Source organism: Balaenoptera musculus, chromosome 16 (assembly GCF_009873245.2).
Source record: "Balaenoptera musculus isolate JJ_BM4_2016_0621 chromosome 16, mBalMus1.pri.v3, whole genome shotgun sequence".
Lineage (NCBI taxonomy): Eukaryota > Metazoa > Chordata > Mammalia > Artiodactyla > Balaenopteridae > Balaenoptera > Balaenoptera musculus.
The window spans coordinates 25356827-25409393 of NC_045800.1; the positions used below are offsets into that span (position 1 = coordinate 25356827).

The 52567-nt window shown below is 43.3% G+C and overlaps 1 protein-coding gene across 4 annotated transcripts; it reads left to right on the forward strand.

Annotated features, from left to right (window-relative positions):
- Positions 1-7047: 7047 nt before the first annotated feature.
- STN1 (STN1 subunit of CST complex) lies at positions 7048-43399 on the forward strand. 4 transcript variants are annotated; one of them, XM_036828707.1, is made up of 10 exons: positions 7051-7441; positions 7810-8003; positions 15077-15172; positions 19947-20015; positions 24586-24744; positions 25473-25596; positions 26714-26888; positions 31626-31748; positions 34149-34221; positions 42629-43399. In XM_036828707.1, exons 2-10 carry the CDS (start codon positions 7871-7873, stop codon positions 42784-42786), a joined length of 1110 nt encoding a protein of 369 aa, XP_036684602.1. In that variant the 5' UTR covers positions 7051-7441; positions 7810-7870; the 3' UTR covers positions 42787-43399. The 4 variants fall into 4 exon arrangements, with proteins under 4 accessions (XP_036684605.1, XP_036684604.1, XP_036684602.1 ...); XM_036828708.1 differs by having other exon boundaries at positions 7053-7441; positions 26717-26888; XM_036828710.1 differs by lacking the exon at positions 31626-31748 and having other exon boundaries at positions 7048-7441.
- Positions 43400-52567: the final 9168 nt, after the last annotated feature.

A 52567-nucleotide genomic window follows, 5' to 3' on the forward strand; every position in this document is an offset into this window, starting at 1 on the left:
GAACAGTGGGAGTCTGTGGCATTCTGGCCCCTCCCATTCTCCTCCCTGCCCCCGCCCCAGGTTGGCCAATGTAGATGTTCTATCAGGGCAGAGCAGGCTGTCAGTACCAACAGTACCTCTGCCACAGTTGAAGGGGCTCATTCAATTTGCAGTGCCCATACCTACAGGGAGAAATGAAGATTACCAGAGATGATAATTATATGGGCTAGTATAAAAGACTGCAGTTATCTATTTCTCATGTCTTAACTTCTTTAAATACATACAATTATTTAAAGCAATAATTACAACATTGTGTTGTTGGTTTTATAGCATATATAGATGTAACATACATGACAATAATAGCACAAAAGGGGAGAAGGGAATAGAGATATATTGAAGCAAAGTTTCTATATTTTTCTAGAATTAAATTAGTATTAATCTGAAGTAAATTGTGATAAATTAAGATGCATATTGTAATCCTTAGATTATAATCCCTAAAAAAACTAAATTATTTTTCAAAATTAACAGAATAATTTAAATGTTACACTGAAAATATTTAACACAAAAGAAGCCAGTCAAGGCAGAGAAGAAGAATGAAAAAGAGAATTGAGCTATAGAAAACAAATAGATAAGTGGCAAATATAAGTCCAACCATATTAATAATTACATTAAATGTGAAGAGTCTAAATACCCCAATCAAAATGTGGAGATTGTCAGACTGGATAAAAAGGCAAGATCCAACTATATGCTGTCTACAAGAGACACATCTTAGATTCAAAGACATAAATAGGTTGAAAGTGAAAGGATGGAAAAAAATATTCCATTCAAACAGTAACCATTAGAGAACTGAAGTGGTTATATTAATATTAGACAAAACAGACTTTAAGACAAGAAATATTGCTAGAGACTAAGAGGGACATTTCATAAAGATAAGAGTCAATACATCAGGAAAATTTAACAATTATAAATATATGTGCACTTAACAACTAGGACTCAAAATACACAAAGTGAAAACTGACACCTATCTCAGAGAAAACCCAGGTGAAAAAAGGGGAGGCAAGGTTACTGTTTCCTGATCCCACCAATTCTGTCAGGTCCCCCACCTTACTCTGCCAAGTTACATAGCATTTATCATGACATGTTGTAATCATGGGTTTACTTATTTAGCTTACTTAGAGCCTTTTTGCCATTTGTATTCCCAGTATATTGCACTCTTTAGGACATACAGTTTGTTTTTAAAAATTAATTGATTAATAAGTGAATGACAACTCAGGCAGAGTGGGGAGAAACGAAAGAGAGTATGGCATATTCCAGGAACTCTGATGCCTTCAGTAGCATTTCCCAAATTGAATTCCTTGAGATGTTAATAGAGTTTGGTGCTCAAACTTGACCCACTCTGTTCATTTCTTGGACATTCTCAATGCATATTACTGTGTTAAAATGTGTTTTCATCCTTTCTCAAACTCATTTGCCCAGACTTTTATTAATATCTTGAGGAAGTGCAGCTCAGAACAGCACTGGGGATGCTGACCTAGAGAGTAGGATAGCTATGAGGGGTTGGTGGGAGAAGAGCCCACAGAGTTGGGTCGTGGCCAGGCCATGAGGAACCTGGTATGAAATACAAGGAAACTTGAACTTTATTTTGCAGACTACATATAGTCATTGAAAGATTTTAGAAAAGGGAGTAACATTGTCTAAATTACATTTTATAAGGATCATCCTGGCAGTAACATAGATGATAAACTGGAGGGAGGCTCAACTAGAGGCAGAAGGACTGGTTGGAAGGTGATGGCAGTGATCCAGGCAATAAATGATGGAAGTCTGGACTATGGCAAATGGGAGCAGGGAGGAGGGACTAAATTAAGAAAACATATTTAGGAAGCAGAGTTGACAGATCTTTGTGATTAATTGCATCTAAGGGTGAGAGAGAGGGAGATATCCGTGAAACATTCCAGTTTTCTGACTTGGCTGGTGGTGGTGATGTTCACGAGACAGGGAAGAGAGGGACAGAACTATGGAGGAAGAGGTTTAGTTTGCAGTACCCAGGAGTGTCCAGCTGGAACTTCTGATGTGGAGCTCAGGAGAAAGTTCTGGGCTAAATGTGAAGAGGGGAGAGTCCCTGGAATATTGGTTCAGTTGAAGCCATAGGTTTGGATTAGGCTACTCAGTAACAGTACATGGGATGAGAAGGAAGTGGGCAGGAGATTGAACTTTGGGGAACATCAATATGTAAGAGATTAACAGAGGAAGAGGACACTGCAAAGGAAGAAATGGAAAGTTAGAAGGGAAACCCAAAAGGATAACAGGAAACCAATGCGGGTAGGAAGAGAATATGATCAGATCAACATCTAAAGCTAGAAAATCAGAAAAAAAGATGAAGCATGATAAGGAAAGGAAAGTACCATTGTATTTGAGAATTTGAATGTAATTGTTAACTTTAGTAGAGAAGTTTCAGTGGAGTCATGGACTGGGGTAGAGAGAGTTGAAAGTTAAGTTAGGGTGAGCCAAATGATGATAGATCGAATTAGAGATGAGGAAGTGTGGATGAGGAATGCATATAACTCTTCCAAGAAATTTAACTTTGAACAAAGAGCAAGAGAGCGAGAGAACAGTAGTTCAAGGGCTGGGGTTTTCAGAGACGCTGTTTTCTTTTTTTTTTTCTTTTTTTTTTTTAGCAGTTTTTTTTTTTTTTAAGAATTTTAAGTCATTACAACAGTCGCCTCTTTTATTTATTTATTTATTTATTTTAGGCTGTGTTGGGTCTTCGTTTCTGTGCGAGGGCTTTCTCTAGTTGCGGCAAGCGGGGGCCACTCTTCATCGCGGTGCACGGGCCTCTCACTATCGCGGCCTCTCCTGTTGAGGAGCACAGGCTCCAGACGCGCAGGCTCAGTAATTGTGGCTCACGGGCCCAGCCGCTCCGCGGCATGTGGGATCCTCCCAGACCAGGGCTGGAACCCGTGTCCCCTGCATTGGCAGGCAGATTCTCAACCACTGCGCCACCAGGGAAGCCCAGAGACGCTGTTTTCTTAAAATTGAATGACATTTTAAAAGAGGGGGGGCTTCCCTGGTGGCACAGTGATTGGGAGTCTGCCTGTCAATGCAGGGGACACGGGTTTGAACCCTGATCTGGGAGGATCCCAAATGCCACGGAGCAGGTGGGCCCGTGAGCCACAACTACTGAGCCTGCACGTCTGGAGCTTGTGCTCCGCAACAAGAGAGGCCGCAACAGTGAGAGGCCCGTGCACCGTGATGAAGAGTGGCCCCCGCTTGCCGCAACTGGAGAAAGCCCTCACACAGAAACAAAGACCCAACACAGCCAAAAATAAATAAATAAATAAATAAATAAATAAATAAATAAATAAATAAGCTTTCATTTAAAAAAAAAAAAAAAAAAGAAAGAAGGGGGGTCTTCCCTGGTGGCACAGTGGTTGAGAATCTGCCTGCTAATGCAGGGGACATGGGTTCCAGCCCTGGTCTGGGAAGATCCCACATGCCGCAGAGCAACTGGGCCCGTGAGCCACAATTACTGAGCCTGTGCGTCTGGAGCCTGTGCTCCGTAACAAGAGAGGCTGCAATAGTGAGAGGCCCGCGCACCACGATGAAGAGCGACCCCCGCTTGCCACAACTAGAGAAAGCCCTCGCACAGAAACGAAGACCCAACACAGCCATAAATTAATTAATTAATTAATTAATTTAAAAAAAAAAAAAAAAAGGGGAAAGCCTGCAGATGTGCCCAGGGGAAGCCAGAGAGCAGGAGCGGGTGACATCGCAGGGGACAGAGCAACACCGCTGAGGAGGCAGGAGAAGTGGTACAGGTGAGGCCCCTGCAACAGACCCAGCAGTATTTTCTTACACTAGTCTTTTCACCGTCATTTGGTGAATATCCCTAGATACAATTTTTAGAATAGATTCAGTAAATTGGGTAGAGAAGTCTTCTTACATATTTTTGGATTCCCTACCATAGTATGTTAGATGCAGCAGGTATCCCTGAAATTTTTTAAATTCATTAAATCATTCCTCTGATCAGTAATCAACAACAACCTATTGCTTACAGGGAATAAAAATAAAAACTAATTCAAGCCATTCAGAATCTAGCTAAAATCTTGGTCTCCAACCTGCTTCTGCTGCAGCTGCCCTCCCCAGCCAGGCCGCTGTGTTGGCTTGCCCACAGACATGCCTTGCTCATCCTGCTCCTTTGCCCTGCTCTCACCCCATCACAATATTATCCCTCTCTTTACTTATAGGGAGACTGAGAATAAAATTCCAACCTGTCATGGCCTACGAGGTCCTCTGGGATCTGCCTTCTGCTTATGTCTCCAATTACGAATGCAACCACTCTCGCCTTGCTCTCTTCTGTTCCTCCAATAGGGAAGTATTTTCTTGCCTCCAGATATTCACGCTTACTCTGACCGCTGCCTGGAATGCTCTTTCCTTAGCACTTTTCGTGGCTGGCTCCTTCCCATCTTCGGGTCTCATCTCATCCGATCAAAGTAGATCTGTATAAAGTCGATCCCCCACCCCGTTATGAGTGATCATAATATACTTTTAATTCCTTCAAAGCACTAAGAACAATCTGTACTTATTTTATTCATTTATTTGTCTACTGTCTTTCCTCTTTCCCCCCAACAGAATGGAAGCTCCATGAGGGCTGTACTTGATCTGTCTTATCTCTTTACCCCACAGTGTCCAGTACAGCGCTTGACAAGTGCTTGACAAATACACTTCATGAATGAACGAATGAATGAATGAATAGTTCCTCCATAGTTTCAAACTCCAGCTTAAATTCCCACTCCATAGTGAATGATGATAATAGCTTATATGTATTGAGTGCTTATCTTGTTCCAGTGGTTACATATATTATCTTACTTGATGAGCCCCCTTCTCTTCCCTCCCAATTTACCTCCTGTAATCCACATAGTTATTATTCAGGCCATGCAATTTAGCCTCTTGTTTTGTTATTTAATATATTCCTCTTTTTGCTACAGTGAAATAAAAATTCTTAGTGCTCCCCCATGGCATACAAAGAGTGCTCAAAGTATGCTGAGCGGCTGAAAATGGCCCCCCAGGGTTATAACATTAACATAATAAGAATGTTGATAAGTTGTCTTTATTATAAACTTCAAACTACTCATCCGCTAATTTAAACTTCAAATCTAACTCAGCTTGCAAGTGGACAAACTCTATTCTACCTGCAAAATGTCAAAAATGGTTAAGGCAAGACAGCTTGCATTTTGAGGTAGAAGATATGCAGTTCAACACCTCATTTTCCAGAAGAATTTCCTAAAGTCTTAACGTTCTAGAAAGGATTGTCTAGTCTGTCAAAAATGCTTGCAAAACCAAGTTATTTCACATTGAGAAGCCATAAGAAAGGTTCCTAGCATTGTGTTGACTGTTGGGTTTTGAAATACCTGCTTTGCAGTGTTGTGGAATCCCCAGCTGAAAAGCCCTCCAGTCCCTTTGCACATCTAGGCAGTGGCCTGGGGAGACTGGAATCTATCCTGATGGAGATGACAGGGAAGAGGATCCTCCCAAACTCCTCTAGATGCTTCAGCAGTCTAGAAAATTCCATTCCACACCCTACTCTACATTTTGAGCTCAGATCAAAAGGAGCATCCCTAGACTCCAAAGAGTCCTCCCTTCACTGTAAATGATAACTTCAGGGGCAGTCTGCTCTGGTCACCCCAACTGGGTGTGACCCTCCCCAAGGCCAGCAGTAAGCTTGGAGTCCCCAAGGGCCCTTGTTTCTAGCACTCTACCCTTGAGAGTCGTAAGAGTCATTGCTGAAAACTTCTCGGGTTCTGCGTACACCCAGCAGTGATTTTCTTCTTGAGTTCCACCCTGGAGCAGATGTGTACAGTCAAAAAATGTCGCCCAATCCAGATGTCTTCCCCCATCTTACAAGTCAGCTGGAAGCACTCGTCCTACTGGGTGTCATACTGGGTATCCTTCCTTGAAGAGAACCTCCCCCTATTAGAAAGGTGTCTTCTCTTAATTAAATCTTAAACTTGACAGATCCAACTGTTCATCGCAGTAGAGTCTGGGCAATGCTTTACCAAGGATTCTGTTTTTTAGCTTCTTCAGTGGCCAGGGATGTAATTAAATGTCATCGCTCTAATGACATACATTTTCTGTTCCAGCTGCTTGGAGTTCCTTCTCTGCTAAATAGTTTAGCAATTATCTCTTTGGCCACCACTTAACTCCCCTGGGAATGGCCTGCCAGCATGACCTGTACTACTTCTGCAATTTTACAGAGTCCCTGTAAATTAGGAAGAACTCCTGCCATCTCAAGTAATGTCATGATGTGGCTTATTTATTTATTTATGAGAGTGCAACATGGCTATCTCTTCTCACTGTAAATTAGGACTATTGGGGACAGGCACCATCAAGGTGGCCATAATTTACCAGAACGCCAGTTTTCAAAATTCTTAAATGTACAACATTCCGTAGTATAGACAGAGTAAGAGGAAAGGAGACAAACTTTGTCATGATCTTGCAAAGAAGGCTAGTCTTGGGCAGAGCAAAGGCCTCGCATTCCCTCAAGGGCTCAAATTTAGATCCTGACATTATCTAAAGTGAGACTGTACAGTACCAGAGATTGCGTGTGTTAATAAATCATTTATCAAGTGTAAATAAACATTTAAAATACGCCACAATGTAATCCTGCTTTTGTATTGCTTTGTTTATTTGTTCATTTACAATATCAGGGACGGAAAAAAAAAAGTCTGAACCAGTCCCAACCTCTCGGAGGTCATGGCTCAGGGTCCCACGACTAGTGGGGTCCGGATGAAAGGGGGACTTGGAAGGCGCGGTTTGGGCAGCAGGAGTTTCAGGGCCAGCTCCCAGGCCTCGGTGATTTGGACTCTGCGCTCCCGCGGAGGCTCAGGGAGGGCGCTGCTAAAGTCAAACGGACCCCGCGTAGCCCTGCCAACCCCGCCACCACCTGGGAGAGAGCACCCGGCGAAGCTGCTGCGAGACGCAAAATGGGGCGTGGCCGCGGGCGGAGTGGGGCGTGGCCTCGTGGGGATGGGCCGGGGCCGCGGGCGGCGCGAAGGAAAGGCCGGGGCGGGGACACAGTGGTTGGTCTGGCGCGAGGGATGGTGTCAGGCCCTACCCCCACCCCCCGCTGGGAGCACCAGAGGTGACCTCGGCCTAGCGCTCCTGCTCCGGGCGGGGCCGGCGGCGGCGCCTCCAGGCCGTGGGCGCCAGTGGCCTCCTAGAGCCGGAAGGGCCGGGCCTGCGCGCTCCGGGGACTTGCGGGCCGACGGCGCGGGCGCGGGCCCGGCGGGAGGGGCTACGGCTGATCTGTTTTTCGTTTCCTTTTCCATCCTTTCTCAGTGTCATCCTGAACACCGGAAGGTGCAGCGGCAGGGCTACGGACAGACCCACCCACTCTGCCCCTCGGTTGTGTGGCCACGAGGACGCCCATTCCTCTCTGGACTCCACCCATTAAAGCGGTTTCAGGGTACGCATATATGGCCATCTGTCCCCAGAGTGAAAAGTTGGTGTTTAACCGTTTAGAAATTGGTACTTTTGGAGAAGGAGAAACACTCCCATGGGGCAGAGGAGTTTCCTGGGGAAGAGCCATAAGGAACTCACGGGTCGTCACTCGAGAGACACCTCTTTCCAGGCCCCCGGAGCGCGCAGGCCCGGCCCTTCTGGCGCTAGGAGGCCACCGGCTCTAGGAGGCCCCTGACGTGCAGTTTGACAGGCCCCGGACCCCTGGATTTACCCCTTCCCGAGTTCGGGATGCCCGTCCGGGAACAGCTTGGGGGCCGTGCGGATTTCATCCACTTTAACAGCTTTGCGTCCTGATTTTTGTCTCCCATCTAGCTCTTCGGCTCTAGATTCAGAGCTTTTCAGGGTTGGCTGGAAGCCACAGCCCAGCCTCCTGATGCAGTCTGAATCCAGCCGGTGTGAAGAGGAAACTCCTTCCCTCTTGTGGGGTTTGGATCCCGTGTTTCTAGCCTTCGCAAAACTCTACATCAGGGATATCCTGGACTTGAAGGAGTCCCGCCAGGTGCCAGGTATGTGGCTGGTCGGCCTGGTGACTGCTCTGTGCTGCATCTGCACCCCACCCTCCCTTCCCGAAAGCTACAGAAATCTGGGGCTTAGGGGCTTAGCAGAGCCTTTCCAGCTGCAGGCTTTGAAATTGACATAACGTGGATCCTCAAGTTCATTTCTGTGCAAGTTAAAAACAGTCTCTTTTTTATTTTTATTTTTTAAATAGATGCTTGGGGGAGTAACTTTGTACTGAAGAATGTTTTTTACCTGGGTTTGAGGTCTTTCATATTTAAAAATACTCAGTTTTTCTCTGGGCCTGCTTGTGGTGGAAAGCTCAGGCCTTGCTCCCTTTCCTAACTTCACCACTTACCTGGCCTGGGCATGTGGCTCACCTGTAAAGTTTAGGTGTCTTCTTTGTAAAATGAGGATTAACCATGCCTGATTTTCTTGTGGGGTTTGGTTTTATTTTGAATAGATGAGAATCAAAATAAAATAAACTCCCTGAGAGGAAGGACATCATGTGCCTTGTTCATCTATGTAATCCCAGCACTTAAACAGTGCCTGGCCTCTGGTGGGCTCTCAAGTAGTAGTAATTGGAGCAACATAGCATTATAGATGTAAAGTTAAAGAAATCATTTTTTTAAATTAGAGTGGTGGTCACTAAAGATAGGATCTTCATACCCCCAAATATAGCAAATATAGTTTAGGGTAAATTTAAGTAATTTACATAGTTGTGGATGAATCTTCACGTGTTTACTGTGCTATATGAGAAGTTTGGTTTAACTCTCTTTGCTATTTTGAATGACTAGAAAGCTATGAGTCAGAAGTAGTTAAGAATCTCAAGCATGCAGTTTTAATGAGACCACGTTTTGTGTGTTTCCCGTTCTATGTACAGATATATTTGGATGACCTTATACTAAAGCCTTTTGTACAGATTTTTCACCACACCTTCATTTTTCTAAGTATTGTTGGAAATGATCTGGTTTTTTTCCTTGGAAGGCAGCCATCCTCCCCCACTGTTGTCTGTTTTCCAGAACAGTCTGGTAGTCTTCATAGCTCATCTCCTCAGGAAGAAATTAATTCACACCAAATGCCAGGCTTGCTTAAAGATCTTCTGTAGGTACTCAAGGAAGTATCAGGGATGCTATAAGAGCTTAACTCTTCCTGTGGGTGAAGAACTGTATAATGTATTAACAACAAACCAAGGAAAACTTCTCCCAGTGATCTTTGTTATGTCACTGGTGGTAATGTTTCAGATGTAGTTTTTAAAATGAAACTGTTGTCAAACCCAAGTTTGTGTGCCTGACACACAGTGAGACCAAACAAACCAAAACGTTGGAGTTTGGAGCAGAGAGAGGTTTATTGCAAGGGCCAAGCAAGGAGAACAGGCAGCTCAGGCTCAAAAAACCCAAACTCCCTCATGGTTTTCAGGGAAGAGTTTTTATTTATTTATTTATTTATTTATGGCTGCATTGGGTCTTCATTGCTGTGCGTGGGCTTTCTGTAGTTGCAGCGAGCGGGGGCTACTCTTTGTTGCGTTGCACAGGCTCCTCATTGTGGTGACTTCTCTTGTTGCGGAGCATGGGCTCTAGGCGCACGGGCTTCAGTAGTTGTGGCACGCGGGCTCAGTAGTTGTGGCACACAGGCTTAGTTGCTCCGCGGCATGTGGGATCTTCCTGGGCCAGGGCTCGAACCCATGTCCCCTGCATTGGCAGGCGGATTCTTAACCACTGCGCCACCAGGGAAGTCCCCTCAGGTAAGAGTTTTTAAAAGCAACATTTGGGGTGAGGGCCACAGGGTTTATGACTTTCTTCTGATTGGTTGGTGGTGAGGTAACAGGGTGGTATTCCAGGAATCTCAATCATCAACCTTCTGGTTCTGACCGGTGTGGGGTCTCAGCTTGTAGTTACCATCCTCCACCTGGGTGAGGGTCTTAGTTCCTGCAGAACAACTCAAAGGTGTATATCAGATTATTAGGTATATCCCTTGAGGGGGAACTAGGACTCTGTTTTATTGCTGCACTATTGTTTCTTGACTGCTTTTTCTTTGTTTCTGCATTCCCTCACTCCCCTAATTAGTAACTACTTGAATCTGCCCTTTGGAACTCAGGGAAGGTCTAGGATCCTGAAGCCTTTTTCCTACAAAAAAGAAACGAGGGACATGGAAATGCTTTTGTATCCAGGAGGGCCCTGCTTGGTTTCAAAACCTCATGGTTGAAGAAGACATTAACCATAATTTCATAGAGTGATCTTCTTTAGACTATGCTCTAGGGTTCTGAGGGGTGGGAAATGCTACTAGTCTAGGTTTTTATTTTTGTATTGTTTTGTTGTTGTGTTTGGTTTGGTTGTCATAAAAAAATAAATAAACCTTTTATTTTGACTGCATAAAATTTAGAAATGTTTAAACAGCAAAGAATATCTTACACACACAAAAAGAAACAAATGTGTAATGAAGAATTTGGCTGGCCTGTGTTCGAGGTTCCTGGAAGATCTTTGGATTTCTGGAATGATAGGAGTGTTTTTGTTATTCATGGTGGACCCCTTGAACCACATCTGAGTTTATGCTGATGAGGTGCCTCACGCTGGACCCCTAGGTAGTTTCAGGGTGGGGGCCTTTCAGGCCTGAAAAACTAACCATGTGATTAGAGGGTTGGTTTTGAGCCAGGTGACATCAACCCAACCCCGCAGGAGGGGAGGGGGACTGGAGATTGAGTAGTCAAGTGGGCAGTGATTCAGTCAATCTTGCCTATGTAATGAACCCTAATTAAAACTCTGGACATTGAGGCTTAGATGAGCTTTCCTGGTTGGTACTCATACTTGATGTGTGAGGGTGATGTGTCCTGAGGACATGGCAGCTTTATGCTTAGACTCTCCTAGACCTTGTCCTATGCATCTCTTCATTTGGCTAGTCCTGGTTTGTCCCCTTCATTATAAAACTGTAATCTTAAGTATAACACCTTCCTGAGTTCTGTGTGTCATTCTATTAAAGTATCAAACCTGAGGTTGTTGTGGAGGGTGTTTGTAGCCAGTTGCTCAGAAGTGTGCATGGCCCGAGGACCCTCAAACTTGGGGCTGATGCTTGAAGTGAGAGTCTCTTGTGGGAGACAGTGTCCTTAACCTGTGAAATTCAACCTTACTCTGGCTAGTTAGTGTCTGAATTGCCTTGCAAAGTGGTTGTAGAATGTCAACTCCCCGAAATTAACCTGTGAATTTAGAGTTAAACTAATAGAATATCATGAAGTTTGACTGTGGTGGTTTGGTTTGGGATGTGTCTCCCGTGTCCCCTGCACTGGCAGGCGGATTCTTAACCACCTCGCCACCAGGAAAGTCCCAAAAGTACTTTTAAAACAGAGAAAAAAGGCAGATGTCTTGCTGTGGGTGTGGCTGTCACTGCTCTGAAAGCTGAATCAAAGCTACCTGTGACCCTGGGTCCCTGAGCCCTTCCAGAGTGACCCTCCTCCTTCCTGGGGACCTGATGATCCAGGGGATGGATCCCCTGATATGGTTGGAGCTCTGTGGGCTACATGTAGAACAAAGGCAGCAGGAGTGAAAGGACCACTTGGGGAAGGCTGCAAGTTAAACTCAGCATTAGCCAGTATCTGTTGTTGTTATTTTCTTTTCTTAGCTCATCAAGCTTTCTCTCAGTCGATAGAGCTGCCATCCAGCTTTCTCAAGTTCTTTTCTCATAGAGGGGATTCTAGTGTTAATAGAAGGAAGTGGTTCTCTCCATTGCTTTTTCCATGTCCTCCTTCTTTTTTATTTTTACTTTTTTTACTTTTTGGCCACACTGTGCAGCATGTGGGATCTCAGTTCCCTGACCAGGGATCGAACCTGCACCCCCTGCATTGGAAGCATGGAGTCTTAATCAGTGGACCACCAGGGAAGTCCCTTCCATGTCCTCCTTCTTCTTGTACAGGTTGTGCTTCTGACGTGTATAGTTCAAGTTTCTATACACTGCGGCAACTTTCTTCTCTATTTCCAAGCAGTTTATATCCTCCTCAATCAATTTTCTCTTTGTGATTTTATTCAAGCCATCTGTTATTTTCTGCTAATTTGTCCTCCATTGTTCTTTTCGTGTTGCTTTTATGATGTTTTTCCTTGTTTTTTTGCATCTTTGAGCGACTCTGTCCTTGAAGATGAGCATTGTCAGTCTATGAGATGAAAGTTTAGGGACTTCCTTGGTGGTGCAGTGGTTAAGAATCTGCCTGCCAATGCAAGGCACACAGGTTTGAGCCCTGGTCCGGGAGGATCCCACATGCCACAGAGCAACTAAGCCCATGCGCCACAACTACTGAGCCTGTGCTCTGGAGCCCGTGAGCCACAACTACTGAGCCCACGTGCCACAACTACTGAAGCCTGTGTGCCTAGAGCCCATGCTCTGCAGCAAGGGAAGCCACCGCGATGAGAAGCCTGCGCACCGCAACGAGGAGTGGCCCCCGCTCGCTGCAGCTAAAGAAAGCCCGCAAGCAGCAGTGAAGACCCAATGCAGCCAAAAATAAATAAATAAATAATAAAATAAATTTAAAAAAAAAAAAAAGAAAGTTTAGGGGACTCCCTTTTCTGTCTTTTTTTCAAGAAAGTCTACTGTGTCCTCCAGTGGAGACCTGTTCAGGTTTTTTCAAGTGTTGCCCAGTGCAGAGTTGGTAATGTTGGAGGACTGGCATCTACCACAGGTGACTTGAGGACTTTGTTGGCTTGTGTCATCAGTCCAGTCTTCTCTACATACTTGCCTTTTCTGTATACTTCAGCCCAGGCAGAACACCTTTTGGCTGGCTCTTTTCCCCTTCTTAAAGTGTGTCGGCTCTTCATTATAAAAACCACCATAGCGGCACATACCAGGGTGTCCCAGGAAGACCCAAAGAACCCTGGGGCTTGTCTCAAGCTTTCAACGTCACCAGCAGAGCACCCCACAGTGGCTTCTGGACCAGCTGGAAAGACTTCAGGGGCAGGCAGCAGGCCCTCCATGGGTCCACAGGGCCTCCCACTGCCGGTGTCCTGGGAGCCACACCAGCCATGCAGAGCCCTGGGGGGTGTACCGTCTCTGATGGCACCAGGAGCGCACTGACTCTAATGCCCGGCAACCAGGACAGACCGTCAGTTAGGCTGGGGGAGGCAGAGGCCAGTCAGGTTCTAGGAAGGAGCTCTCCCTAACTTGGCTTTGCTCAGCGCACAGATAGAAAGTCCAGCGCATTTGGGGAAGCAGAAAGGGCTGACTGCAGCCAGAGACCAGTCTGGAGCTCAGGCCACCCTCATCCCCCCGCCCCAGCCCTACAGCAAAGCTGGACCAAAGCAGGGCCATACCATAGCCTGTCTCTGCACACAAGCGTGTCAGGGCATGATGGTGGGGCACACTTCAGCAGAGGATGCCATGCCCCTGACCCTGGGGTAGGCTCATTCTCCCCATTTAAACTTCCCTTCTGCTGCAGGAAGCCCGAGTCTGCCAGCAAAGGTTCTATGGGGGTCACCCTCCTCTGAAGGTGCCCTCTCTCCTTTGTGTCTGATCGGTGCAGGCAGGCAGGGCTGGAGGACTGAGGGTCTCCCCACAGGTCATCACTGGGTTTCCATGGTAAGAACTCAGGAGAAGTCGGTCAGAACTGTCCCGCTCTTAAGATTTCATGGCTCTTCTGTGGAGCCAGTTTGACCCTATTCAGGCCAAGTGTTGCTGGAGGGAAGCGACTCTGCTCCGGGGATGACACAGGGACCCAGGCTCCTTCCCTCATGTGACCCTGCCATTTCAGCTCTTGGCCCCCAAGGTTGCCCTCTGCACGGTCTCCAATCCACTGAGTCATCTTTAGGAGTATGCCCCTGCTAGGGGGAGGGCCCTTCTTTCGGCTGAATTTGACATCTTCAAACCACATCTCACTCCCCTGGAATCTCTGGCTAACTGAGGCTCAGAAGCTCCTTGTCCATCCCCTGGGGACTCGGCCATGGGCGATTGGTCCCCAGCCCCTTTATTCACATGGGAAACAAGAGAACCATCAGTGGAGGCCATTCTGGGGGTTCTGAAGGGCTTCAGGGTTCAGGCTGCGGGGTCCCCTCCCCCCATGGATGTGGAGAAGACAGACTCTGACCAGGCTTGGCGAGGACCAGAGAGGGTGAGGGTGGCCAAATGCCTGAAGTGATGACTGATTCTTTGTTTACAATTCATGTATTTATTTGAAAAGGAAGTCACCATTTAAAAGTTTATAGCCTCTTTCTGAAAGTAAAGAATTCGGTCATCGTAGGGAGAAAAAAAAAGGCTGGAGAGGATTTTAGTCCAGACTCTTTAGCTGCAGGTGACAGGAACACAATGCAAGTAGCTTAAGCCCAAATAGGCAGTTCAGGTAAGGATGTTGGGGACCCCACAGGAGCCGGGACAGCGATGGGGTCTCGGGTGGGAATCGAGGGCTCACCGCTGCCCGCAGTCCCTCAGTTCCATCTCCGTCACGGAGTCCAAAAAAGGCCTCTGGGTGTCGGTGGGTAGGGTTCTTCCTCTCACGCTTCTCCTCTGGCGGGAACTTGCCTGCTGGCATCTGTTGCCTAGGCTTTGAAAATAGAATTTTAAAAAGAGAAGTTTTTGAGTTGTAATCTGCTGGCCCCAAAGGGTAGTGTTTTGTAACCTAATTATCTTCTCTTTTTCTTAAAAAAAAAAAAAGTGCTACTGCTAATTCGTAGAAATGATGACTGGTTTCCTAGAAAAGCCAGAGAAGCCTTTCTCGTGGTTTCCTCTCTCTTTCCTTTTCCAGTCCCTCAAAATATAGTACTGTGTTGTGTCTCATAATACTGCGGCTGTTTTTAGGCCCCTTATGAGAGTTCTACAGGCAGGTGCGTTTCATTCTCACAAGTGGAAAGAAGATTAACCAGATCTAGTTGGACAATATTGGTTTTCTCTTTTCTGTGCTAGCACAAGCTTCTTTAAAGCCACACTTTCTACTTATAACCCTCGAGGAAAAGACATCTGAATTTCTTGGGGTTTGGCATTTGTCAAGAGCTGATTCTTAAGTCTGAAATTTTAGCAAGCAGCATGCCACTGATTTTTGACACAGTTAACATTTACTGAAGCAGAAAACGTCATCATACGTTATATGGACTTTGCCTTTTTTTTCCTTTAATTTCAGGTGTATTTTTTTACAGTGGGCATCCAATAAAACAGGTAGATATCTTGGGAACTGTAATTGGAGTGAGAGAAAGAGATGCTTTCTACAGTTATGGAGGTAAGAACAATTGTGTCTGACATTGAGTTTATGTGGAAGGACCCCACTTAGCTGGACATTGAATTTGAAGCAACCCCAGCCTTTCAGAGCAGCTGGGGCCTCTCATAACCCCCATGCACTTGTCCTCTATTGGGAACCATTTGCAGCCACCAACATGGACTAAGTGTAAAATGAGGCAACGGGTGGGAATGATACTGATGAATATTGTCAGGTGACAGCTGCTGGGGAGCTAGGAGGCAGAAGAATTAAACTACAGTCTAGGGTCACTGGTTGATCAGGGACAGATACCTGATACCTAGGGCATAGCTATAAATAGCAAAGGATGGTAATATATGTTTATATTGATACCTTTAAAATAAAAAGGCCAGATTAACATTAAAGTAGACTCTTTAAGAAGACAGGGAGATATGAAAAATAATTTATAAGATTTATATCCAGAACAGTTAAAAAAAAAAGCTTTTTGGTACCCAAAGGGGTAAATATCCATTATCAGAAAATTTCCCTTCCCTTATGATGATGGAAACTAAATAAAGGGTTTCTGTAGTTTGGACACCAGCGAACTGTTAGAATATGATTTTAGTGTCATGGGTCTTGACTTTTTTTTTTGCATTGAGCTTAATGTAATCATTTTAATATACTGCCTAAGATTCTCTGTAGTTAAGAGGCCAAGCTGGATATTTTGTGGGAAGCTTAACTTTGAATTCCAACCTTTGCTATAATTGACATTGTCACTTTTTGTTGTATTCACTTGGATTTGTATTCTTGTTCTACTTGGGGAAAAACAGAAGGCATTTGAACTAGGTGACCAAGAACATTTCATTGGCAGTCTGTGCATGATTGATAATTTACAGATGCAATTTCTTCAACATATATTCATTTTCCTGGGGCTGATTGTCTTGTGCTTATAAAATAACATGTGAGAGATGAGATTTCTCATGCCCTCTGCTTTTTCCCAGCTTATATTTTTTTTAAACTCTGAAATAGATCATCTTGTCATGCATCCCCATACTGGATCTCTTCTCTGCTTTGTTTTACCAAAGATACTAGTTCTCTTTTTCTCCAGACAGTTCAACAAACATTCACTAAGTTCCTACAGCATACCCAGCTGCTGGCAAGTACGTTATCTGTAGTACATTATAGTACTTCCTCTCTAAGTACCAGTGATGACATGATAGTGATGAAATGATAGTATCCGTCAGTTTACAGAGCACTTCTGCATGCATAATTTCATGTTATTCTTCTCCTAATCTTTTGAAATGGAAAAGACAGATATTATTTCCATTTTATAGATGAGAAAACTAAGGCTCAGTTACTTGCTCAAGGTTCCACTGATGGGTCCAATCTCTTTACTGACTCCAGTGTGCTGTGTAGTCTCCATATAACTCAAATTCTAAAAGAAAAAGAGATTTTTCTATCAGTGTTAATCAGGGGCTAGGGAGCAGGGAGGGATGAATAGGTGGAGCACAGAGGAATTTTAGGGCAATGAAACTATTCTGTATGATTCTATAATGGTGGATGTATGTCATTATACGTTTGACCAAACCCACAGGATATACAACACCAAGCGTGAACCCTAATGTAAACTATGGACTTTGAGTGATAATGATGTGTCAATGTAGATTCATCAATTGAAACCAATGTACCACTCTGGTGGGGATGTTGGTAATGCGGAAGCTCTATGTGTGAGGGGGCAGGGGATGATGGGAAACCTCGCTATCTTCTGCTCACTTTTGCTGTGAACCTAAAACTGCTCTAAAAATAAAGTCTATTAAAAAATTTTTTAAAAAAAAGAAAAAGAGATTTTTCTCTGTCCCATGCCCCTCTTCCCACCCCCCCAAAAATCAGCTGCATCTGGTTTTTAATTTTCTGATTTTTAGATCAGAATGAGGCTATTTGAGGACATCAGTCCTGGCTGTAGAACCAGGCCAGATATAATGCCTCTGACCTAAAGGGGTTTCATTTAACCCCTTTTCCCATCATAAAGAGATGAAGGCAATATGGCTGACTCTTCCCAATAAACACTTCTCTTAGACTGGATGTCATGAGAGCATGGCACATCTGTGGTTTGGGGGGAAATGAAAAGCGTCTGAAGGCTGAAGTAATTGAGAGTATAAACACTTGGGACTTTAATTCCTGTGAGGCCTGTTCAAGGGAGAGCTGCACATACCCTGATGTTCTCAGGCCCAGCTTGGCTCTCAGGCCACCTGCCAGGTGGCTACTCCTGCTGTCCCAGGTCCTGTTCCTCCTGACTCACTGCAGGCCTATATGCTGGGGTTGCTTCCTGCTCACCCTGATTCGTCCCATGGCTGAAACAAAAGGCCGGCAGCCCAGGCCATGCTGCCCAGCTAGGGAGGACATTGCCCAGCATGGCAAGGACACTCCCCTTCCAGGGCCTTCCAGTAGCCAGGCCTCAGGATGCCAGGGCAGTGTCTGCTGGGAGAGGTTACCAACCAGGAAGTCAGAGAGTTTGGTGGCAGTGCCCTGAGCACACAGAGCACCTGGCAGCAACTCAAGCTTAGACCTAGAATCCTGGGAGACTACAGTCAAGACCAGAATGACCTCACGTTTTCTAGAACAAATGCTCATGTGCTAATATTTTTTGACTTAGAATTATAAGGCAAAATTTTAAACTGGCCAGAGAAGTAGTGTGCCTAGAAGTGTCATACATTATTTTTTAACTCAAAATGTCCTTATTGATTTTTTTTTTTGCTTCTTAAAATGATACTCACTATAAAATAAAATTTAAAGCTAGAGAAAATTTTAATGAAGTACATAAAGCTCATGTGAAATGCTGTAAATCAGATAAAAACAATATCAGTGTTTAGGTGAACATCCTTCCTAGTTTTTCTAACATGTTCCTAATATGAAGAAATATAGATATGCCTTATTTCTTTCTGTTTTTAATGTTTCTGGAATTAGGCTTACAGTCAATGTATACATTGAATATGGGGTTCCTTCTACATACTCCAAAAGAAACTGCTATTAGCATTTTAATGTCTTAAGATCATTTCTGTCAAAACACACTATTTAATGTTTTATATAAATTAGATTATATATAAGATATATATGACTATATATACAATTTCTGTTTTACAATGAGATTAATAGCAATGACCGTGGATCTTCATTATAACTTTGTATTCTCATATGCCATGCCATTGTAATTTATTTAACCACTTATATATTTATAAACATTTAGGTTATTTCCAACTTCCAGTACTATAAACAATATTACAATGAACAGCCTTATACAAAATGTATATATCTGTGCATTTGTTCCGTTTTTCTCTTTAGGATAAATTACTGGAAGTAAATACTAAGTCAAAGGATATAAACATTTCAAAATTTGATACACATTTCCAAACTTAATCTTTAGAAATTTGGTATGAATTTACACTCCTGCTAACAGCATATGAGGGTATCAGCATTTTAAATATTTGTCATTCTAGTAGTTAAGAAGTTACTTAAATTTGCTTCTTTTTTTCTGGTAACTAGTGATTTAGCATACTGACATATGCCTGCTGGTCATTTTTATACCTTCCATGAATGGCGTATTCTTTTTCTTTGCCACTTTTTCTCTTATAGTTTTGGTCTTTTCCTTATTAATTTGTATGAGTTCTTTATATATTAAGATATTAACTCCATTATTTGGAAAATTGCTATACAGTGTTAGTTTTTAGTTGGTCAAATATATCAGACTTTTAGAATGAGTTGTGATTTTCAGGTCTGTTTAAAGAAGTCTCCCCCCACCAACTGTAAGCCCAGGATTGAAAGTATTCACCCATATTTTTTTATCATCTTCTTAAGTTTACCTATATTGTATTTAATAAAATAAAATCCATCTAGAATTTATTTTAGTATTCTTCTCAGTTTCTGCTTTAAACACAGATTTAAACAAGCAATAGAGAAATGTTGCCATATGTTTCTTCTATATTACATGTGTTTTTACAACAGTCTAGCTGATGATTTTTTAAAAATCATTAAGCCCACTGAACCCATGTTGATCAACCTCTGTTCTGAGATTGTCAGAAATTAGGCAAAGAGAAACACCTCTCATCCTTGATCCTATCATCCTTGAAACGTCTGCAAATTTTTCTGCAGTTATAAATCCAAGTACAATGGAAATTCTTTTTTTTTTCTTGCACTGCAGCTAAATTAAGCCAGACCAGTACTGCTTGTGTGACCAAGGTATAATTATTTTTTATTATGAAAATAAAACTTTGCCCTTCTGTGATATGCTTAGCTTTCCTTACATCCGCTGCAGTGGTAAGGACTGGGCAGAAGCTCTTTCAAAGAGAAGCCCAGGCCAAAAGACTTGGGATGCTTTGTCTTGGTAAGTCAGCAAGCTAGCGAGAGAGCACATGGTGACAGATGGCTGTGCTCTGAGTGCCTCTAACCACAGATCAGGCAATGGTCTCTGATTGCAGGGTAGGAGTACAAGGCTGATTTTACATGTTAGCAGATATTGAGATCTTTGCACTTAACTTCCTGAGGACACCATTTTTAGGAGAGGTTAATACCCTTGAGATAGGGTAAGAGAAACGCTGACTACATTCTGCTGGGCTCATGTATTACACGGACATTGCAGACAAGCAATTCCCACTGGAGTGTGGTGAGAGATTATTTCTAAGGGTGGAAGAAAAGTTTGGTCAGGGATTTGCCCAACCAGGCTATTGAAAATGTCATCTTCCAGTTCGGCTGAATGCAATGGCAATGTGCTAATTCACCTGTAATGCCCATATCTCTGTTCTACACTTTTACACTTCTCTTGCAGTGGATGATAGCACTGGAGTTATAAACTGCATCTGCTGGAAGAAATTGAATAATACCAAATCCTCATCAGGTAATTTTATTTGCCACGCTTCTTTACCTTTACAGCTAACCAGTAGATTTTACTCAGGGTAGCTCAGCAGAGCAGCTGTAGTACTAATTTTCACATTTATTCATTGGTGAATTACACTGATCAACTTGAAGCACTACACCCAGAACTTTGGCTGCTCTGCAAACTGATATTAGTGGGGAACCAGTTGCTTTTCTTGCTCTCATTTCTTTGGTGCTCACTTCCTCCTAAGCCTACAGGAATGTGAATAGGTTACTAGAAGTTTCAGCGTTTCATTTTTACCATGCCAGTTATTCCACAAGTCAAGATACTTTAGCCTAATTGCTGATCAGGTGAGAATCCCCTTGCTCTGGACATATCACTTGACCAAAGCTTTTTTGAAAGCTTTTGCCCTGCCATGGTTGCCACTAACATCTATGCTTCCATGATCTAAATTTTCTGAAATCTCTAGCTTGTTCAAACAAATATGCCAGGAGTTCTAAGACTGATGAGAAGGTAAGATAGGAGTCCCTTGAAATTAGCCATTAAATAATATAAACTAAAAAAGAACTTTAAAATAGTATATTGAACTCATTGACTATAACTGAAACAGCATTTGGAATTTCTTGAGTCTGTTTTAATAGTCCTTAGGTAGTTTTTTGAGTTGCATAAGTTCATAATATTAAAAATATTTATATTGTGCAATAGTGGTGATCATTTTTGATTCTAGAGAAGCTATGGAAACTGGGGCCTTGTTTTTCTCTGTTTTATAGCATATGCATTATGATGCCATATACACTGGGGTTATTCAGTAAATATTACCTGCTCTGATATCTGACATCTACTATCTATGTCCTCCTGTTATACACATGGTAAGAATGTGTAACACTTGGAGTTCTTCTTCTTCTTCTTTTTTTTTTTGACATTACCTGTCAGAATCTCAACTCCCTACTTTGACTCTACTGACCAGTGAGATGCTCCTTTGCTTAATTTTCTGATGTATTTATATTTAGGATTTGGCCATCACTTTCATATAACTTTGGTATTCCTATTTCCTAATTTGGGAACATCTATATCAGTGGTACTACTTAGCTTAGGAAGCTTTGTAGATTAGAAAAAACTTAAGGCAGACAACAGGTTTTTGTGCAGATATCTCAGAGGTAAGAAATAAACCTATAAGACAATCAGATATTTGAACTTTCATATATGTCCAGGGTATTAAAATTATTTTCAGATTTATGGTTGTGGTATTGTCACGATCTTCAATCAGAAGGTGTAGTTTCAATATGCATACTTGTTTTAAACCAAGGGTCAGCGGACTTTTTCTGTACAGGGCCAGACAATAATTGTCTTCTGGTTTGTGGGCCATATGGTCTGCATCTCAACTATTCAACACTGCCATTGTTAACACCAAAGCAACTATAGACAGTACATAAACAAACAAGCATGGTTTTGTTCCAATAAAACTTTATTTACAAAAACAGATTGTGGGTAGATTTGGTCCATGGGCTGTAGCTTATCGACTGTTGTTTTCGACATTGTTTTAATTTTCAAAATCAACTCTTTTTTTTTAAATAAATGGCAGCAGACATATTATATGACTCAGTAATTTTTTAGATAAAATGTCTATTAATACTGAAAGTGAGATTTTTAAAATATCTGTAAGTAGATGAATAGATGAACAGTCGCAGTTGGTAGCCTTAATCAGAAATTGCTTTGAGAATAAAAAGTGAGGGTAAGGGTACAAGGAGAAAGCCTGAAAGTGATTCTCATCATGTTATCTATGAAGTGATATTTTAAAATTGTTCCCAGCTATCCCATTCTCTCCTTTTAATTTAATCGCCCTCGGTTTTAAAACTTTCCACTGGGAAGTAGCCATTGAAGACTAATTTTTTTAAACAAAATTTAGTCTGAGTCAAAATCATGTTCTAGTCAGTTACAGTATAAAAATATAATATTAACTCCTATAACTGTCACACTGAATGTACCATTTGGACTTAGCTTATGAGAAAAGTTAAGAAAGCTTGGAGCTTAATATTAGAATTTTAAAGAGGATTTATCTTTCAGCGTGGAATAGGCTACTTAAAATGAAATTCTGTCAGGCTCCAACTATCTCATTATACTCATTAAATTACACAGCTTGAGCCCTTCTTTTGGCAGTTTGGTTCACCCTTTAAATGAAAGCTGAGCCTCTTTTTCTCAGACCAGCCCTCAGTCTGATCATTTCAGCAGTGCTATATGAAGCATTTATTATCACCTAGTGTCTGAATCATGGCAGTGAAATTTATAAATACTTTTAAAATTCAGCCTAAATGGAAGAGGACTTAGGAATAGGAACCCAGACAGAATAACCTTTTAAAAAGTAATACTTGGGTATTTTCTGAAGAAACCCAGTAAGTTGAGTAACATTAATGCTGATTGTGTCTAGATTCCAAGCTATTGGTCACTGGTCTATGCAAAGTTCTCCGAGCTCCTTAGGTTGCTGTTTCCCTTACTATAGTCAGTGTGTTAAAAGTAATAATGCCTTTGCACATTACAGAGCCATGGTTATCTAAGTTGTATTAGATTAAGAAGCACAAAATTTGATCAATAGACCATTATTCATTCCATTATAGGAACCCTAGTATATGACAAAGCAGAAATAATACAACGGCAGGAAATAAGTAAGCATTTAACAAATGTTGTTGGCTCAAGTAAATAACAATATTAAAAAGGAGGTAACTGTGATCACTGTCTTGCAACTTACATAAAATAACCCAAAGAAGATAGAGTTGTGTATTTATCACAGTAAATATGGGGGTATCTATGTTAAGCTCTTATATGTTAAGCTGTTAAAGAAATGAAAGCTATCATTAGTGACAAGAGGGATAAACTAAACATTTTTTTCAAACGTTTATGTATTAAAATGAAATCAAATAAACATAAAAAAGAAAGCAGTGGAATGGGGAGAGTGGATGTAATAAGCATAACTGATAAAGCTTCCCTGCATTTTTTTCAGAAATGAACATAAAGTGTTCAAAAGAGATGAAGGGCTTATACATAAAGAAATGCAGAGAGCAGATCATCTTATATAAAAACACATGGTCTCTCTGGCAATTTAAAAGCAAAAATAAAACATTATAGAATCATTATGTATTTTTTAAGGTGTTAAAAATCCAAATGACTGAAGCCAGTATAGGAGCTGCAAGCCTACACACATTGCTGGTGACACCTTGTAAAAAGAGAATGGTTTGATTGGGGTTTTTTGGCAAACATTCTGATAATATGTAAGGAACTCTAAACCTGTTTGTACTTTTCTATCCAGTAATCCCCAATGAAAGACCCCAAAGAAAACAAAATTTTTGTCTTGAGGGCTTAATTGTTCATTTTCACAAGTAGCTGACATTTATTGAATGTTTCCTATAGATCTGGCATTGCACTAAGCTCATGATGTAAGGGTTAACTAAGATCGTACACAACAGCTCCATACGTGAGGGGACTGTTAAATCCGCATCATAACTGAGGAAACAGGCACAGTGAGGTTAAGCAGTCTGCCCAAGGTCACACAGCTAATAAGAAGTGACCTGACATTCAAGCCAGGTCTGTCTGACTCCCATTACCCAAGTGCTGACCTCTCAGCCCCATACAGTGCTAGTGATAAAAACCAAAATAAAAAATTATGAAAGAAGGAAGAAATATTTAACGAGACTAGCTAAACAAACTGTGGCATATGAACATGACAGAATGCTATTTTGTTATTTAAAATGCTGAGTTGTATAGATTCTGTGGATACGTATGTGTATTTGAAGTGATGCTAGACAGAAAAACAACACAAAATTGTTTACACACATGAGCTATAACCATGGAAAATATAAGTATACTCATGGGGCAGGCAGCAGAGAATAAAGGATAAGCAGGAAGGCTCTGGAGTCAGAGACTGCCAGGGTTTGAACTCCAGCTTTGTTGCTAACTAGTTGTTTTACTGTGGGCAAGTTGCTTGACCTCTCTGTGACTCAGTTTCCTCATCTGAAAAATGGGGCTAATAATAAATAAGAGTGGTTGTGAGGATTAGATGCACTGATAGGTTATAAAGTCCTTAGAACAGAGAGAGAGAGAGAAAGAGAAGGTTAGCCTAGCTACTCAACAAAGAAGAGTGAGAGAGATTAGGGTGTTGAGCACCTTAGTGGAAAATCAACCTCTGGCCAATTTGCCTTCCCCATAAACAACCACAAATGGAGACTCTTGGGCACCTTTCCCCTCTGGCCAGGCCTCTATCTCCCAGCAAGGACACTTTAAAGGGTTGTTTAGAGCTATTGCCACCAAACCCGGCTGAACTCACACAGAATTCGGCTCAGGCAGGCGTAGAGCCCTCTGCACAGGCAATGCAGGGGTAGGAGAGAAGATATTGGAACTCACCCACTGGGTTGTCAAGCCTTATGCCTTTTATCCAGTAGAGGATTTCGAAAGATTACGCAGATTTCCTACAGTAGAGCAACCAATCAGAAGTAGAATAAATAAATGTCTCACGTCTGTCTTACCGCAGACTCTCTCCCAAATGTGGTGGAGTGATTGTGTTACGCATTTCTCTCCTTCCTTCTGGCCCCAACAACTACAGCTGCTCCAAGTGCAAGAGAGCTGAGCTTAACCTCACAGCTTAAGAAGCTACAAGAGACCATTGCGCAGAGAACAAAGGTAGAAATTGGGGACATTATCCGGATCAGAGGTCACATCCGCATGTACAGAGGAGAGCGAGAAATTCGTGCCACTGCTTATTGTAAGCACAAGATATCTCTGCCAAATTGGTTGTTATTCTGTGCGTGTGTCCAGTAAACTCATTTAGCGAAAAGTCGAACTTCTAAAAAGTTCAAATAAAAAGATTTAACTCTAATGAAGGAACAACATGCTTTCTTTAGAAAAGTAACATTTCTTAATTTTATTTTGAAGAGAAGTAACTATAAATAAATTGGGAAGGAAAACAAGTGATTTATTGTATATGGCTGACAAATTTTATTCAATATTTGGACAACATAGTAGAGTCTCTGAGTGTGAATCCATTTAGGGAAGAGTGTTCATAGTCTTCAAAATGATGGAAATTTCTTGAACACCATTGAGTCCATTAACTTTGAAAGAAAACAGCTAATCAAAAGTGTGACAGTTCTCTATCATCTGAGTGGTGCCCTTTGCACCGCTCTGGCTGGTTTGCACTTGCAAATCTCAAGGAGAGCCCAGTTGTCCACCATTGTACCAGATCAGTGAATACACTCATGCGCTTTCCCTAGCCCTGGTCTACTCTGGCCATGCCTGTGTCACTTAGGGTATCGCATCCCCTCTCGCAGGATGACTGGGAACCATTCAGTGCGTTTAGACTGTGATCCTGGGCATCCATGAAGAAGGAGACCCACCAAGTGCTCTGTTTACTGTTGTCCTGGCAGCAATCTGGACATGGGAAAGAACTAATCTCAGTGTAATTTCTGTGGCATGTTTTCCCCTGTGGCTTGTTAGATAAAGTGGATGATCCAGTGTGCAACATTCAAATCGCAAGGATGCTTGAGCTGCCCGCCATCTACAGGAAAGTTTATGACCAGCCTTTCCGCAGCCCAGCCCTAGAGAAAGAAGAGACACTGAGGTAAGTTCTGGACTATGACTGCCGAGGATGTGACCACAGCAATGAGGCCAACCAGTGGGATCCCAGATTCTGGGGTGGGCCTGGGTCCAAATCCTGAACCGTCCACTCACTCACTGTGGGGCTCCAGGCAAGGCTGTCTCCCTCTGGATGCCTCAGTGTCCTTACCTGTAAAGTGAAGGTGTTAATAGTGCAGGTGTTCTAAGGTTTGGTAAGGAAGATATATGTGTAATTGGAGTCTCTGAAGGAGTGGAGGGGGGAGCAGAGAAAAAATATTTGAAGAAATCATGGATGAAAATTTTCCAAGTTTGATGAGAACTGTAAACTCACAGATCCAAGAAGCTCAATGAACCCCAAGGCAAGAAACCTGAAGAAAACTGCACCAAGGCACATCATAATCAAAGAAACAATACCAGTCGCTCTCAACCAGGGATGATTTTATTCTCTTTCAGGGATGGAAAAATAAACAGGAGGAGTAAGAATATATGTATATTTGTTACTATATGCCTCAAATAACTCAGAGGAGACAGAAATAATCATAGTGGCTGCTGGAGGCGGGGGTGGGAGGGGGACCGGAAGGAGGATAGAAAGGAGACTCTTCACCATGTACCCTTTCATTTTTTAAACATATTCAATATTTGTAGATTACATATTCCAAAAAATTATATTAAAAAAACCCCAAACTGTAGACCTGTATAAAGTAAAAAGTGGAAGTTCTCCATTTTCCTGTCTCCCGCCTCAGTACCATTCCCCAGAGGTTACCACTGTGCAGAGGTTGATGTGTGTATCCTGTTAGACGTTTTTCTTTGGTTGCATACACAAGCATGAATATCCACCCACGTATTTTGTGGGTTGTCATTTGCTTCATTACAAAAATGGCACCGTCCCTTACATACTATTCTGCAGCTTGACTTTTTTCTAAATCTATCACAAATATCAGTTCCTGTAGTTCTGCCTCATCCTTTTAAACAACCACACAGTGTTCACTGGGTGAATTGCTCCTTATGTCAAAAACCTGTATCAGTATGTTATTGCACTTGCTAGCTGTTTCAGTTTTACATGCGTCCAAAAGGAACAAAAGTAATAGTTTTCTGCAGGGCTTGTTAAAACTTTCCCCCAGCAGCAATCCAGGCGCCCTGGACCTTGACAGTCTCACGTATCTGCTGAGTGAAAAAGTCAAAGAATTCCTTGTGGAGAACAGAGTGCAAACCTTTTACCAGCAGGAGTTGGAAACGGTGGAGTCCCTGCTGTCCCTTGCCAACCAGCCTGTGATTCACAGCGCCTGCTCCGGGCGAGTAAGTGCGGCATGCCCATGTGAGAATTCGAGGCCCCTGCCCCAAATCTGCAGCTGGAGGGTGTGGGTGGACATGACTGTGGCATTGAGACTCACAGGGTGTACCCGGGGTATAGAGGTTATGTTGATCCTATTCTGGAAAAGTCACTGACCACTGAGAATTTGAAAGGAGAATGGACATGCCCTTTTCCCCTCCTTAATCTCATAAAGCTTAATCTTCGGGTAGAAAAAAAAATAGTCTAAGGTTCATAGCACTTAGTACTCACTGAGATGGGTATTTAGTGTCAGCAGGAACCAACTGAGGGGGAAATAGATAAGAAGAGCTAAAATTATCCTTCCAAGATTATTTTTTGATCAGCAAGATGATTCTTGAACTCGAACCAAGGTTTTTAATGACTTGTTCCATCTTCTCCAGAATAAGGTTGATCTGTCGTGTCTTAGGCGTTTGAATAAAGATCAAGTTGTATTCAGTCTGGTTTATAAGTAAAAATTTCAGGGAATACTCAAGTAATTTTTTATTCATCCTAGAAAGAGCTGTCCTCATTTTTTAACACCCATAGTGTTAGAGGTGAACTTAAGTTGTTTGGTGTTTACTTATTTGCTTGGAATGAAGAATTATCTGAGACTTTGGTTTTAGGCTTTCCTTTTCATTGCAATTCCTTAGTTTTTTTGTTGCTGTAACACGACTCGTATTTATTTATTTCATTTATTCCACTGGGAATGATCTCTGCTTGAATGTCACCTTCTTGCCCTCCCTGACCTTCTGCTCTGATAGCCACCAGCTTCCTCACTGTGTTATCACTCTGTTTCCACATTTCGCGATAGCACTGGTATTTATTTGTTTGTGTGCCTATTCCCCACCGCTGCCAGAATTTAAGTTCTCTGAGAGCAGAGGCGTTGTCTGTCTCATTCTTTGCTCTCTAGAACAGGGCCTACAACAGGGTTGGCATAAAGTATGCTCTCCACAATTATTTGTTGATTGAAGGAATGAATGGTTTTAAAAATTCAAATAGTCCGGGAGTTCCCTGGTGGTCCAGTGGTTAGGACTCGGTGCTTTCACTGCTTTCGGGGAACTAAGATCCTGCAAGCTGCGCGGCACAGCCAAAAAACAAAACGAGAAAACAAAAATAGATAAATAAAAAATAAAAATTCGAATAGTCCAGGAAACTGTCTAGTTTTTAAGTTTCCTTCCCATCCTCCTTCCCCTCCCCTTTCTACAGAGTCGAGGACCATTACTAGTCTCATGAGTAGCCTTCTGGAGATAATCTGCTATATATAAACTAGAAGTAGTTGTATCCCCTTTTTTACACAAATGGTATCATACTAAACACTATATCTACCTAGGTTTTCATGGGACAGCATGTCTTATAGGTCCTTTCCTAGCCATACTTACATATTTGCCACTCTATAATAATCTTTTACTATGTGTATCATAATTTCCTTAAGGGGTCTCTCCATTCCTGGACTGTTGAGATGTTTTCTAGTCTTTTGCCATTACCACCAGGGCTGCCATGAGTACCCTTGTGAGGTAACATAATTATTCTTTGTGATTCTGGTGGAACAGATTCCAGGTCCCTGTCCCGACCTCCTAAGCATGACCACTGCTTCTCAGTTTCGTTCGTGAACTTGATTATCTCTTCCTGTCACCAGGCTGTGTGCCCAGTGACCCGCAATTTCATACATGGAGATGAGGGATATTGTTTCAGGAAACACCGAGGTGGGGAGGGTCAGGACTGGCCGCTTTGTTCTGCGCCACCGTTGCTTCTGCCCAGTTGTAGCTCCCCAGCTGTCCACTGACAGCAGGACTGACCTTCTTCCCATTTAATCATTTAGAGGCGGCTCAATGCCAACTTGGCCTCCCAGGACTTCTGACCACTCTCTTGGCATGTTTAGAAGGAAACTTTGAAGCTTAGCAAAGACCACATTCTTCCTGTGAGCCAGCTCTTCTGCGATAATTAAGTAGGGAGAATTGAGGACTAAAAGGCCCCTCCATTCAGAACATTCCAGGGAGGACTTTTGGTGTGATATCTTTTTGAGAATGCTTAGAGCAGAAATTTGTGTCTGCCCGGTGCTATATGTTTAAAAAGAAATGAATACGGCAGTATATCTGTTTTGTCTTTGGAAACTACTTTTCCATCAGTTATGAATTATTCCCTCACATGGCTCTGGTTGGGGAGGTCAGTGTCATTAAGTTGAATTCTGTTTAATAGAGCCTGGGAGACCCAGGATGCTTTACAATGATGGTGAAACCTTAGATCCTTTGGCACTTTCTGTAGTCATACAGATGAAAGCTTAACAAAAAAAATCATTGTGATGGTATCTTAGCTTAGAGGCTGGGGAGAGTGGGTTTGAATGTCTTCCCCCTTTCTTTTTTTCCACGGTGGCCCTTTTTAGCAAATCCAGGAACATGATAAGCAAACCTTGCAAAACCATTGTTTCTTTGACAGCTCGATAAATGCTGAGTTTGTTTGGGAATGAAGACTATATATATATTGCAGAGATCCACCCAGTTCCTGACCTGCCCCAAGGAGAGGCCCGCTGAGGCTCAGCCTGTTCAGCCGGTCACTGTTTTTGTTTCTGAACAGTTTCGGTTTCCTGAATGGGATGAGTCTGCCGTTGCTCTTTAGAAAAAGACAAGAAAGACACACATGTCAGGCCAGGAAAAGCTGCTAGCTAGAGGGACGATTGGAGGCTTTGTCCTTGAGACTGGGTCCTTATAACCAGCAGGGAATTATGTCCTGAGGTCAGCTGAGGCAAATGTTTTTGGAAAGGAAGCTTCACATACTGTTTATATTTACAGAGAGTCTTTTCGGCTGGGTCCTCCTTGTTCACAGCTGAAACTGCTTTTACTCTCCCAGGCCTCACACCCTGTCTTCCTGCTGCTTGATCTGACTGAAATCTGGGAGGAGGAACCGGGCTTTCTGTATGGTCTGAGGATAACCGAGAGTCATTTTTAATGACAGGAATAATCGTGCAACAACATTTCTAGTCAGTTTCCAATTTATTTCTATATTGGTAAGAGACATAATAAACCCGCCCCTTAGGATCCTTATATTAAATTGACCAGAGAAGACGAATCTCCTTAGAATTATGAAGATGAAGTAGTTATAAAGTCATGTAGGGGAGCCTGTGTTGGGTAGAGCGTTCTTTTCCTAAGTGAGAGCACTCACGTATGAAATTAAAAACAGCTTTGCCTCAAGCCCCCCTGAATAAAAAGATATGTGGCTGAGGATCGCTGGGTGAGGTGTTTATTCTAAACACACCCAGATAGCTTTTCTGCCCGTGGGAGTCATCAAATATTTCTCAACTTATTCTCCCTTCAGAGAATGGGTGCTGTCATAACCTCGAGTGCTTGTCAACTCTCAGGCCCTCCTGTTCTACTGGCCAGGTTCTCCAGGCCTGTTCTGTTGAGGAAAAACCTAGGCTATTAATTAAGAATGTTAGTCTCTCCTGTTCAGCTCAGGAGAGCACATTTGTGAAACATCACCAACCTGTTAGATTCAAACAGTGCCTGTCTGGGAGGCCTCTTCTAGAAAGCGAAGGTTTCTTTTGGGATGGAATTGTCAATACTTGAGGCCATTTGGGAGTTCCTTTCCTCTCCCTGTCACTTTGTGGGAATGTCATCAGCACATCCCAGGCCCGCTCTCCGTTTCAGCATCTGTGAGTGCTGCCCCAGACAGCCTCCATAAGGGCCTTCCATTAGAGGAGTAGGACTGTGCCTTCAAACACTCTTTTGGAAGCTTTGCCACGTTTCTTTGGCGCTCTGATCTTGATATATTTCTGTCACATTATAAATGGATCTGTACCTTGAAGGACAATTATTACTTACCACTTCCTTTGTTTTAGGAATGAACTGAAAATCCCTAATGGAATAATTAGAAGGATACCGCCTACCTATATGGGGTATTTCCCCTGATTGCACACATATTTTCTCCGTCACCCACTATATGTCAGGGAACAGGTGGCCGAGATGAGTCCCCAACTCAAGAAGCACACAGTCTAGTTAACCATGGTAGGACATAGCTGAAAACCTGGCCTCCTTGAAATAAGAAGTAGGATGACCTGGTAACCTCTCTAGGCAAACTTGACTCTTAGAGAAGGGAAGGGATACTGAATTTGAGGAGAGAGCAAACTGACAGCAGCAGAGGGTCCTTCCTCATGGTGTTCTTGCTTCCCCTAGGGCCCTGTCCACCTTCAGCCCAAGGACCCTCCCTTTTGACAGATCTCTGCACAGCTGTTTGTCTCTACTGCCCTCCATTTAAAATAAGGAGTCTATTTAATACTCTCTATGTGCTGGAATCCCCAACTTATTATTTCAATGTGTGTAAAATTCTTTGATGTCCGTAGGAAGAAGTTGTATATATGGCCACAATTTTAATGAAAAAAGTGAGCCAGTAGGTATAGAATTTTTGGCTCTGTATAAAAAATAAATCAAAGATTGTCATTTTGATATTTCCATTTTATATCATTGAGTTAAATGAATTAAACAAACAAAAAATCATAACCAAGGTGTGGAACAGTTATCGAGTGTGATTCTGCCAGAACAAACTTCCCAATCCTCCTTAAATACCATCCTGCTAGGCCCGTGCATACCTGAATCTTTTTGACTCAGCAGATAAAAAGCCTGTTGGGTGAATTTATAACCAGTTGGTCTAGGGAGTTGCCGTCAAGTGCTGTAAGATGGGACTTATTTCTTTTCTTCTTTTTTTTTTTTTTTTCCTTTTTTTTCTTCCTACAGGTGGATTTTAAGAATGACACCACTTCCAAGGCAATTCATAGTATATTTAGGAATGCTATAAAGCTGCTGCAGGAAAAAGGACTTGTTTTCCAGAAAGATGGTGGTTTTGATAACCTATTCTATGTAAGAGACCTGCAACTTAATTTTTTTTCTTAGCTTCAATTGCAAATATATTTATTACTTAGGATTGTTTATTTACTGATTTTTAAAGATCAATCATTATGAGGTACATAAAGTAAGGAGTGAAAGTTGGCCCTTATCTTTCCTCAAGATACCGCTTTTAACAGTACAGCCTTCTGCACACATATAAATATATGCTCCTGTTACCAAAAAAATGTGATCATCCTCTAAATCAGGATTTCTCAACTTCAGCACTGTTTGAGCCAGATGATTCTGTGTTGTGGGGTGTTGTCCTTTGCATTGTAGGATGTTTGGCACATCCTTGGCCTTCACCTACTAGATGCCGGTAGCAGCACCCCCAATCATGGCAACCTAAACGTCTCCAGACATTGCCAAGTGTCCCCTGGCACAGTTGAGAACCACTGCTCTAAATAGTGCTCAGCAACTTTTTGGGATACCAAAATAGCACGTCACAGTCATCTTTCCATATTAGTCCTTATAAATCTCTCTCATTCTTTTTGACACCTGCATGGTTTTCCATATTGTGGGAACTTGCCATAAATTGTTTAACCACTTATCTCTGATGGACATTTATATTGTTTCCAACTCTTGTCCTCACATATAGTGTTGCTGTGTCTGTTTTTTTGTGGACTTACGCATTTCCGTAAGATTGACTCTTAAAAGAGGAATTGCTGGAGTAAAGGGCATGTTCCTTTAAGCTTTTGATTGCCTCCTCCAAAGGTGGTACCAGTTAACATCCCCACCAGGGGTACAAGTGCTTGCCTACCTCATACTTTGAGTTAAAAGTTCACCTCTCACTGCCTACCTTTAATATTGGAGGAACCAAGCTGATGCTGATGTTGTTATCGATATTGATGTCCGCTTTAGTAGCATAGATGTAGCTTCAGCTGCGAGCGACTCTCCTGAAGACAGATCAGAACTCTGAGAGATCCCAGAAGCCTCATTCTTTACAGGCATGATTCCTGAGGGGAAGCTTTCCTTAACAGGACATTTTCTTGATGTTGATTAACTCTAGTGATTCCCCATTTTAGAACATTTAAAAAAATTAAGATATGTTTTAAATACTATTTAAATAACGTCTGAAAAGGGTATTCCATTCCGTATAAGGGTGAGGGCAGCCCCCCCCCCCCAGGATGGACAGGCCTGGTGGGAGTTGGTTGCTTCTTGTGGGGTTGGAGAAGCTCATGCTGGGCAACTCACCATAACACCCTCCCACCCCCACCCACACCCTCACATCCCTCCCCCCGGGAGGCTCTGCATGGCCTCCTGGGTCATTAGGAAGCCGCTCTTCCTGAGGAACAGCAGACCGTGGGCAGCAGTCCAGGGATGAGGTGTGGCAGGGCTGGGGCACTTCCTCCTGTGAATCAGTCTGAGCTGGAATGGGGTGATCCAGCTCTAATAGCTCTGTTTTCCTCAGCAGAGCCACCCCCCTTCTCTGACTTCACTCCCCCCTCTACCTCAACCCTGGCTCCTAGGTTTCTGTTTTCCTGAGGGCATTGCCTCGGGGACATAGTTATCTTCTCTCTGTATAGTGCTTTCCAGCTTTCAGCAGCTCTCCCACATCACCTTACTTAATCTTCCCAACACCCTGTAAGTCCAGAGAAGGGCCCTTATCAGAATCCCCATTCTTAAATCTGCTCGTTCCAAGTCCGTCAGTCCAAGGAGCATTCCTGACATATGTGTTTGCGTACTTTTTTTTTCTCCTTCCATTCTTCCTTTTCCCCCCTTCCTTTCTTCCTCTTCTTTCCTCTCTTTCTCTTTGAGTTTAGGTTTACTGTTGAACATGAAGGTGAAACCCATTAGACGGCTGCCTCCCTCTCACCAGAGCGGGCTGAGAAAGGAGCCTTGGTTATGTTTGCCTTTGAGAACTGACAGTGTTTCCATTTATAAGCTAGATTTACACTCTTGCTAGCTTTGCCTTACAGTTTTATTTCTTTTGTTTTTTTCCCTATGGTTGGGTGAAGGAATGTGAAACCCAAGACAGAAAAGAAGAAACACAAGAGGAAAGAGTCCTCGGGTTTGATCACTTGTGCCTCCCTCAAGAATATAATGAATAAGAGAAATTTTATGAATGTGTTATGAATATTTAAGAAGAAAGTTGCTCCTTGAAAGCAAGGGATTCCAGCTTTTCTTTCTATTATGGCCCCAGTAAACCACCTCCCGAGGGAATATGCCTGTGGGTGGACTTCAGAGCAGTGAGCCACTTAGGGACAGAACTGGTTTGACAACTGGCCAGGTATCAAAAACGACACTTATTGTTGGTGTAGGGATGAGGATTGTTATGAAATCTTTAGAAACTATCCTAAAGACTAATTTGGGAGTCTGGATGACACAACCTCTGTTTTACTTAACATTTCTTTCCGAACTGTTTTTCCTATTTAGGTAACCAGAGAAGACAAAGAATTGCACAGAAAGATCCACCAGATCATTCAAGAAGACTGCCAGAAACCAAATCGTAAGTGGTGTAATGTACATGTGTCTCGGTGCCCTGGAGGGGGCTGTTCCCTCCTGGAGAGCACTAGATGGAGAGTCAGGAAGCCTGGGGCCTTTCCCAGTAACAACTTGGAAGCATGACTGGTCAAGATACCTGCCCTCTCTGAGCCTCAAGACTCCTCCTTTCTAAAGTGAGCGTTAGCCTTGCACAGTTGTTCTGACATGGGCCACACGTAAGAGTCAACCTTGGCGCTTTTTTGAACATACAACACTCAGGTCCCACCCCTAGGGATTCTGATTCACTAGGGGCTGGGATGGGGGCTAGACAGGTGAGCTCCTCAAGTGATTCTGATACAGCAAGGTAAGCTGTTAGGCTAGGACTTTTTAACATCCTTCTGGTTTTGTGTCCTCTGTAATTTGTGTTATTTCTTGTTCTACTCTTCCTTCTTGTCTCTGAACCGAAACCTGACATTTTCCTCTCTTCTAACATCAAGCCCTTCAAGGTTGGGAGGAATGGTTCTAGACATTACAGTTTGTGAACAGTGTAATTCAGTCATCTTGAAACCTGATAATTTGCAAAAGAAATGGTTGAGAAAATAGTTGGTTTTAGTGGAGTTAGGTCAGCCCCTAGTGGTTAGAAACTCAAACTGTAGATAGTCTGACAACAGACATTACCATTTTCATAATAGTTATAGAAAGAGAAGAAAGCATTAGTCCTATGTTTAAATCCTGTGTAAAGGTGACTTTTCAAAGTCTACCTTTTGCAAACATGCGCTATTAACTCTTAAAGGTGACTTTTCAAAGTCTACCTTTTGCAAACATGTGCTATTAACAAATGTTGGCATATGTCAACAAATGACGCCAGAAGAAAAGTGGAAAGGCTTGTTAATGAGCACAGGCCTCCTCATTCTGCTTTCTTTCTCTCCTGGGAGGTCCACCTCGAGTCCTTAAAGCCCATATGTCCCTGGGGCCTGGACCTGTTCCAGGCTGAGTCAGCAGGTGGAGCTGGACCAGATCTCCAGCCCTGGTGTTTGTGGTATGCAGCCCTACTTAGCTTTTAAGGACCCATGAAGTCACCTCCCAGAGTGGTGTGACAACAGCTCTTAAAATAAACTGAAAGCAATCTATTATTTTAATGCAAGGTTTCTACTATTGTTTCACTTCATTCAGAACAAGAAGGATAATATCCTTTAGTTGGGGGAAAAACCACCTGTCCACAATTTAAGGAGCTTTTTAGAGATGTGAAATGTGGGATTCTTCAACCAAGAAGGGATGAGAGGAGAGGCTGGTCCCCAGGTGACATTCCTGCCCTCATGCTAGTCCCACGCCATCTGGCTAGATTCTTATTTTGATGTGTATTAGGAACAGAGTGGATTAGAGTAATCCTAGGGCCTGCTGAAGCAAATGAATGCAATTCACACTTCATTTCTTAGGAGAACCAAACAGCCTTGGTGACCTGAGGGTCTATAAAGTGGCAGATTTTATATCCACTTCTAATCCACAGGCCAGCTCCTGCTTTGGTGAGTGTGTGTGTCAAGGTGGACAGGCTCTGCTACTCAGTCTGTAAATGGGAGCCTCTAAAAAACATAAGCCAATTCCCTGGAACTAGTAAACTCCCAGGAGACAAATTCTGGAGCATGAGTAACTGAGAATACCAGTAAACATACCTTGTAGGAACTGTCAGAGTCTGTTGCAACCACCCCTTTTCATAAGAAATACCTATGACATTAAAAAATTATTGTGAGTAGTGTATGCACAGGGTAAAAAGTCAAAAAGTACAAAAACACACACAGAAAAAGTGAGACTCCCTCCCAACACTGAGCCCCAGGCTCTGTTCCCCTCTCCAAAGGCAGTGGATGTTACTAGTTTCTGGCATATCCTTCTAGAGATGTTATATGCACTTATAAACATGTTTGTATAGTTTATCCTTTCTAAAAAACATAAGTAAAGCTTAGCATACAATACTCAGTGTTTTATACCTTGTATTTTAAATCTAACATTGGCTTCTAGGGGTCATTCAGCAACAGTATGTGTAAAAGTACCTGTCTTTTTAATGGCTGCACAGTATTCCACTATATGTATTGATAGATATTCGACCATTTATTTAATTATTCCTACTGAACCTTTAGTTTGTTTCTAACCTTTCAGTACGAAACATAGCATTGAGTTTTCCTTGGCAGGATGATTCGTAGGAGAACTTAAAACCTTTAGTCACTTATGAATATTTCAGCAGAGGGTAAACCTACAATAATGAAAGGATTATAAACATGGGCCAGTTTTAGGTCCCTAAAGCACTGATACAGGGTTTGTCTGAAGATGGGCCGTATGGCATAGTTGTGAAGAGCTGGGCTCTGGAGCCACCTTGCTTGGGTTTAAATCCAAGCTCTGCCACTTTGTAGCTGTGTGGCCTTGAGCAAGTCTGTGCCTCAGTTTCTTTACACGCAAAGCAGGGATAATAATTGTACCTACATCGTGGGTTGTTATGAGGATGAAATAAATTGGTGTTTTATGAAACTCTTAGGAATATGGCAGAGTAAGAACACCAGGAATCCTTCCCTCCACTTAGACAACAATTGCATCTGTCTGATGTAGCTGTTTTGGAACTCTGGAGTCTATCAAGGCTAGCAACTTCCAGAGGAAGGTTTGGACAATAAATTGGGGTTAATTTCAGTCAATTTTCAGATCTTAGTAGCAGCTACTCATCCCCCATCCCCAGCTACATGGCAGGAGGCTGTGCATGTGTTTCTGGAGCAGCTTGTACAGAGCTTGTGGGAGCTAGTGGGGGCATAAAGGACCCAGTCCTCCATGTATCAGGGATTTGTGCTCTGATCACCAATTGCTGCTTCTGATCACAAAGGTACAGGCAGAGAGGTGGGTGGCCATTGTTGTACCTCCTCCCATTGTTGTAAGCTCCTCACCCAACAGCTGAAATGACCTCCAGGGGATTTAAAAGACTGGCACTCTTTTTTTTTTTAAACCCCTTCATTTCTCTTTTTTACCCCTTTTGGAGCCAGAAAAGAAAGTCTAGAACATTCAAAAGCAACTGCATATATGGGGAAAATTAGAAAGCAACCACACATGCCCAGGGAAAGGCACAGGCTCAGAAATAGACCTGAGAAGACCTTAGGTTTCCATCTCAGGCTGCTCCTTGGCACAGAGACAGCCTACAACAACCAAAAAATAAATAAAAACAATAACAAAAAGCAGCAAACACCACAGAAGGTGAAGAATCTAATCTCCAGAGTTACCACATTATTAGATTCAAATGTCCAGTTTTCAACTAAAAACGAAAGACATTCAAAGAGACAGGAAACTATGGCCCATTGAAAGGAAAAAAAAACAACAGAAACTGTCCCTGAAAAAGACCTGACGGCAGATTTATTACCCAAAGACTTTGAAACAGTTGTCTTAAAGATGCTCAAGAAAATGATGGGTGAACAAAATAGAAAATATCAATAAAGAGATACAAAAACTAAAAAGAAACCAAAAAGAAATTCTGAAAAGTACAGTAACTGAAGTGAAAAGTTTACCAGTGATTCAAAGGCAGATTTGAGCAGGAAGAATCTGAAGAAAAGTGAACAGAACCTAAAGAACCTGTGGGACATCATCAAATGGACCGACATATGCATTGTGGGAGTCCCAGAAGAAGAGAGAAAGGGGCAGAGAGAATATTTGAAGAAATAATGGCTGAAAATGTCCCTAATAGGATGAAGGACATGAATATAAACATCCAAGAAGCTCAGTGAACTCCAATTAAGATGAACTCAAAGAGACCACACCAAGACACATTATAATCAGATTTTTGAGAGTCAAAAACAAAGAAAGAATCTTGAAAGCTACAAGAGAAAAACAACTTGTCACATCAGTAAGATGATCAGATTTCTTATCTGAAACTTTGGAGGCTGGAAGGCAGTAGGCTGATATATTCAAAATGCTAAAAGAAAAAAACCCTGTAAACCAAGAATCTTAGGAGCCTAATACATTTAAAAGAATTATTAGTCTGTGTTCTTGGGCACAGTGTATAAAGTTGTGGTTTTGTGATATCAACAACTGAAAGGGGTGGGGACAGAGCTGCAAAGGAGAAGGAACAGAGGTTTTATATATTATTGAAGTTAAACTAGAATAAATTCAAATTAGAGCGTTATAACTATAGGATGCTAAATGTAATCCCTGTGGTAACCACAAAGAAAATAGTTCTAGAATATACACAAAAGGAAAATTTAAACATTTCACTATTAAAAAAATCAACTAAACATAAAAGAAGACAGTAATGCAGGAATTCAGGGACCAAAAGCTATAAGGCATATAGAAAACAAATAGCAAAATGACAGAGGTAAGTCCCTCTTATCAGTAATTAGGTTAAATGTAAATGGATTGAACTCTCCAATCAAAAGACAGAGATTGGCAGAATGGATTGAAAAAAAAAGACCCGAGAACTCCAACTATATGCCAACTACAAGAAACTCACTTTAGATCCAAAAGCACAGGAAGGTTGAAAGTGAAAGGACAGAAAAATATATCCCATGCAAATAGTAACCAAAAGAGAACAGGGGCAGTTATACTAATATCAGACAAAATAAACTTTAAATCAAAAATGTTGCAAGAGGGCTTCCTTGGTGGCGCAGTGGTTAAGAATCTGCCTGCCAATGCAGGGGACACGGGTTCGATCCCTGGTCCGGGAAGATCCCACATGCCGTGGAGCAACTAAGCCCGTGCGCCACAACTACTGAGCCTGCGCTCTAGAGCCCACAAGCCACAACTACTGGCCCGCAAGCCACAACCACTGAGCCCACGTGCCACAACTACTGAAGCCCACGCGGCTAGAGCCCATGCTCCGCAACAAGAGAAGCCATGACAATGAGAAGCTCGCACACCCCAACGAAGAGTAGCCCCCGCTCACGGCAACTAGAGAAAGCCCACGCACAGCAACGAAGACCCAACACAGCCAATAAATAAATTAATTAATTAAAAAGAAAAATGTTGCAGGAGACAAAGAAGGACATTATATATAATAAAAGGTTCAATACAGCCAGAAGACATAGTAATTTTAAACATTTTGTACCTAATGACAGACCGTCAAAATATATGAAGCAAAAACTGATGGAATTGAAAGAAGTAAATGGTTCTATGATAATAGTTGGAGACTTCAGTATCCCACTGTCAATAATGGATAAAACAACTAGACAGAAGATAAGGAAATAGAGGACTTAAATAGCACAATAAATCAGCTAGATCTAACAGATGCACACAGAAGACTACCTGACAACAGCATACATACAGCATACAACATGTACATGGACCTTTTCCAGGATAGACCACTAATTAAGTCTCATAGATTTTAAAAGGTAGATATCATACAAAGTATCTTCTCTGACCAGCATCTTCTGAAGTTAAAAGTCAATAACAGAAGTAAAACTGAAAGTTAACAAATTTGTGGGAATTAACACACTGTTTCACCAGTAGACTAAAGAAGAAATCATATGGGAAATTAGAAAATACTTAGAGATGAATGAAAACAAAAGCACAAAGTACCAAAACTTCTGGGACACAGAAGAGCTTTGTATGAAGGGGAACTTTATAGCTTAAGAACACTTACATAACTTTACAATTTAAGGAACTAGAAAAAGAAGAAGAAAGTAACTCAAAGCTAGCAGAAGGAAGGGAAATAATAAAGATTAGAGCACAAATAAATGAAACAGAGAATAGAAAAAACAATAGAGAAAATCATTGAAACCAGAAGTTGGTTCTTTGAAAAGATCCCTAAAATTGCCAACATTTAGCTAGGTAGACTAAGAAAAAAGAGAGAAAACTCCAGTTACTAAAATCAGAAATGAAATGAGGACATTAGTACTGATCCTACAGAAATAAAAAAGATTATAACAAAGTACTGTAAACAATTGTACGCCAACAAATTGGATAACCAGGTGAAGTGGAAATTCCTAGAAACACAAAACCTTCCAAGACTAATCCTGAGAAATAGAAAATCTGAATAGATACATAGTAAGGAGATTGAATCAATAATCAAAAATCTCCCAACAAAGAAAAGCCTTGGACCTGATGGCTTCACTGGTGAAGTCCAAACTTTTAAAGAACTAACATCAGTCCTTCTCCCCACGTGAATGGAAGGTCACTTTGTGAACAGCCTTACCAGACAGCCCTCGGACGGCAGAATGGCCTTTGTGAAGAAGTAGTTTAAGGCCTTTAGGGCAGTCAGCATTGCTGACCACATACGCCTGTAAGTCACCTTGAGCCCTGAGCCTGAGCACCCAGGTCTTAAAAGAACTAAGTTCACAAGCCGAGCAGTGCTGAAATTCCCAGTGCTTCCTCTCTGCCGTGTGCAAGCCCAGTTTGGTTGGAGTCCTTCACCCTCCATCGCCAACCGTTCCTCTCGGGAAGAGTCAAAGCTTCTTTAGAGCAGGGACAAGGTTATGTGCATCTTCTTAGGTTATGGGTATGACGATAGAATCATAGTAATTATCCATGGAAGAAGCCCCCACCATGGGTCTCCTTTCACCCACACAACCACGAGTGAAGTGGGTGCTTTTCTTCCCATTTAACAGATGAGGACGCGGACTGAGAGACCTGGACCACTTTGCCCCAGTCATAGAGCCAGCATTTTTTTTTTTTTATAAGAAAGCTTCCATCTTTTTTTTTTTTTAATTATTTATTTTTGGTTGTGTTGGGTCTTCGCTTCTGTGCGAGGGCTTTCTCTAGTTGCGGCAAGCGGGGGCCACTCTTCATCGCGGTGCGCGGGCCTCTCACCATCGCGGCCTCTCTTATTGCGGAGCACAGGCTCCAGACGCGCAGGCTCAGTAATTGTGGCTCACGGGCCCAGTTGCTCCGTGGCATGTGGGATCCTCCCAGACCAGGGCTCGAACCCGTGTCCCCTGCATTGGCAGGCAGATTCTCAACCACTGCACCACCAGGGAAGCCCGAGCCAGCATTTTTATTCGGGTCCTTTGGACTCCAGAGTCAGCTCTCTGTCTGCACTCTGTACTTGCTCCTCCTTGCTCAGCGCTGCACATGTAGTAGGTGTTCAGGAAATCTTGATCGAATGAATGTTGAAGAAATAGCCTGGAAATGTGGAGACCAGGGGAGGTGGCGAGGTTCCCAACAGTAACCCAGTCGGGAGGAATAATGAGTTGACTAGCCACTAGAGGTCAGAATTTGCAAGTCTTTGTTAGCCCAGGACCACTGCCTGTGAGCATCCCTGACCCTTAGCGCTGGGAAGGACCTCAGAGGTGCCCCCCAGCCCCACTCCCCATGGGTCAGAAAACTGAGGCTTAAAGATGCAGTGACTTGCCCAAAGCCACAAAGGTGCACAGAATCCCAACCATGCTTTGCCCATCACCACAACCCCTCTTTGAGGACTTTCCTGGAGCCTAAATCATTTTATCATCTGAAAACAACATTCAGTGACTGTGCAGAGCACTAGTGGGCCAGATGCTGGGGATACGGCGGTGAGAGGCCTGGCCCTGTCAATGGGGCTTTGGTGGAAACTGAGGAGGGTTTGTTTCCAGGAATGAGGTTTGTCTTTGACTCGACGTTACAAATAAATTTCACATCATCACCTAGTAAATTATGTAATTTTATCTTAAATTTTATTTCAACTATACATATACATATATAGTTGAATATAAAGTTTCTCAATATTTATCGTACCTAAAATGCAATACATTCTGTAATCTCATACCCTAGTCTGTTTGGTAAGAAAAGAATGCTAACCACAACCCACTAAATTGATTTCGTGATCCTCTAACGGTCCTAACTTCAGTGTGAATACCACTACTCCAAATCATTGATTTCAACTAGGAGAGCGGTCACTCGTCCTGAACTGCTACGAATGGCCTCATTTGTTTTGGACGGAGGGTGAGAGGTTCCTAGAATACAGCCGTCACAGGCAGACGTTTTGGAAGCCTAGGGAGAGAGGGGTGAGAACAGGCCAAAGGTCACCACTGCAGCCCCGCCGACCAGGGTTTACAGAAGGGATCTGGAGGCTGCTGCACGGCGGCTCCGCTGTCAGCCACAAGGGGGCTCCCGCCTGGGAAGCTGGAGGCTGAGAACTGAGTGCGCGCGCCGGTACACGTAACTTCATCAGAGAAAAAAGCCCGTCCGGCACCACGTCCCCACTGGGTTATGAGTATAAAATTACTGATTGGGAATCCTGGAAAGTTGAAGGCCTGCATCCCCGAGCAGTGGTCCATGGCACAGACCTGAGAACCAGTGTTTTGGTTCGTTCTCACTGATAAGCTAGGCCAGTGCGTCTCCTGCTTGAATGTGCATAAGAATCATCTGGGGCTCTTATTAAGCTGCAGGTTCTGATCCAGGAGATATGAAGAAGGACTTCCATTTAGAGGAGAGGACAGGAGAGAGAGAGAGGAGGGTCTGAGAGGTGTGTCCAAGCTTAGCCAACTCCCTTTTTCCTGCAGACGTGGAGAAGGGCTGCCACTTCCTGCACATCCTGGCCTGTGCTCACCTGAGCCTCAGCCCAGGCCTGAGTGAAACTGTGCTGCGGCAGGTGCTGGAGCTCTTGGAGGACCAGAGTGACATCGTCAGCACCACAGAGAACTACTACACTGCGTTCTGAGGAGAGGCCGGCAGGCAGCACGAGTGGAGCGGGGTAGGAGGAGAAAACAGGTGGCGTTCACTCCCGGGCTCTGATCTTAACATCGTGCTGAGGCTTATAGGTCTGGTGACAATTATCTCATAATAAACTATGAAATATGGTAATTTGAAGAATGGAATTTGGCATGAATTCTGGAGGCTGCCTTCTGCCTGCTGTATCCTGGGATAAAAGACTTATCTCAGCCATGACATACAAGAAAACCCTCCTCATTGGCCTCCTGGCTGGACCAAGCATCACTCACAGAGCAGAAGAGGAAGAAACAGTGTTGACAGCTGAACTGGTTGGAGGCTCTGTTGCGGTAAAGGGGCATCCCGTGGAAAAGGCGCTTGTACTGCGGAAGCTGAAGAGCATACAGATCACCAGTTCAGACACTTTTTAAAACTTCAGACTATCAGGTACTTTCTTGGTGTATCTTGATGGTTAAGAACCTGGTGTAGAGGACTAGTTCTCCCTGGATGAGTGTCGCTGACCTACAGTTTCTGTGGGTCAAACACTAGTGATGGGTCCGGAGTCTTGGGTTGAATTCTGTCTACAGACCAACGCCTCGATGGGAATAAACAGGATCCAAGGCATGGCTCTGTATTTGTCGTTTTCCTTATTTCCCTTCTGAATCAAAAGGTGTTTCAGTACATTTCCCTGTGCTTGAGGACACTGTGACTAAATCCATTGTCCCTTAATACCCTGAAGTTCTTGGCAGAGGCTGCTGACCAATTACTTGGCAGTGGTAGATGTTATTGTCAAGGTTACCATTGAACGTGCAGGACGTCCTGACACCATCCAAACACTCGGTATTTGCCCAGACAGGTGATGGGTCATGCTTTTGCTCGGAATGACAAGGTAAAGGGAAAAAATCTGAGGTATGTAATAGGCTTGTTCTTACAGGACGATGACAAATCCAGCCAGCGCAAAGAAAGTTCGGAGAAAGATTTGGCATTAATTACAGTCATTTCACAAAAGGCACATCTGCCTTTGGCTGCTGCATTTGCACTTGATGTAGTAAGCTTTTAGTGGCTCTGCTGGAGAGCCTGCAGGCCTGGCACGTTGTTCTGCTCTGTGTGGAAATGGAGTGGCTTTGCACTTAGAGATTGGCTGTAGCTCCATATGTCAGACCAAAAGCTAGTACCGACAGATTGCTTCCTGTCTTGGACTTTTCTGACTTGACCTAAACCTCTGTGCCTGGTTGCTAACAGCGATTACCCAGAAAGCTGCCCCGTGTTGAGAAGGGTCCCTGTAGAACAGAGTTTACCTGGAATGACATCCCAGTAGTTCTTCCGTAAGGTCGGCAGCTGATCCATGTTGAACACATCTCAGGTGACTGGAGCTGCCGGGAAGGAGTCTTGCATCAGAACATAAAAAGGGCACATCCTTGCCCACAGCCACCCCACTTCTAGGGTTCATCCTGAGGAGACGATCACATAGGTGGGAGAGGATGAATGCACATGATGCCCATTGCTGTGTAATTTAAAATTCTGTAATTGGGAAAAATATTTATCTATGGAGGAAAATTAATTTTGGTAATGTACACTATGAAATACTATGCAGCCATGAATTTGAGGGAGCAGACAGATATTTTCACCATGGAGCAGTATTCCCAGTAGATTTAGTGGGAAGAAAATTGAGTTTTAGTGGGAAGAAAATTGAGATCTGTTTATATTATACCACTGATCTGAAACTACCTGTGTGTGTATGTATATATCTAAACAGAGTGTGTTTCTGCATATCCACCTGTATAAATGTAGTGTGTCTACACGTACGTACAGTTGACCGCTCCACTCCTAGGGTTTGGTCCCAGGCCTCTTTTCTGTTTAGCTTGCTCCCACGGGGATCTCAGCCAGTCTCAGACCATCTGTACGCTGACGAACTCCCCAGCTTACATCCAGTTCGGACCTCTTCGAACTTCTGACCTACACCCAGCCTTCTGCTGAAAGTTCCACTTAGGTGCCCAACAGACATGACAAACATAAGATGCCCAAAGCCAGGCCCCCAACCACCCCTGACCCCACATGTGCTGCTTCTGAAGTTTTCCCTGATTCAGGAAAAGGCAGCTCCATTTTTCAAGCTGCTCAGGCCAAACCCGTGGACTCCTTTCTCTCACGTCCCACATCCGACCTGCGGGCGATGGCGGCAGCATCTCCCTCCTCCACCGCCACCACCTGGAGTATTGTGGGGCCTCCTACTGCCCTCCCTGCTCCCCTGGCCCCTCTTCAGTTCACTGTCAGCACAGCTTGACTCAGACTCTGCCGTCCTCTGCTTCCGGCACCTGAGGCAGCACAGTGTCACCAGGGCTCTGCTCTGCAGGGCCTCCCCTCCTGCCATTTCCCCTTCACCTCTGCTCAGCTTCTCAGGCCCTGCTGTTCCTCACACACACCAGGGACATTCCTGACTCAGGGCCTTTGGACTTGCTGTTTCCTCTGCCTGGAATGTTCTTCACCTGGATAACCATGTGGTGGGCTTACCCCTCCCCTCCTTTGGGTCATTCCTTGAGTGTCACCTTTTCAGTGAGGCCTGCCCTGATCCCTCTTTTGCTGATTGCAGCCAACCCCTTCTCCCTCCTCCCCAGAACTCCACAGTACTTATTTTTCTCCACATTCCTTGTCACCGTGGAACACACTCTGTATGTTTCTTACTTACCCTGCTTATTATTCAATATTTATTCTCCCCAATAGAAAAAATACTCCATGAGGGCAGGACTTTTTCTCTGTTTTGTTTCCTGCTGTGCCCCAGCACCTAGAACAGTGCCTGGCACATCTTCCAAGCAATACCACTTCTATATGTGTGTCTGGCTGCCCTCCACCTGCTAATAGCTGCCTGTCTTTCCTGGGGGACTTTCTCCAATGTCTTGGAGGGCTGTTCAGGCTGGAAGTACTCAGAATTAACACCCACCAGGGGCAGCCTCAGCCAGTAGGACCTGGGGTATAAATACTTCTGCTCCCTCACCCTTCCATTGAGATATCTCTGAGGCTCGTGTTCTAGAGCACTTTCCAGAGTTTCTCTGTGGGATTAAGCTCCATCCACCCACAGCAGCAGCTAACTTGATAATCACCCTTAATTGGCTACCTTACCCTCCTGTCTTACTTTCCCACTCTCCATTACCTTTTGCTGCACCTTGCAAATGAATTGCTTCCTTTCTGATCCTTGTCTCAGGGTCAGCTTCTGGATGAACACAACACTATGTTCACAAATATATTTGATAAATTCTTATGAATAGTGGCTTCCCTGGTGGCGCAATGGTTGAGAATCTGCCTGCCAATGCAGGGGACACGGGTTCGAGCCCTGGTCTGGGAAGATCCCACATGCCGCGGAGCAACTAGGCCTGTGAGCCACAACTACTGAGCCTGCGCGTCTGGAGCCTGTGCTCCGCCACAAGAGAGGCCGCCGTGATAGTGAGAGGCCCGCGCACCGTGATGAAGAGTGGCCCCCGCTCGCCGCAACTAGAGAAAGCCCTTGCACAGAAACGAAGACCCAACACAGCCAAAAATAAATAAATAAATAAATAAATTAATTAATTAAAAAAAATTCTTATGAATAATTATGCACATCAAACAGAGATGACCAGAAATGCTCACCAAAGTGACACACTTGTTACCCATGGAAGGTGAGATGTCAGATGCTTTTTAAGCTGCATATCTATACGTTGATAGTTTTGCAATTAGCAAGTGTCATTATACAGAAATAACAAAGCCGCCTCTCACTTCCCACCCCCCACTCACATAACCTAAATCGTGAGTGAACCAAGAATGCGATGAGACTCTTTCCTCCACAGCAACAGAAGAACTGTGAGAAGTTGAGGGAAGCTCTTGGAAAACTCTCTGGGGCTACAGTTGGGTCACCGCTCGTGTACCGAAGAGCAACCAAGGGGTCCCCCTGAAAAGGAGGGAAACTGAGCAGACATCCTCCCCCTCTCTCGGTGCGTACATGTTTCAGGAGCTGTGAACACTGTGTATAGTTAATGTAGGCGAGAAGACAAATAGTGCTCTGTCTGGTCGAGGGTCTGTTTGAAGATCCATGATTATCCCCATCTGGTAAGCTACCAGTGCTTCTCATCCCTATAAGACACTTCTTTCTAATTACTTCCCCCTCTGATAGTGTGCCAGGACCCTGGCTGGGAGAAAGCTGAGCGGAAAGGAGTCTATTCCGTGAAGAGGAACCCAAGACTTGGTGCCAAGGATGAAAACCAAGCAAACTTGTAATTTTCCACTGGAGAAAACATCCACACTTTTTTATTAGCTTGGTCTCTTCTCTACAAGTGGCCTCTAGAGCAACTGCCCCCAGAAAAGCACCTCATTGTTTCCTTACTAGATTTACATGAAGCACACAGGCAAACTCAGGAAGACCGTGGTGAGGCTTGCTGGAGAAACCAGCCGCAGGCACCGGGAAGAGAAGCAGGACCAACCTGAAGGGAAATCATGTCTGTGGACGAAGAACCTTGCAATAGAGTTTTTGTTTGCATAACAGTCTACTGATTGAGGCTCTAAATGTGATCCCAAACTCCCACATAAGTGAGCTTTTACTTAATCCAGAATTAAAAAACAAAAACAAAAAACAGCCTATTTTTATTGAACTTTTATTAGGTGAACCCAAACAGATCAGTCCCAGGTTTTACGTGTTCACAAGAATTCTAAATCAAACCCCAAATTCCTGAAGAGACTCCAGCCTCTCCCTGTATGTCAAATTAAAAAGATAGGTTTTACTTTGAAACATCAAAAGAGGAATTTTGAAGACTGCATAATAGCCCTAGTTTTTTTTTAGATAGAAACAGTAAAGTGGTGTCTCATTAATTCAGACTGATGTGGTGAAAGGTTTGTGTAAACTAGTGAAAGACCTGGGTTTGAAATAGTGCCATTTTATGACTTTCAGTCTACCCAGTGTTTCATATTATGTCTGAATTACTATAAGGGAACAGGTTTGCTGCTCTGAGGAAAGCTGCTTTAATGAATAAGAATTATTTAAATTATATATCATTTGTTATTCAGTATCATTTAATTTTTATGTATTATGTACCATTTAATATTAATAGGTGATTTTAAAATACTTGAATTTAAGAGATTTGAAAACATACATCCATACAAAAACCTGTACACAAATGTTCACAGCAATATTATTCCTAATAACCAAAAAGTGGAAACTACCCAAATGTCCAACTACTAATGAATGGATAAAAAGATGTGGTATATTCATACAATGGAACATTATTCAGCCATAAAAAGGAATGAGGTACTGATACGTGTTACAGCATGGATGAACCTTGAAAACAGTATGCTAAGTGAAAGAAGTCAGATACAAGAGGCCACATATTGTGTGATTCCATTTATATGAAATGTGCAGAATAGGCAAATCCATGAAGACAAAAAATAGACTAGTAGGGGCAGGAGGAGAGTTGGTGGTACAGGGTTTCTTTCTGGGGTGACAGAAGTTTTCTGGAATTAGGTAGTGATGATGTATGCACGACCCTGAATATACCCAAAACCACTGAAATGTGGGTTAGGTTGGGATTCCTCACAGTGTGCCCTGTTCCCAGGGCGGGCATCCCAAGGAAGAGCACACCCCAGACGGAAGCTGCATGGCCATTTTGTGCAGAGCCCCAGAAGCCACGCAGTGTCACTTCCATGGCATTCTGATTGTCAGGGCTGTCACAAAGTCACAAGCTCACCCACACTTTGTGTTATCAACAGTTTTCATCAGTGTCCATCTGATAGGTAAAAACAATTTCTGGGTTTTGTTTACATTTTTACTTCTTTAGGTATGAGTGGCATCAAGCATCAGTTCATTCCAGGCAACCTTTGGACAGATGCATTATGCCCTGGACATTAGCTGTTGCTTCCAGCAGGGGCTGAGGGAGGCCCGGGTCATATGTTCTAGCAGCGGTGTCAGCTGCAGAAACAGTCCAAGGCCGGACACTGAGGTCCTAGCTAATACACAGCTGGAATAAACATCCTGAAGAACTCAAACCTCAGTGTTCCCAATTTGCTACTTCAAGTGCTTGGACACATGCCTGCCCAAATGTTATATAATACACGAAGGCAGCAATCTTTTAAAAACCAATCACCATATTATTAACTGAGACCTCTCATAAACCAGACGCCATTCAGCTCTGGTTCAGTGACTCTGTCCCCAGTCAGATAAATGTGAAAAACTAAGGATGTTTTAAAGAAAGTGCTAATTAAGTGGAGAAGATAGTTCTAGTAATAGAAATGGTCTTAATGCTGCTTCCACTTTAATCAACATAGCCTAATTATCATAATAAAGCGATGCTTGCATTTTCATCATTGACTGGGGTTTGGTACAGTTAATTGGGGCATTGGGCAACACCCATTTTGATAATCTTCTTGGCTAGAAATTGCATCCTCAGGGAGAAGCTTTTTCATTTTTGTTTGAGGACAATCAGTGAATGGAGGAAGTAAAGTAGGGGTGAGGACAGAGCATCCTTCCATTTTTTTTAGCTCTACTTTAGAGCAAAGCAACAGCGGTGTCACATAAGCTGTGATACGTGGCGCAGTTAACTTGTGATAAGTACTAAGTTTTCTCATGTACTGAAATTTGTGAATGATTAGTCTATTCTAAGATAAATTTGGTGGCAGAATAATATATTGAGCTGTTAGCATGGGATTTGTTTTTCCTGTCTTTTACTTCTTCCGAGCAAGAAGCCAGCCTTGCCTCCGGGAGGTTTGGTTTGGAGGCCAAATCCAGAAGTTGTTTGTGCAGACAAGCTGGCTTACGTTTTCTGGAAGTCTGGAGCCTGGGAGGGATTGGAGATTAGTGGGCTCCAGGCATTGCAGACCAGAATGTGCTGCCCATGGTGCCTGCAGCAGGTGGCAGGTTGGCAGGACTTCTGTGGAGAGGTTTTGCAGTGTCTCTTGCAGACTTAAAGCCTTGGCCTATGATCCCCAGCTTCAGCCGAGATTCCCAAGCTTGGAACGGAAGCTTCTGCAAGCCTCCTTCTCTAAAGGGACACACTGGGGATATCAGCAGAAGACTTGGTCTCAGAAGAGTGGACACATCACCCATTTTCCAGGCACCACGCACCCTCTTATGTGATGGTTTTTCACGCATCTGTAGAGAAGGGGAGAGCCTGCCCCACCCAACTACTACCAAAATTATTTTCTTTCCAGCACAGAGAATGAAGGCGCCAAGCCCCAGCTAACTTGAAATAAAAAAAGGAATATGATGTCTCACCCATCTGAGTTTTGGGAGTAGGATTCATATCACTACAATTAGAAACAAGTCAAGGTGAATTTTTGAACAAGGTCACATTCCCACCCACTTGCATTCCAGAATGGTCTCTTAGTGGTAAAGAAAGGTACAGTGTCACGGTAAGGTTCCAGGGAAATTGCTCATGACCCTCCCACAGAGCACACTATGCACGAAAACCACCAGTCCTGCGTCACTGTGGAAACAATTGGAAATCACTGCCTCAGAGGATGGGGGAGGGCAACGTGATAAGAATTTGTTATGCTTCCTCAGTGAGGTCCACCTTATCATGAACTGAAAATATCACCGTGTCCTGCAACACGTATGCTGGTCAGCCAGAGGTGACCTGGACCACAGGCAAGTGAGCAAAGGGGATCTAACTTAGGAGAAGGCTCCAAACCACCTGAACAGTGAGTCTTCTCCCAACATGAAGAAGCTTGAAAAGGCCTGACTCATCCAGCAACCAGCCCAGCCCAGCCCAGCCCAGCCCAGCCCAGCCCAGCCCAGCCCAGCACCTCAGGAAGAGTCAGCAAGCAGCCTGTGTGGTTTCCGTCCAGTCCCAGCTTGCCTTGACCTGGTGGAGGGCAAGAAATAGAAACGCCGCTCCTGAGAATGGCAGCCGGCTTGAGAATGCTGGTATCAGCACTCTGTCGGGGGCTGGGCTGTCAGCCCAAGCACACACCCCATTGGGGCAAGCCTGAGAGTGGGAGTGATCTGCCTTTTCTGTCCATTTCTTGGGGACCCAGGTAACCAGGAAAAATGGGAGGTGGGCGTGTTCTGAACCTATAGCCAGCTGAGTTCTGGGACTTAACTAGACTTAACTAGCTGTTCCCATGTGTTCCCTCAGAGGTTGCCCACATCACAGTTCACCTGGAATTCTGTGACGGACCCAGCAGTAGGCACAGAGTGGTGCTTGATATATGTTTCAGTGGATGGGCGGTGTACTTATTGAGTGCCAACTGTGTGCAAGGCATTGTGCCAGGTGTAGAGGGGATGCCATGACAAAGCTCCAACCCTGTCTCCAGGGAACTTTCAGTCAAGTGGATCATAAGCACGTGCCTACATGACTTAAAACCCATGGATGCACATGGTCTTGTTTGACCCTTGGAGTTTAAAAATCTTAAAACTATTATGGTTAAAAATATTAAACCAACATAAAAAAAATTAGCTACCATCTGTATTTTTCTTTAAAATGTAGTGTGCGTGTGTGTTTGAAAGACCACAGAAGAAACTGGTATCAGCGTTGGCCTCTTCAGATAGGGAATTGGGAGCAGGGAGTGGGTAGCAGATTTATTGCAATGTTTTGTAATTTTTTTACTGTGTAAAATGCTATACCTCTACAAATAAACAAACAAAAAAGGGATGGGGAATTCACACCAAAGTCCAGCTTTCTGGATTTTTTTTAGAGCATTTTTTTAATGTTTTATTTATTTATTTATTTATTTAATTATATTTTTGGCTGTGTTGGGTCTTCGTTGCTGCACGTGGGGTTTCTCTAGTTGCGGCGAGCGGGGGCTACTCTTCATTGCGGTGTGCGGGCTTCTCATTGCAGTGGCTTCTCTTGTCGTGGAGCACAGGCTCTAGGCGCATGGGCTTCAGTAGTTGTGGCATGTGGGCTCAGTAGTTGTGGCTTGCAGGCTCTAGAGTGCAGCCTCAGTAGTTGTGGCGCATGGGCTTAGTTGCTCCGCAGCGTGTGGGATATTCCTGGACCAGGGCTCGAACCCATGTCCCCTGCATTGGCAGGCAGATTCTTAACCACTGTGCCACCAGGGAAGTCCTGGATTTTTCTTGGCAACTCAGAATTCTGACAGTACTGGGAACATTTAGTCTGGAAACAGTGTGTAGGCGGGCAGAAGGGCAGCATTAAAAGATTTTAAGCTGAAAGCTGGCATCAGATTTACATTTTGGAAAGAATATTTTGGCAGCAGAGTAGAGGAGCATGGCTCAGGGGCAGGTAGGCTAGAGAGACGTGACTGCAGTGATCCGAGGAAGGGTAGTGAGGACCTAAACTGGGACGGTGGCAGGGAGACAGATGACAGAGACATTAATGAAACAGACCTGAGGTGGGTAACTGATTTAGGAGTGAAGGAGCGTGGAAAAGGCCAGGGTAACGCCCAGGTCTGCAAGACACACCATGGTGACTGCCACAGCAGCCTTAAACTAATGGAAGGGAGAGAGGGCTCAGGAGATCTGTGGGCCTTCTCAACTGGACTCAGCAGAAATCCTGAAAGAGCGCATCTCCTGAAATGCAAGGAAAAGCCCACATAGGAAACGCACTCTCAGAGGCAAATAGCTCCTGTCCCCCATTCCAGACACCAGTAGTGTCTCAGTGATTTTCCAGAGAAAACAGCCTCTCTGGAGAACGCAGCATGAGAGAACTAGAATTTCAAACAGAGAAACTTAATGCTTGTGGTTAACAAGACAAAGAAGCACCAACTGAGAAGTAGTTTAAATCATATTCCTTCAGGGAATGGATTTTCTTGGATCTGTGTGCATCCTTTACAGCTTTATTAGTCACTGCTAAAGCCCTTTTTGGGTCACAGAGCTGCCGGCA

Coding starts and splice junctions, on each gene's coding strand:
- STN1 (XM_036828707.1), top strand. CDS start 7,871: ATGCAGTCTGAATCCAGCCGGTGTGAAGAGGAAACTCCTTCCCTCTTG. Junction 8,004..15,076: donor GGAGTCCCGCCAGGTGCCAG/GTATGTGGCTGG, acceptor CTTTAATTTCAG/GTGTATTTTTTTACAGTGGG. Junction 24,745..25,472: donor AATTCGTGCCACTGCTTATT/GTAAGCACAAGA, acceptor GTGGCTTGTTAG/ATAAAGTGGATGATCCAGTG.